Below are 58,493 nucleotides of genomic sequence, written 5' to 3'. Positions count from 1 at the left end.
GTAAATTATTAAAGTCCGCTAAAATTAATATATATTCAAAAAAATATTTGTTAATATGTCCCAAAATCATGGCTCATTTTTTAAGTCTCCTGACTTACCAAACATATCGCAACGAAGGCAAGGGTACAACGCGGCATCGTGAACCTAATAACGTAACGTTTCAGTTACTTTTTTAGTCGCCGACCATTTTATCCGGGGTACGAAAAGAGGTATTAGATCTATCCTGGGTCTAATATGTTATAAAAACATAGTTTTTTGAAAAATGTTCGTAGGTAGTACACAAAATTTACATTTTCTTTTAAATGTGATTTGGGTCATCGTTCTCCCTGGTGACTTTTCTGGTGACCCAAGAGACATCAATTTTATTATGACTCAGGAGACTTTTTTTCTATGCACTTTGATTTTTTTGATGCGCTAATTTTGTAATCTAAAATAACTTTAAACTGCTGATATACTTATATCACTTTGCTGATGAGTGGAAGTGGAATTTAAACTTAATTTATTGTTCTCTCCCTTGACATTTTGGCATACATTTGACATGCTGCAGTGCACTCCTAACGTTAATAAAGACATAATTTTTAGAAAAAGCTTTAGGAAAACTCACTCTTGAGCTTAAAACGATTAAGTCCTTATCATATTATGTTAGATTTTTAGTACAGACCCCAAATCAGTGAAAATGTGTCTTAGCCAACTAAATTTGTCTCTGGGAAAAGTACGATATCCCTAAAAATTGTACGTACATTTCGCATTTTTCTGAAGGAACGGAATTCATAAATTGGGTTATTATTATTTTTTCAGATTATTTGATTGCATTGACATATCACCAAGATAGATAGAACATTTAAGTTACCAGAAGAAAAGCATTTGTGTTCTTTTATACAGTGTGGAAAAAGTAGGTTCGATTCCCGGGCGCGACTAAGCGAATTTAAAAAAAAGAACAACGTGTTGCATTCCGGGAGTGCCGACAGAAGTGAAAACTCAATGACTAGTCCAAAATGTCTGCAGCACTATGTATAAATGACCCATCCTCCTTTCTATTGAAAACTTTTGGTTCCGAAATTGCTGGTCAGTGAGCTTGTTTAAAATTCGAAATTCAAATTTATAGCGTTAATTGTTTAAAATTCGAATAGAAATTGTAAAGTTACCTTGCAGACCTCGCATCTAAATATATTTGGTCATGATATTTTGAGTTTTATTCACCAGTACTAGAGTTCACTTTTATTAGCGATTTCATCAAGATGTAGCTTTATTGAATTATATTTGAGTGATATAAAGTTATAATACTGTGAGATCCTCGTATTTCAGCCCGTACAAGATTATAACCTTTTTCATGTAATGTCATTGAGTTTTTCTTTATTGATTTAAATGCCATCTAAACCTTACGGTCACATGATCGCCTTACACTGTCTCGAGTTTATCATTTTTTCCCCACCTCAAAAAGTGCCTAGCGCCGCTAAAGAAGTTTTCACTTCAAAAATCTTTGAATGCAGTTGTTTCTTTAAAAAACAATAATGTTTCATTTAAGTAAAATGAGCAAACTTAAGGTTTTAAGGCACTTTCCCTCCAGGGCCCATAATTTTTTTCCACCCGGTAGTAGACAACTATTTTTTTCGACTAAATGAAGTTTTATTAGATAAATCGTTGATCACATGGTTCGTTTCACACATCACATCAAATCGTTTGTCATCACAATCAAAATTTGTCAAAAGTAATGAAATTTATGCCAAAAAACATAAATAAAACATATAAATTCAACACATTTTTTTAATAAAAATCTTTCTCGATGATATAAAAAAGAACATCGACAAATTATGTTCAAAGAATTAATATCAAAACAGATGTCATAATTAGGATTGGCTACTTTAAGAAAGGGACAGAGAGATTTAATCCTCTCGCTCTGCACGTTTTTCTCATTCCTCCTTGTCAAGCCAAAATAAACTATAAAATGATAGTAACACAGTACATTGTAATATTCACTTTTTCCACGGTATCATGTCATTGTAAATTACTTATGTGAAATTGTAGTGGCGTGCGACTTTCAAACCGGAGGTCACGGGTTCGAACCCCGGCCCGTGCAAGTGAGTTTTTGTAAGTAGGGACTTTTTTTAGTGGTACTTAAATATAATAACTTTTCGTATTATTGAAATAAAATATTTTATTCAAACAAACTTAATAATATAATAATTAAAACGAATAATATCAATTAGTTTATAATATTTATTCAATTATTTTAAATTATTTGAGCATGAAACATACTAGATTTATTTTTATCATTACAATAGAAAAAAAGCAAAAAATATATTCTTATAGATATTTTATTTTCAAACAAAAATAAAGCAAAAAGTTACGGTTAGATTCTGATGGCTATATACCAAACAGCTACCGATACATTTCAATATCTGTCGAAATTTCCTAACCCGTTGTAACTGACAAAGAGTATAGATTTCGACGTAGCATGACGTAGCTAAGCAAACACGCACACATGCGTAACATATAGGCCTGTAAGAAGGCACCATCATAGGTTTACCTCCGATTCCGTTACTACTCAATGGAGTTACGACTCAACGTTTATTGGATATTAAAATTTTACGTAATTCGGAGCGCTGCGCGAAGTGACATAGGTCTTACCTCTTTGAGGCACGACGGCCATCTAACATTACTGGCATAAAGGATGCATTTATGACTTTGACGCATGACAGAAAGAGAAACCGAACTGCGTAAAATGGGCGTTTGCTGTTGAATTCATGAAATCAAAAATCGATAATAAATCCATCGGTAAAGGATAATAAGTTAATATTTAGTTCTTTGAAAGTTAAGACGAGATGAAAACCTTTGCTGTAAGGTGGATTGTGCTGGATATGGATGTGTTTTCTAGTTGCACGAAACTAAAACCGAAAAATGAACACGTAAGTTTGGATTTATTTTCTATCGAGAAAATTTTAAGCATTCGTGTTTCGACTACTACGAAATCACTTATCATATAGTCAAGAAACATATATCCGAAAATCACTACTGTTTGTTTCCGGGGCTAGCCACTGCCACGTTTCTAAGATCCTGTTATTTTTCGATGCACGGCCTTAACCACAGGTATGACCCTTCGTTTGACTTTATTAGATTCTTTGATTATTATACGAATTATTAGTAGCAAAAACATTTTTATAAAACCCACTAACTCTTATAATAATTAAAAACTCGATAAAAATCAAACGAAGGGTTCAAATCAACCTGTAGTTAATATTCAAGAAATTGCGTAAAAATATGTTCTATAATATCTATAAGGTTAATTTAATAACCAGAGAGGAAAATGGGGACTACGTTTGTATGGAGAAGCGGTCACGTGACATAGTCCCTTTCCTCTTAAGTGGAAATCATTTCGTTCACTCCCACTAGTTCATAGAACTCTTATTATTCCTTTGATAGGATTGTGTTCTTTATACTTCTGCTCGTATTTTTGTTACCTCACGTTGCTTCCAGGTCGGTGAGCCCCCGCGGCGCGGGTTGGCTCTTCGGGAGCTACGTGACTGAGCTTTTCATGAACTACAACAATTTGAATTTGATATGCCGGGCCCATCAGCTCGTGAATGAAGGTGAGTTGTGCCCTTGGAGGCTACCTCCATGTATCAGATATATCGAGGCGGCCGACGTGCTCAAAAATATCTGAACACGACTCTGCCGCCTTGACAATAGAGGCGTGTTCAGATATTTGTGAGCGCCTTGGCCGCTCCGATGTATATGATGGCGACTGTACATAATCCCATAGACTAGAAACAGGGGAAACTTATGCTAGTGCAATATATAAAGTTGCTAAGCCCATTACCACTATATACTTAACTCCATTTGGAATGTTGACTAAACTAAATCAGCTATCTTCTTGGAACTGGCAAACGATAATCATGAATATGATTTCTAATTACCGGGTAAGTCCATTTTTTAATTAAAAGCTATAGATGGTCAAACCCATTTGTCAGTAAATAGGAACACAAAAAACTATACTCATCCTTTTCTTTTGGGTGCTAGTACTAGTGTTAGGCAAGGATAGTATGACTCTCTGTCTATGTTTGAAATAAGACAGTCCTTTGACACACTATAATAACCAGTTTTTACGATGGTGTAAAAACTGAGTATATTTGTAGAGTATTTTTTTGACGTGAGTGTCGTATCAGAGACTTACTATAATCACTAATCAGCCAATATGGAGATTTATACATGTAGCTAGTCAGAGACAGAGCGTTGTCCAGCGGGCGATAGAGAAAACTGGTGGGGATCACATAAATCACATTGCATGAGAGACCGTAAAACGAATATGTGACTGAGACAGCAGAGCACGGTCACGGATCAGGGATGTTGCGGATGCAGATTTTTTGACATCCGCGGATGCGGATATTTAAAGGCTCACATCCGCGGATGCGGATGTCAAGATTAGGTACTTAGAAAACGTCAAATATTACATTTTTAGTATTTTTTATTTAAAAAAAACGAAACCTTTAGTATTTGAGCAAGAATATAGGTGCGTTATATTTAATAAACAGTAACTTAGCCGACTTTCCCGGATCTAGACGATTTCGTTATAGGTAATGGCAAAATTACCTAGCATTTACGCCGCCGCTAAGACGTTCCTGTACCGACTTGTTCGACATCCGCATCCGCATAAGCTCCGCATCGATTTTGCGGATGCGGATGTTCGCAATATCCCTGTCACGGATGCTGTAAAACGCGTAGCCAGTTTGACTTGGGGAAGGGCTGGTCATATAGCACGAAAGACCGATTCGTGGAGTAAACGACTACTCGAGTGGCGACCATGGGGGGAAGAGCGTCCTCAAAGTAGACCCAATATGCGTTGGGACGACGATATCAAAAGGACTGCGGGGAAGAAGTGGCTCCAGGTTGCACAGAACCGGGACGAGTGGCGTACAATGCAGGAGGCCTACACCCGAAGGGTAGAAAAGGGCTAAAGATAAGAGAGTTAGCGACTCAATTACCTGTGTTATTTGTAGTTAGTAGTGGTTCCCTAGGTTTGTAGGTGTAAGTAACCAAAAATTACTGCGTACAATTTTTTCCAATATTTTAGTGATTTATTTCGTCCACGCGTGAAACAATTTATAACATCTCCGTTGTTTACAGGTTACAATTACATGTTTGACATGAGGCTAGTGACCGTTTGGTCGGCACCCAACTATTGCTATCGCTGCGGCAACGTCGCCTCCATCATGGAGTTCAAAACAGTCTCTTTCCGAGTTGCAAAACTATTCCAAGCAGTCCCCGACGCCGAACGAGAAGTGCCCCCACAGCATACCACCCCATACTTCTTATAAGGATAAATGATGTATTCAATACAGTATGTAGTGAAATAATTATCAATTGACCCTATGTAATTTTGTATAATAAACTGTTGCACATTTTAGTGTCTGGTTTTTATTACTTGCCATCGTATATACATTCCTATATGAGAGTACCCGAAACGACAGAAAAAAATCGAACTAATGAACCTGCTCACAAAAATCGGTTGAGAATAAAATTGAGGCGAACATCCGGACATTCGAAATCAATTTGCCCAAGTTAAAACGGAGACCTTCGCTAACGCTTCGGTCAATAATCGTACTTAAAGTAGGTACATTGTTTTTAAGGTTTCGAATTGTCCTGTAGCTAAACAATTTTCTAAATAATATACTGTACCGACTGTACTTATTACTAAATAAAGACCTCAAATCAAACACCATTCCAATTCATACAATATATTCTTCAGTGTGGATTTAATCGTGACAAAATTAATACTTCCGCGCAAAGATAACGCATTTTGGGACAGAGTACGGATTAACAGCTCAATCCCTGTTGTAGTCAAAGGTGTAGTCGAAGTAAGACTGGTCGAAGCTCTGCACACGCACGTAGCCGTCCTCGCCGCCAGACGCGTAACTCTTGCCGTCCGGGTGGAACGCTAAACTGTTGATGGGCCCGAAATGTCCCTTCACACGGCCGAACTCCTCTTCGAACACGAGATGGAAGAAGCGAGCGTCGAACTTGCCCTGACGAATGAAAAATAAATTATTTACCTAGTCTGGGAAATTAACAAATTTAAACATGTGTCAATCGTTTTTTATTAATTTTTAACCTAAAGACGTTGCCTGTATACATGGAGCAAATTTCAAAATAACATCATCATGTTAAGTAGTAGAGATGACATGTGTAAGATTGTCATATATTATTTATTTTAGTGGTAACACAAAGCACAAGTAGAAATTAACCAAGTTGTTTATAACATCACTTTGCTATATTTGCATAATTTTAACCATTTGAGTTCCTTTTTATTAGGGTTCCGTAGCCAAATGGCAAAAAACGGAACTATTCGTCTTCAAATTACTCCTTACCTTCAAGTTCATAAAATTGAATTTACCTGTCTGGTAGACGTCGTGGTTACTTCCATAGCGTCCTGTCCACCGCCAAGTACAACATGGTCCAGAATGGGACTGAGGGCAGCAGAGTTGACCGGACGCTCGGTCTTGTACTCCTTGAGTAACTCCAGCGAGCTGGTGTCAAAGAGCTTGGCGGTCTGGTCCTTGGAGGCGGTGATGAACATGGTGCCGTCGCGGGACAGTTGCATGTCGTTGATCTGGTGCGTGTGCTCCTTAATGGAATGTACTTTCTTGCCAGTCTGGAAGGTGTGGTTTGTTGTGTAAGTTTTTTTGGAAATGCCTGATACACGATACATATAAAGGAAATTTACTGTATAATATATACGCGTATATATTGGCAACAACATTTTATTCTATATGTTTCAAGAAACATTAACTTCTCTGTTGAAAATGGAGGAATGAAACCTGGATGTTTGCTTTGCAAGACAAACTTATTTGTATGATAAACAGTATATTTATTGCAGTATATTTATTGCATCTTCATGTTGTTTTTACAAGATGTTAAGGTATTTCATTTCTGGATCAAACATGAACCCTGTTAGGGCATAGCAATCTTATAACTATATCTTATATCTAATAATTTACATGATACTACTATTCTTGAATAAAATAAAAAAAAATTAACATATAACATTAAAATTTGGTGCAAATAATATTAATTTGATTAAAAGTTTAATAAGTAATTACAAAAATGTATAAATATAAAAGTCTAATTGTGAAATATGCGTCAAAATATTGACTTACAATATTTAATATAATTCATGAAAAACATTCAAATTAATTAGAATTATACATTTAGATTATAGTGTTCATTAAACTAGGTATGAAAGTAAAACAAAACGAATTGTCAGTTTTCCGAGAAAAATTCTGCAGTGGAATAGATGTTCTTTTGTATTAAATATGTTTTTAACTGGGTTTTAAAGTATGTATTTGATATTCAGACATAATATTACGTTCTAAACATATTTATGTACTTTTTATAACTAAATAATAATAAAATAAACGCGTACATTACATTTAACGTAACATTTTATTAGTTTAAATAGCACACTCCTTCAAAGATAATAAGTATTTAGCCTACCCTGAGATCCCATTGGATGAGGTCTCCGGCTTCGTGGCCTGTGATGATGGTCTCATCAAGGGTGCCCCACACCATCGATGTCACCTTGGAGTCGGTGATCTCCCACTTTAGGATCGGAGACGCAGAAGATATGGAGTCATCAACGGTTCTCGTATCAATAATGAACACCTAAAATGATATTAATATCTCTTTGAGTAATGATTGTAATATATAATATATGTTAAAAAAACTAATCTAGAGGTTAATCTTCGGTTTCAGATTTTAGAGCAAAAAATGTGGAATTAAATAAAGTCTGACTGACGACAGTAGAATTTTCTCATTCTCTCAACACATTATTTAAACATAATGAAACATGAAAAATTAGTTAAAAATAAAGTAGTGACTTTTGAATTCAATTCATGTACAGGAAATTAAATAAGCAAGGCAAGGATGATATGAATCATAAAGTACTAAATAACATGTACAAAGTTGTTCATTGTTCTTCATCAAACATTGAATTCCTTTTATGAAAATCTCATCCTCGATTTGCTTCAGTCACAATCACGATGTACAGTCAGTCAGATGTCATGTACAGTTCTCAGGCAAAAAGTTAAGTGATACTTTTTAAAGAAGAGGCTGCATTAGAAATCACCATTTATTAGAATCTCAAAAAGCCACAAATGTTGTTTTCAGTGGTCAATAAACACTCGGTGGCTCTTCACCTCCAAAGAGCCGTGGTTTGCCTACCCCTGAGGTAGGCAAATAGAAATCATCTTTATAATGGACCAAGTATACAACACCCACCTCACAAGGATGACCCATGGCTTTGTCGGTAGTGTACGCCGCCTCATTGGCACTGAAGCTGAAGTTGCATGTCCTCACAGAGGAATTTGTCTTCACCGTAGCTATATTTTTGCCGGTCTCCAAATCCCATAGTCTGGGAAAAAAGCAAAACATGTTATGTCATTTTGAAATTTAATTTAGTACATAGCCTAGGAATCCTCTAGACGGAGTTTAGAGCAATTATTTCATGGAACCGATGCTGCCAAAAATACTGGGGTGCGGGGGACGAGGTGGGCGAGTCCCATTCCGTTATTGATCCGTTCAAAGACACGGACGTCACACAAAGACACTTTGACTCGAAAATGGAGTAAGACTACCGCGGTATATTTGTGGCAGAGGGGGGGTAGCGCTACTATGCTCAGTCTAGAGCAGTGGTTCCTAACCTTTTCAGTCCGATCACCTCTATGACTAACTAGGGAACCTGATTTTACCCCTCCTCCCAAATGGTAATAAAAAATAAAACGTGTACGTTTGTTGCATTGTTATATTAGGTTAGCTTATTACCCCCGTAAAATACTAGTTTTACCCCCACGGGGGTAATTACCCCCAGGTTAGGAACCACTGGTCTAGAGGATGTCTTGTCTGTGATTAAGTATAATTACAGGCACAAATCATCAGATCATTTACATCATGATAATTATGTGGCATATTATTCATTTGTTTTCCTTGCTCAGCATGCAGTGATTCTCTTGGTTCTTAAACACAACCCTCGCAATGCATCCTTGCACATTTCTGGTCGAAACGCAGCCTATGTTAGTATGTGAAACTGTATCAACAGTAGTAATTTGTTTGCACATAGAGGTTTGAATTTTGCAAAGCATTAACAGGAATAAGTGTAATTATAAATCACTTTTGAATTTATAAAAACAGAAACCAATATACTATTCAATAATATTGCTCTTCTTTCTTTTATAGGTCAAAATGAAAAAATAATTAATGATCAAGTATTTATGCACCACTGGTAAACATCTACAACCCAGCCCAGGGATACAGAATTTAATATCATTCTTACCAAAAAAGTGCCCTAGATTACAAATTGGAGTCCCTTTATTAAAGTGGATTTTGTCTCACATTCACTACCAGGGCACAGAATAAGTAATAGTATAAATAGTATTATCATACAGTACGGCCACGCACCGCCCCGGCCCGACTCGCATTACCTCGCCCCACAACATGAATCTGGCGTGCTCTCAGTAAAGCGACTTGCCCACAAATACACAATGACGCGTGTACAGACATGCCGTGCACACATATAAACGCAAATGATTTTTGACGTATGGCGTGTCCGCCCTGTGACTAGGGCGCACTATGAGTGTAGCCAGTTATATGGTTTATCAGCTTTACAGTTTAAAGGCTTGCTGAGTGAGAACTTGCCTAGCAGGTTGCTGGCAGTGAATATGTTAAATAATATAAAATAAAAACATGTGTAAAAGGGGCACCAACCATACTTCATTATTGTTTGTTACTAGAATAAGATTGTCTACATAATTTTATAAATATATTAAGATCAACAGAAGTAAATGTGTCTTTTAAAGATTTCTTCTGAATGCAACATTTTGGAACTATTGCAACCCTCTCTGTTTGAAGTGTGGTCACTGAACTTTTAATGCATATGGCTATAATAGTTATAATATGTTGCGTTTTGAAAATATCTTCAAATGACGCATTTACCACAAGAGACGCATTTACCTCGGTTGACCTTAGGGGTGTTGGGATAACTTCAAAAGCAGGATAATTATGAAAATTTCTAAGCACATCATACTCTGGCAAACTTACACTACTGAAACTCTTACCAAGGTATCTTACTTACAGTTGCTACAGAAGAAAGTGCTGCTAGTTTAGTACATATTTGCAATTTACAAAATTACCACATATTTGAAGTTATCTCAATGCGCCTTAATGTTGTTGATAAGATTATTCGCACTGCAAAAGTTTTGACCGTAGGTATGTAAAATGCTTGTGACAAAACAATTCTGCTGTAGCATAAAAGAAAATTACCACTAGATTTACTTTTTGTTAAATTCACAATGAGCAACATTGTGAAACAAGGATAAAATACAATTACCAGAGCCCATAATCAACCTTAATGTTACTCAAGTTTTTTTCTTAATTCATCTTATATTTTATCATGTATTAGTTAGAAATAAAAATAAATCTAACCGTGAGTAATGTATTGCGCACGAAGCAACTGAGACTCAACCAAAACGTGTCAGTTTTTAGACGCTTACCTGCATGAACTGTCACCACCTCCTGTGATCAGGTTTACTGTTTGCCAGTCGACGTCCAGGCACCACACTACGCCTCCGTGGCCATTGAATGTGCCAAGACGCTCGCCGTTTAGCGACCACCAAACATTGGGCTTGGAGTCTTTCGCGGCCGAGAACAGCAAATCACCTTCGCGGTTATACTTGATCTGAGTTATGGCACGCTCGTGCCCTTGCAACATAAGGGGTTTCTGGAAAAAATATGCCATTACAAATAATCTTTCGATGTAGATGCAGAATGCATTTGATATCTTGATTGAATCTTACCATTTTAATGATTATTCACAGGAAATTAGCGTTACAACATGTGGCGACAGCAATTTTTTGACAGAAAGGCCGGTGTAGTCGATTCATGTGGTGTTGCTATAGGTGTCAGTGTTGCCAGAGCGCTTCCAGCTTATGTACAGTCGTACGTCAAAAAAGGTACGATTTTGATAAAAAAGGTACGGTTTTTTTATTAGTAAAATTTTCTTAGAGAAACAATATTTCTATGTGGGTGGGGGGTATGGTGGGTGGATGAGTATAGTTTTCCTGATTGTTACTGACTGACAAATTGGTTTGACCAACTATAAGTGTAGTGTACACGTCATAGTTAACCAATTTTGTTTGCATTGATATAGGTACATGAAAAATAAAATTTGTCAAGCCATTTCCGTCAGTTGAAAAAAGCGGCAAATCTAAAAAAAAATGGTGCGAAGGGTTATGGTCCAATAGAAAACTTATAGCTGGTCAACCAAATCTTGTCAGTAAACAGGAACCAAAAAACTATACTCATCCTTTTCTTTTGGGTGCTAGTACTAGTGTAAGACAAAGATAGTATGAATCTCTCTGTCTATGTTTGAAATGGAACAGTCCTTTGACACACTATAAATTTCGCGCCATTTTATATTGACTAAGTTGTTTGACCGGCTATAAATGGCTGGCTGAATTTTGACTACCTGAGTTTTGTAATCTGGATAATAATGCCAAATAAAACGGGGTTTATTTTAATGGCGGTTCAAAGGGGCAACGCCGCCAGCATTCTAGGTTCCATTCCAGAAGCGGGCAGCTTTGGAGAGATATTTTATATTTAGTTTTAGTTGTTATTTTTAGGTTTTATGTAAATATTGTTCCATTTGTACCTTCATGTATTATTTAAATCTATTGCACAATAAATTCTTTACACAGTTAAAAATAAAACGAAATACACTCAGATGACTATAGCTGGTCAAGCAAATCTTGTCAGTAAAAAAAGGCGCGCAATTCAAATTTTCTATGAGACGATATCCATTCGCGCCTACATTTTTCAAATTTGCCGCCTTTTTCTACTGACAAGATCTGCTTGACCAAGTATAAGTAACTTTCTATTGGATATGCAAATGTACATAAGTATATAAATTAAAAAGAAATGCATTTGAATAAGATTGGTAAGATAAACAAGTTGGCAGATAAGTAACAATAATTATGTAACTTCCCTTTTTAATAATAAAAGTAGAATTTAGGTACCTGACAGCCCGAGAACAAATTCTTTATCATTTTTTTAACTTCTTTTAGCGTTTTTATTATTCCTCGAGCAACTGCATTAGAAGCAATCACAAAGCAATATGAATAATATTACACATAAATTATTTAATGTAGTTTTATGGATAATTGCCAATAACCTATCAGGGAGCCATGTCATCTTTATCCATTGTAACATCTATTGTACCATGGTTTGCAATAAACGATATTACTATTACTATTAGCAAATCACAGGTAAGAAAGACACAACTGCCGACTGCAACTAAAGAAACGTGTATTTTCTATAGTACATGGTACTTTTTTATGGTGGCTATTGTTGTCAGATTAGATATATTGCCCTGAACAAACCATCCTGAACCAATATAACGAAAAAAAAAGTTGATAAACAATTGTACATCAAAAGGTACGGTTTTAGTACGATGTACGCTGCGTACAAAAAAGGTACGCAAGGTCAAAAAATAGTACGTAAAACCGTACTAAAAGGTACGATCTGGCAACACTGATAGGTGTAGATTTTTAAACGGTTTCCACACGATTGGGCTACCTGACTTTATTTAAAAATTATAATTTAAATATCAAGTTAAATTCCCAGTATAAAATTTAAAAAAAGATCGTTTGAAACTAAGCCCGTAAGACTGTCAATATTCTTTACTTGCAATCCTCTGCTACTCGACATGAAAAAAACATGTTTTAACACTTCTGAGGTTTTTGTACAATAGCAACACTGAAAATATGTGTAGTTCTACTACTCGCCGATAGATGTCACGCAAAGCAAATAATATTTTTTAGGTAAATTATGCAAAATTTAATCGTTTTACAGATCCAACCCGGTATTTGCCGGTATGTACAAATTTTTAATGGAAAGACAATAGCGGGACATTGAATTTTGCTGCCTAGTATTTTGAATAATTTTGATACTTTTGTCGCCCTAAACTACTATACCTACTTACCTTACCTACTATAAGCACGTAAACCAAGTTTATATCCATTATATTATAAGTATTATGTACCTACTTAAAAATTCTCGTACACGCTAAGCGCAGTCTAACTTCTATGAAATTATGACGTCAGCAGCAGAAGTTGTTAAGCGGGCGAGCTGTTCAAAATGATCTTGACGCGACTTTATTGTTAAGAGAATCTTATTCAAGTGTCAAGGTTATTTTGAACTGCTCGCCCGCTTAGGAACTTCGGCTGCTGACTGTTCCTACCTACTTAATGTTTTAGTTTTGGGAGTGACGTACCTAGTAAAAATTCAGCGAGTCGTCAATAAATATCATCAGACGAAGTCTATAATATTTGTTATTATTTACAAATCGAAGAGAAATTTGTCATATTATGCGTGTAAAAAATTTGCCCGTGGGTCGCCTTCCTATACATATTATAGCATTTTCGATGAAAAAAGATGGATTAAGGAAGAATAAATAGTCAAACAAATAATTCACATACATTTTATTTTCTTAATTTATTAACCATTGATTTCCAAGAGTAAAACTAAAAAACAAATTAAAGTACAAACACGTTATGCATCGCTAACTAAACACAACTTGTAGGTAACTTCTCTTGGCAAACCATTACAATCTTTTGACTATCAGCCGGCGCACCACTCAACGAGACAATATAGAGCAGTACATGACTTTCTGAGTGCACTACACACGGGGCCGGGCCGGGCGCGACACGGAGGCGACACGAACGTGACACGGACGCGCCACGGTTGCGACACGCGTACGTCACGATATAGCTAACCGCAGGCATTCCAAGACTATAATTATAAAGTTCTTCAGTCAATAAACTGTTTTCAAGCTAGCAATAAAATATTTTTATGTTTTATTAGGAATTAAACCCTTGCAATGAGATATTATAAATCGGTGATAACTATAAGTAGCACCATCTCAACCATCTGTCAGTTTCGTACTTACGATACTTACCTTTTAAAAGTTTCCTTTTTTGGAATTAATATGCAACTGAAACGATGTCACATAGTATAGCCAGAAATGGAAAATAAATTAATTGAGTTGATTTTTTTGGTCCACTGTAGCTGTCTAATCATATAAAGTTAGTCTGAATAAGAACTTCCTTGTAAATTCCATTGCAGCGTCAGATCTGTGTCTATTGTGGTCCGTGCCTCCGTGGCCAACCCGGCCTGGCCGGAACCAACGAGAACGGTACAGCGATCAGCAACTAAGTGACATACTACAAGTACAGAACCCTATCGTATTGATAATACTTAAATTAAAGCGAATAATGTATAATATGCTAGGTCTGAAAGCGATAAGTCTTGAAATTGAGCGAGCCCAAATAAATACGAGAGTACAGTACAACAGCACACCCGTTCACAATCAACTATCAAATTTTATGAAGAACATCCTCCTCGGACAAGGCGGCTTGGAGCGGCAAGAGTTGTGCCGTTCTCGAGAACGTTCTCCCTTTTGTATGGAAAATGTTCTCGCTCGAGAATATTTCCCATAGTAAATTGATAACGTTCTCGAGAACGGCACAATTACATCGGAGCCCGCCCGCCGTGCCCGAGTGACCACTGCGGCCCCATGGGCGAACCGTGACACGTGTACAGATAAACATACTTGTATACCATATTATATATCTAAAATACTTCGATTCAGAAAAGTGAGGAAACATAGATACAAAATCGTCGAATGAACCAGACAAGCGAAACGTGTTTGTTTATAGTTTTTATTTAGACACTTAACCATAACAGAACACTATTACCTATTGTTATCTGAATAAAACATTTAGAACAGATATCTATGAATGTGTATGTACTTATTTCAAATATTCATCTGTGACATGTAGTTCTATATATGTATATTGTATATGTACAACAATCACTCTTCAACGTTTCCAAATATATATATTCTGTTACTGATTTACACACCATTTTTCAGTACTATTTAATACAATGTCTAATGTACACAATTTCAACCCTTCTTTTACCCGAAATACACGAAACGCTATTTTACACAACAAACCTTACACTATCAATGTGAAAATATTTCGTCACAATATCTTACATGTAATTTTTCTTATGGACTGTAAAGAAAGTGTGAAATGCATTAAGTTTTTTGTTACATTCTTATAAATATATTAACATTATTACGTTTAAATTATTATATCAGTCAAAATATTTTCGCAATATTAACTAGGTCCACCCGTCGGCGCCCGCGCTCGCGGCTGCGCTCGGTCGCTTCGCGCCACCACCGCACGTTACATCTCAGCCTTAAAGTACTTTACAATACATTACTGTACCATAGATTTACTATTAATAATTGATAGTGTGCGCGTCGGACGGCCGGCGGACGCCCCGGCGCGGACTGCGCGGCGCTGTGACCGTAACTTCCAGCAGCAGCTCTAAAATCCACTCCAACCTGTGGTCAGGAGTGAATTTGGTTTTAAGAGCCGACTGGTACGGATGCAAATTACTCAAACGCAAAATCGCCAACCAGGAGCAAATTCTACGTTCCGTTACTTTCAATAATTATTTTTGTATCTAATATCCTGGATTGCTTTGAAAAAAGAACACGAGTTTGAAAGAAGAAATAGGCGATTAAGTCTTATTACAGAGTCCAGCAAATAATCAGGACAGCATCGAAAAGCAAGTGGCCATCTTATGTCAAAATAGTATTTATTTACACAAGAAATGTTAGCCTCAGGGGGCTCTTCGTGTACTATTCTAATTAGGTACTCGCCAGTAATGCGCCAATTTTATCGTTAATTTCTATCAATACTATCCTTTGTACAACGCCAATAACATCCTTACCGTCCTAATCTCCATTTCATACAATGCCGTTAGTTTCACCTTAATAACAGTATACGCTACGATACTAACAAAATAAGTGTCATATTATCTACATACACATAATCATTTACACGTTAGTAGAATGACGCACGATTCGTGATTAGTTTTTTATGATTTCCTCGTAACATGTAATCTATAAAGGCATCTTTACCTCAGACTTTAGAGTTACACCGTCGTTAAGATGGTGTTTTATAAAACTAATTTACAATTAAGATAAATAAATATTGTTACCCAATTAAGGAGAATATTTGACATGAAGTACCTACAGGCGTGGATACGCCACGGCGGGCCTGCGATGAGGGCCTCTAAAGCAAGCTACACATGTGCGGGTATTAAGCTCCTTCTGACATAAGTCTGTCAAGCCGGCCGCCGATACCCGCTCAGTTACAGGACTATAAACGCGAACTTCAGAAAATCGGAATAGTACTCGTATCTGTCTTGTTAAATTGTCACTCGCAAATATATTGCAAGAGCTTAACAGCTATATTTATTAGACTAATTTCTAATAACGGAGTTCGCAGTAGAGAAAGGTGGTAAGTAGTTGCCTTAGCGTGCCCCACGACTTGCCGCTCGAGCACTGGGCGCTCTTTACCCCGAATATTTACTCTATCACTGTTTAATTATCACATTTAACTTATAATTTCACGAACGCCGTTTTACTAAGTTAAATCATATACACATTAGTTACCTATAACAAAATTATTTTGAAACTAGGTAATTATATTTAGGCATTTAATGGCAGTATTGTAACTGGTTGTATTCACTAATTTTAAATTACACATATAAAACACGTTAATACCTAACACTTATCTAATGGTAACATGACGAGGAACGGTCGTGTGTCGCTCGATTTAATCAACATGGCTGCACTTCTAGTAATATGAATAGACTTCCACTTTTGCCAACTGAAGTCTAAGCCGAAGCACACATTTCTGCTAAGCTGCCTCTATCAATCTGTATTTCATCATGAACATAAAACTTTCGTCCAAAAACATTGTCAGAATCGAATGCCATATGTTCAAGCTGAAGGTTGGTTGTAGTTGGAGGTTGCTATAGAGATGAGATTACTCTTAAGCTAGGGCCCAAGAGTAGCCTAGAAGAAAATTATAATCCAAATTGTAAGTGTTCATTGGATATAAGTTAACGCCTTCATTACCGGGACGAGATCGTAAGCTACGTGGAAGAACAATGTCGTGGCTTATTAAGTATGTGTAGAACGGTACGAGATGCCTTTTCAAAAGCGGCGATATTTTGCCCAAAAATACGTTCTTGTACTAGGATTAAGAGCGTTATAGAAAGTCGTTTTTGTAACAGAGTTGCTACACGCTCGCCACGACATCGAAAAATGTGTGGTACAACGATTAACCGTTTTAAACTAGAATCTATGTAAGTCCCTATAACGAACTTTTTGGTTGTAATTACTTAATATAATCGGCGTACGTCGCCTTCCTAAAGCTATTGGTAACTGTTCACCGTTGCCGGAACGTCCATTACACTCTAAAACATTAACGAGAAAACGGAGACTTATGCAATAACGGCAAATAAGCTTTAAAACGAAAGGCAGTGATATACTGACAGTGTTAAGGTGAGAAAGTCTCTTTGTTTCTATTTATTTAAAGTAGTATTATTAACGTTATACAATTAAGTTTCATTTACCTATTTATTTTATACATAATGTATGAGTACGGGATAAATATGGAAGTTCTATGAGATAATGTTGTCGGAAAGGAAGTTGAACGGAAGATGACGATGGTGAGAAAGTTTTGCGGGGAATGAACCTATACGTTGCTAATAAATGACTAAGAAGGAATGATTCTTTATTAAGTTTATCCTGTTTTTTGGTTCAGTGACAAAGAAACTAGGTATATCTCTACCAATTTAGTAGACCGATATTTACGTATAAGTGCTTTAAATTCGAACATAGGGTGGGATGGATGTCTCGAGTGAGATATGTGATGTATATTACCTACACACTTATTTATCGCAATTAGTGACTGAGGAATTGAGCTCGAATTTGTCTAAACACAGTATCAAACGAAGGTGTAAAGCACCTGTACAATAGGTACACGTAAAGTTAACTTCGTTTAGAGAAATGCAATAAGCAATTATAATAAAACACCGTCTACAATGTACACCGGACACTTACATTAATTGTTTAAGTCAGAATAGGGACAAGAGAAAACATTAGATAAAATTATAATGCACGAAACGTGTCTATGCGAAATATTGGCAATAAAAATGCATAAGTTGTGACTATAGAACATTATGTTTGTTAGTGTATAAACAGTACAGTTGTATACAAGCAGTCTTGGTAAACACTGAGAGTACGTCCTTACAGTCTACTTACATAACATTACTTACCAACAAGTCTTAGACAGGTAAAATTCTCATTATTACATTACACTGGTTAGGTACCCCTACACGATATAAAATGCAAACTAAAACAGCAATATTCCATGTACAAGAAACAAATCTATCTAAAACAACATCTTAACAATCTACCTATGCTATAAAGTACTCTATATTTACAGAAATAATATATTATGCGATCCCTCTGTCAGTTTTAAATATTAACTAACATTAAACTAATTTACACTAATTAGTATACACTACCACGTAGGTATAAAACACGCATTCGAGTCCCTGGCGCTTATCACATAAGAACTATTAATAAAAATCAGTCTGTCAATTGGGACGTTTTAATTCCTCTAAAATAAACATCGTTACACACATGGACTCGTGGGCGCGAGTATGTAATGTAGCCGTGCTCGCAGGGAGTTCACTATCGCGCGGTGAGGGCTGCCCGTGCCGGGGGCTCGGCGGCGGTCCCGAGCCGCACCGAGCGGCCGGGCCCCTTGGCGGGCGACTAGGAACATTTGTACGAGCTCTTGTGCCGGGGCAGTGAACACAGGTGGTGACATAAGACGCGCGGCGCGACTACACGTACTATCTGATCTCTGCCGAGTTTAACACAAACGGCACATAGAACATCTTGCTCTCGAGTAGGAGGTTCGCCGCTGCTTGGATCTGGGGACACGACAAAAAAATAGTTAATATATAACTTGGACAAGCTGAGTGGTTTCGAAAAAAAAAACTTAGAAACCTAAATACGTGACAACGGACACTGAATACATAATGATAGAGTAAAGAATATGAGAAAACTATTGATAGTCTAGGCCTTGTCAGGCCATTTTCCGAACTACTTACGTTTAAGTAAAGTTTTCGTTATAGTTAAAATCAAAAACGATTTCCTAGTAGCCTAATCAATGTAATAATTTCTTATTTTTATTAGCAACTGTAATAGTATTTTGGATGCGCTCAAGTTTGTGGTGTAATCCAAGATATAGGTATAGTCTCTATAGGGAGGAGTAAGGTTTGAGTTAAAAGAGTAGGTATTCAAAGTAGGTACCTAAGAAAAATTCCTCACCTCAGGTATCCTGGCAAAAAGTTCCTGCAATCTGCCGGGATGGTGGGGAGCTGCGTGTTCCAGATAACTGCGTAAAACCTGCACGTATCGCTCCTGAATGCCTTCCAGTTCCACTTCTAAGACAAAAGAAAATATGTGTAAAGCATACAAAGCCGAATTCTGAAACTAGACATTTTATGAAACGTGCGCCATGTTTGGAAAACTGATTAGTTCCGAAATATAACACAAGTAGCGCTAAATAAGAAATGCTTAGTTCGTCTACTCGCCCTTAGATGGCGGTGTGAGGCTACAGGCGCTACAGCGCTCCAATGCCATTTGTATCGAGCGAGCGCGCGGTGCGGCGGTGACGTCACGCGCTCAGTAGGTCACTCCGATAGCGGGGCAACGACCGCGGCTAGCCGTTGACCTCCGCTCAAGCGCGCTGCGTCCTCACTCTATAGCCATTTCGCTTGCACGCGAGCGCTTTTCCACGGGTAGGCCGCGCGGCTGTTTCATGTGCGCGTTTTACATTCAACCAAACCGATGTTTTGTGTTTAGAGAATGAGGAAGGAAAAATAGACGCGTGATCATTTATTTACTGTTTACGTAAATGTTATTTTATTCTATCTTGTGTATCGGATTACTTACCTACATGGGTTTGATTAAATCTTATAAACTGTCTCTATACTAGGTCTATTTATAACCTAAGGACGACGGGGTTTCGGTGCGCTACCTAAATATATCTGTCTGTGACCTTTAGCGCTGGTTGGCAGCACCGACTTTAACTAATGTTTTACCTTTGTATTTTTACACAAAATTAAACTTATAATTACATGCTTGACGCCAATTATATAGTATTTTTGCATAGCTCTTGGATAATTAGTCAGGAGTCATTGCATTGTGAGTTTCTAGGTCAAGCTAATACCTACAAATTGGACCGGTTTTATAAGTAGCATAGGACGTTTCTAATACAACTTGTATATTTTATTTTTTGGAGTCTACAACGCCCTGTGATATTTACTTACCTAAGTTTTGGTAACGCATTTATATCGATTCGTACGGTAATGAAGTGATAATACTAATGATTTAGCTATTCGTGATACTCTGTGCTTCAATTTTAGTACGCTAACAATTAGGTAACATAATTTTGTTCTCAAGTTTATTACAGATATGCAGAAAAGGGCGCAATAAGCAAGCGTACACGCTGTACGGCTAATCGGTGTTACGTAAAGTACCGCTGCATAGTGCGGGTATCTGCGGGGCGAAGAGAAAGTATCGCTCAAGTCTCGCTTTCCGCTCAGAACTGTCCTAGCTGACGTAACCTTCGCGAACACGAGCGACAACGGTGTATCTGGTAATATCATTTGAATTAGATGCGACCTTGTTGATCCGAGTGAAATGACCAGCGAAAGCTGTGCGGTGATTACCCTTAACTGATTACATCTAGAGGTATTGTCATACCCGAATGTATTATGATTTAACTTAGATCATTCAGTCTACGTTGTTGCAGAAGATTATAAAATAAAATATATAAAGGTAATATGATAGCCGGTTGGTAAATACGAGCCGTAAAATATATGACTGCAAAATCACAACCAACACACAGGTAAGTATATCTACTTAAACTTTTATCATTTATACATTTTATTATAAATTAAATGTATTTTTTTTTGTACCGTCGTCGTCTAAATGAAAGTAATAGCGATGGTTTCAGGTTAAATCTGAAACTCTTGAAGTTTTACAATTAAATACGTTTTTATTGTAAAGTTGTACGACGACATTAATGCTAAAAGCATATACTCAATATTTATTTTAGATAATGTAAGCAAAACAACCTATTGTCAAGGAGGTTTCGTTATAGGTAAATCTTCCATGGGATGTTATAGACGATTATTTTGTAAACGATAAACTTTGCTTTCCGACGTGCTAAAAGTCTAAAGTGCATCTAGTTAAAACGGATATACTGTATCTTTTAGAACACGGCCTTACGATGTTGTTCACAGGATTTCCTCAATGAGCTGCGATTGTAAACATTTCGTATTCATTGGAATATTGCGAATATTAATTAGGAATACGAATAATTTTAAATTAATGCCCTTAATTAAAGGTCGGAACAATACTGCTTTTTGGCGATATGATGGTGGTAGAAACTAGCCGCTGTCCGTGTTGAGCTTAAAAAGACTAATTGCTACGGCGTTCGTAAAATTTGGTCTACATGTGTCTATTTAGCGTAGCAGAACCCTAGTTTCAGTTCAATAGCATACCAACAGCTCAACGCGCACACATGCGCGCGCTGTGCAGACGCACATAGACGCGGAACTGTTGTGCAAGCACTTTCCATTTCACTATAGCCACAACGAGTACGTACCGTGGCTATAAAATGCTTTATGTGTTGTATATGGAAGCGCAGATACTTCCTTTTAATAAAAATATATTGCTACGGAATTAACACCCTAATGTTCTCCGTATTTTGTTGTAATGTTACTAAGGCCATTTTGTGTTTCAGTTTCTCAGTCACGGCGTATGACTAATCAATTCCAGTAATCTCAAGCAAGTCATGTACTTAAGCAAGGTAGGCAGGGAGCATTCTAGGTAAATAATATTTAGGTACCTACGGCAACCTTTGCTAAATGCTTATTGAAATCGGTGATGGGTAAACTTTAAGTATAACTATTCAACTATATCAACCAGCAACCGCTACTACTCGTTGTTTAGGTGCTGATGCCATTAGCTGATACGCGACGCCATTTCTAATCGCTAGTACTTTGATAAGTGCGTACGTCGGTGCGGTGAAAATTATTTTCAAACATGGCATGTGAGGGCCGACCTAGTTGCACTGCGATAACGCAGGATGTCATGCCTAGTTTCCCTATTCTAGCTCATTTGTGCAAACATATGCTTTAGCTCGACGCTTTAGAGGTTATAATAGCAGGAAGGTACTAAAGCTGCAACCGCTGTCAAGTGTATAAACTATACCTACTTACTTAGCGATAGCGAGTTTGCGTGGAGATGTTTTGTAAGGTATATTTTAGGTGGGTAAAGGAGTTGCGACACTAAAGTATCTAGACTCGTGAGGTGGTTTCTCTGTTCTAAGGGTTAATGTACGCAGTTAACTGTTATTGGTGACAGTAAATATAAGTCCTCCTAAAGTTCCTAATCGATTTCACAAGCGAGAACTCTCGCATGTAAGTAGGTGACATGGACTATAAATCATAATAACTGTGACGACTGACCGTGTTGTAATACTTCGTCAGTGTGACTTTTTGTGTTTCCTGTACTTTAATATATCTAAGTGCACGTACCTACAATTTATTTTACTTTTTTTTCTTCTGCTTAAAACGGCCGAATAAATTGACTTGAAAAAAACGTCCGCGTACTAGACCGTATATTTTCAAAGGATTCAGAATTTAAACTCAATTAATCCTTCCTCAGGCAACAATTATGCAAATGTGACTCTTTCATTACTTTTCCGTTTGTTGGTTTTATTTGTTTATTATTTATCGTCCTTGTGCAAAACGAAATGGTTGTAGAAGACATCATGTAGTCGAAATCTGGCTAGTAAATTTCTTTCATGCGCTGAAATAACATTATTTACAGGCAATTTTATAAAAATATAAGTATAACATACATTACAGACAAGTATATACCTAGATTACGGAAAGGTTTCGCTTGGCAGCAGATTACTTAATAGTAAACATCACACATAAATAAAAAGTCACTAATGTTATTTCTACGTAGGTACGTAATCTACTTATGCCCGAATTGATTCTTAATCAGCGAATGACGGAGTATTTTTTAAAAGGCCAATATTTATTTAACCTAAATAACGAGCATCGGCCCGCGGGCCGGCGAAAGGTTATCCGTTAACAATTAACACAATTCCAAATCAGAGATGATTTTAACGTCACTATCGTTCGAAATGAACCACTTCCGTCACTGATATTGAAACAATTTGGGTATAATTTACACAAAAGATTCGCTGCGCATAATATACAAAAACGAACACTTTTAGACTTAGCTGCTTAAAATGGTATGCATGCCTTTAATGGTGCAGTTACCTTGGTTCAACAATATGTAGACTTTGAGGCAGACGTACTCCTCCATCCGAAGCTGTATGCGGCGGAAGACGCAGGTGATCTGCGTCATCTTCTCCACCACCAGCCCCACGTCCAGCCGCAGCTGCTCCAGGGTGATGGGGCGCCCCATCAGCGAGGTGAGGCAGTTCTGTAGCGTCCGCAGGTTTGCGTTCACCTGAGTCAATACTCAATTGTTAGTTCCTTTTCTTTTTTCAATATGCTGTCATAACAATAGCATTACTACAATTCGTTTTTACTAGTACCTATTCGATTTAGGTACTATTGATTGTAATTTGTGCCATAAATCATAATATTAATTTATTATTTGATAACTAATTATAGTAATAATCGAATTTAAACTGTTGTGAGATATACTAACATTGAATAATTTGAAACATAATTTTTGATTTGTTGTGAATTATGTCGCGCGAGTGACTTAAAACAAGTGAGTCTAAACCGTAAAATTATTCAATTATAGTAATCTTTTTTTAAATCAGTAGCAGTCTTAATGTAGGTATTTGATTTTAGTAGGTATATTCATAGAAACGAAAACAATACTAAGTAATCAAAGAGCGGGGTAAGCGATATTATAAGTTCTCTGTAATTTTCCTGTCGTCTAAAAATACGAGTATATTTATATGATGGAAGAAGTACCTTTAAACGGATCGTGTTCTATTCATATCTTTTTAGTTTATACGCAAATAACAGCTCTAACTCTTTTTTAATTAAGTACTTATGTAACCTAGGAAAATGCTCTAGACAATGAAAATATGTAACTGATGTTATAGCAACTATAATGTTTTTACGTAACGCACGCAATCACTTGGTTGATAAGTCAACTTAGATCACGCTATATTTATAATCTGTTTATTTCTATTAAAGTTAATAAAAGTTTAAATACTCGTACAATGCCAGATAATAAAGTGGGTCGTATAAATGTTATTATGGATGTGTATCACCTGTGGTTCATACCTATGTAATATTTGTTTATTTAAACTTTATTGCACAAAATTTAACAATATACAAATGATGGACTTAATGCCTAATTACTTATGTATGTCAATGTTTCATCTTTATTAACAAAACGGAATTGCTCGCACCGTAGAAATCTTTAGATGTTTATCGTAAATCGTAACGAACGTTTTGTGGGACAAATATATTGATATGGATTTGCGAATTTACATATAATCGGATCAATTAGGTAAATGTTATGGCGTAATTGTATAATTTCTTAGTATATTGGTCTTGAGGTCATTACTACCTATTTAATTGATGTCGCACGGCACGAAACCTACTTCATATCTACCTAACGTTTTATAACTAAGTGTGTATAAATTCTAATTTCAATCGGTATAATCTACTTTACTTATGAATGCAGGTGCATAAAAATGCAATATTATATATAACATAAATAAATACAAAATACTTATTAAATTTATCTAGTAGTAATGTTATTCACCTTTGGAAGCAAATAATTGCATACAATTCCTATACGTACGATTGAGCCGAAGGCTACTCATTGAAACGTCCGACGTGTTGCATTAGTTTACGGGTGTAATAGAGCGCACTATGCACAGAGCTCGGTCGAGTGCAGCTAGTTCTCTGCCAAAGGCAGCGACTTTCTATCGCAGTTGCGTAAGCGCCGATGCAGATCACGTAACTGCACTCCAAGCAAGCGGCGGAAGTCTCTGGAGCGAAAGTGACCCGGTGCCTGGTCCGACTGAACCCGGCTCAGATGCATAAACGAGATACTCTCGGTCCCTATCGTGCTGTAAATGTAACACTCACCTCTTGTACGAAGTCGTGCTCGTGGTCCGAGGAGGGCGGCGCGTGCGCGTGCTTCCCGTGCATCGCCTGGAACGCCGCCGTCGTCAGCACAGAGATCTCGTGCCACTTTTCCATCAGCAGCTTGGAGTGTATTTCCATCGGAATCTCCATTATAAACGGGAGTTTCTTCGTCCACGCGACCATCTTGTGAACGATGGAGTCCCCGATTTTGCAGAGCTTGTCGCCTATTTCTGAGGTGTCGTGCAGGAGATCGGGTAGGTGGCGCACGGTGGCGATGTCCTCCATAGCATCGCAGTCGATGAGGGCACGGATCATGTGCAGCGCCCTGTCCAGCGGCACCGCGCGGTCCCGCGAGGATGATACTGCGCTCTCTAATCGAGCCCTTAGGTGGACAACCTGAACGCAACACATCTATATAATATATAAAAGGAAGTGTTCTCATCTAATTTAAGTGGTAAATGTGGTATAAAAATAAAGTATACCCTAAATCTAAAAACATAGAGTAGAGTTATTTACTGGAAGTATATGACAGGCAAATTTTATAAAGGGCAGTTTTGAGACTATTAATTATATTTACCTCACTAGGATTGGTGAGAGCAGTCTTAAGAATAGTGCCGTTGACCAGATGTGGCGGGAGAGGTGGCATTGGCTCTTTAGGCTTTTCTGGTGGCGACGCCCGGCTTGTTGTTGTCGCTGCTTTATTTGCCTTTTTGTGCTTCTTATATTTTACTTTGTACAAATTGTACACTGCGCCGCTATTTCGTCCTCCTGGCATGCGGTCTTCTCTCACAGCTGAAAAAGAAGTTTAATTAGTTTTGTTGGTACGTCGATAATTAATAGAATACAATTAAAAATATTGAATGTTACCTTGTAAAACCATGCCTTGTTCGATACATTTCTTGAAGCGACAGTATTGACATCGATTTCTTTGCGCTTTTGTGATTTCACAGCCTCCATCAGCGACGCATGTGTACACGCGTCTATTCTGTACAGTTCTCTTGAAGAAGCCTTTGCATCCCTCACAGGTGATAATTCCGTAATGTAAACCTGTTGCTTTGTCTTCGCATATCATGCAGATCATGGGCTGTTCATCTTCTTCACGTTCAGCTTCGGGCGCGTAGGCGCGGAGTTCTGGACGAGGCATAGCGTGTGGGCTTGGGGCCGGCGCGCCTGAAGCTCCGGCCGTGCTGCCTGCCGCCGCACTCAGGTTCAGAGCGTGGAGCTGTTGGTGAGCTGGCAGCTGTGATACGTCGCCTGCCCATAACAGTTCCATGTTCAATGGCGGGCCGCGCTGTCGCCTTAACTCACCACCAAGGTTTAAAAGCAGCCTAGCCGCAGATTCCTCGCTACATGTAGAGGGGTCGGAAGCCGGCGGTGTTGGCGTGTGCGACCCGCTCGGCGTTGCAGATGCCTCACCCCCGGGAGTGGGCGCCGGTAACGTCCAGAACATTGTGCGTACACCCCCGGATTCACCCATGATAACGGCGGGCGCCCCTCTCCATTGCGTAGGCCCTCGCGCACCAGTCTTGGGCTCCTGCGGTTGTGGCGGGAAGTGGCCGCCGATAAGTTCGGGCTTGACGCCGTTGATGCAAGCGGCTGGCGGCCAGGGCCCCGGCGCGAGAGGAGAGTGCACGGCGGGCGGCGGCGGCGCGGGCGCTCGCGGCCTGTACGGGAGCGGCGGCTCCGGCGGCGGGCCCTCCAGCTTCACGGAGGAGTGTTGCGTGGGCGACGCGTGTTTAATGGCATGCGAATTGTCAGACTTGTTGGAGCTGGCGGCTCCTTCAAACTTGATGACGGAGTATGGCGGCGCCGAGCGAATGACGGTGGGGTGGCAGGCCGGGGTGGGCGTGGGTGAGCTGCCGTCGTCGAACATGGGCGGCGGGTGCGGCGGCGTGCTGCAGCCGGCGTCGGCCATGCGCGGCGAGGGCGGGCCCGGGTCCGGCGACGACGTGCTGGTATCGGCAGCCGACTCGCCTGCGGGAATGCCACACGGTCAACGTTAGCGACAAACTTCTCGTCTATGCGCGGGAAGGAAGAGAGCACCGCGGACTTTTAGACGCAAGAATAGAAACTGGGTGAAATGTCAACGACCGCGCGGAGTGGCCGCGAGGCGCGGGGCGGGGACGCGACACTGCACTTCCCGACGCCGACTAGATTAGCCGGTTGCGTCACGACGACGTGAGCGTCACCGTGGCACATGTATCTAGCCGTATAGAAAACTGATTTGTAATAATTATGTATAACATACATACATGTAACGGCGATAAAAAGTGGTGTTAATTTCCAAACGTTCGAGGAATATTTTATGTAACAATCCGGAATAGACGTAGCGATAGAATATGTAGGAAGCGTGGAGCAGGCGCGAGATGCGGCGGGCGAGGAAAAAGTGAAAGCAGCGCAGATGCCGCGCCGCCCGGAAGCGAGCGCGCTCCGCTGCGCTCGCGCACAGCGCACAGCCACAAAGGGCCTGTAATCTAACATGAGATTTTAACTGCCATTGAAAAGCTATTACCTATTTAATAAATCCGCAACCACAGTAATTAATAACGAATTATACAATTATGCAAATTAAACTATTTTGCAATCGGACCATTTGTTAACATCAATTAACAGATAATGTTATTATGCACAAATTTATAAGTTTTTCTCTTAATTGATTCGCTTAATTATACAAACATTTACCGACTTTTTATGACCAAATCCATAGGCGAAGTTACCGTCACGTGACCAGCTCACATCGCTATGCACAAACAGTCCGACTCGAGTAGAGCAATCACATAGTCCGGGGCCCGGGTTGAATTTTGTTTATATTAAAGTTGCGCTGAGACCGGCGCGCGCGCTTCAGTTTAAAGGAAAAGCGAAGAAAGTTTTCCACGGCTGCGGCGGCGCGGCGGGCGTCGGTCGCGCACAGTGAGCCCGACCTACCACACGATGCGCCCCGCGGCCGCCCCCCTGCGCTTCCCGATCCCTCCCTCCAGCCACTATTAGGTCACTTCGTGCGTGCGAAGTGCAACACAATGACTGCAGACTAGTGCAGCGCGCACCGCTCTCGCCTCGAGGACGATCTCTATTCGCTATGCGTCCTTTGCTGGTGGGGACAGAGTGGTGCAATAGGCCCCAGCACAGACATTATGTCCCGTTTTAATTGCTGTTATGCCGATGTTGGCCGATTTGTGCCAGCCGCTCGCTGCATAACCAGCGCGGAAGAGATATGGATTACAACCGTGTGGGATCGTTAACTTTCGGTATCGTACATATATCAATATCACTTTAGTACTAAACATCTTTACTAGGTACCTACTGGACTCTATTATTAAAGCTCCATTGGAGTTTCTCCGAAGCTACCTAGTGTATTATTACTTCCTGGAGAGAACCAACACGCTAAATGGGCACATCTGTAATGTTGTGAGATAATCACTCGTAAACACTGTTAATATTTAGTACTTATATTATCACTAATGATCCTTCCTCAATTTGAGTAACAGCGAGATTGTGCCAGGAAAGCAGATAGCTACACGCGAGGCAATTTAAATGTATTACAAAACTTTAGAAGCATAGAAATGTATTTGATTACAATTGATTTTTAAGTAAGGTACTATTAAAAAAAAAAAAAAAAAAAAAAAAAAAAAAAAAAAAAAAAAAAAAAAATTGTAGAGGTGTGAAACAGGGAGACCCGCTATCGCCTACAATTTTCATCTCAGTCCTACAACATATAATGAAAGACCTGAGCTGGAAACACAAAGGTATCAACGTAAAGGGGAAAAACCTAAGTAACCTTCGCTTCGCTGATGACATAGTACTTTTCGCAGAATCATCAAGACAATTGCAAGAAATGATATCAGAACTATGCTCAGCAAGCAAAAGGATAGGATTGGAACTAAACTCATCAAAATCAAAAGTAATGACTAATACTCTCCAAAAACCTATACTGGTAGACAACACGCGAAAGTTAGAATATGTCGACAATTACATATATTTAGGAAAACGTATTTCATTTAGTACCAACCGAAATAATGACGAAGTCGACAGGAGAATCAGCATGACATGGAATAAGTTCTGGAGCCTGAAAGAAATATTAAAAGCGAAGCTACCACTAAAACTAAAAAAGAAAGTCATGGACGGATGCCTGCTCCCCTGCATGTCGTACGGATGTCAAACTTGGATATACAACTTCTATACAAAGGACAAAATACAAAAGGCCCAGCGTGCAATGGAGAGGAGTATCATGAATATTAGGCTGAAGGACAGACAACGGTCCCAAGATATACGTAAAAAAACCAACGCCATTGATGCTCTTGAGCATATGAAACGCCTGAAGTGGAAGTGGGCTGGTCACGTGGGAAGAATGACAGATGAAAGGTGGACACAACTTGCTACTACGTGGCCGGGCCCAAGGACTAAGAGAGGCAAAGGACGCCCTAGAGATCGCTGGGTTAATGATATTAAAAAAACTGCCGGAGAAAACTGGATACAGAAAGCCCATTCAAGGTCAACTTGGAAACTGTTGGAGGAGGCCTTCACCCGTCAGGGGCCTTAATTACCACTAATATAATTTACAATTAATATTCATTATGTAATAGTTAAGGTAGATTAAGGATAAAAATAAAGGCTTATTATTATTATTTATTATTACTATTTTAGTCGCGGTATTGTGGTAAAAAAATTATGTTTCACTCGGGAGCAAAGTTTGTTTAACCCTCGTGCCCTGAAACGTTTGGAATCTTTCGAGTCCTGTTAATAACTATTTTCAGCTACTGTCACAACCACGTTAATAGAAATTGCTCTCTCCTGTCAGCTTGCATTAAGAATGGATGTACCTATGTAATATGTGAATGTGCCTACATTAGATATGTGAAATTTCAACATGCTCAGTTGGGAGAGTGGAACAAAATTCGATTGAGATATACTAACATCAATAGGACCACCTCTATACTACTTCATAGGTCATTAGTATTATAATTTAAAAAGCCCAAATTTCAATACAATTTTAAAAGATGAATAAACTTTCCCGATTGTACGTGCACAAGGCTCCCAGGCTACCCCTAGTGATCAACTAGGCAACCAGCTACTCGACGCCAACACGCAAACGCCGCCCTAAAACGCGCTTTCCGTCCGTCGGCCGACTTAAAGAAAAGCCTCGGGGATAAACATCGGTCTGTTTTGGTGAGTGAAGGTCGGCCTCGGTCATAGGCCCCGGTAACCGGGTCACACCCCCCTCTTCGGAGCCACGTGTAACCCGGCCCTTCCTAATTCGAGCCCTTCCTACGTCATCCAATTGTACAGATAAATGAGAACATTTCCCACTCCGAAAAGCTTCGATGATTCGTATTACGAATACGCTTTTGTATCTGGCCAGCTTGCATTAAAATAAAATGGTTCAGAAAGTAATTATTATAAAAAGTCTAAACTAATAAGCTCCGAGCTGTACCTATATACTCGTATTCTATGTTTGGGCAGGGGCACTTAGCGCCTGTGACGTCCGCTTATTGCTGTTTATTTCAAGTGGTTTTATAAACGAATAATGACTTTATGTGAATGTTTCTTAAAAGGCACTAAGCCTAATATTCACTAAATGTTAATGACCCAGTTACAATTTGTCTCACTCTTTCAAACATAAGTGTCAAAATGATGGAAAAGAACACATACGATTTCGACGGCAGTTTAAATTTGACTTACGTTTATGAATCGTTGCCATTTTCAAAATTCAAATTCAACAATTTTGTGACCGTTCACTAATAAATCTATCAATGTCGGTGATTATTAAATAAGTGCTCTAGTTATAATAACAAAGGTTTTACACCTAACTATGATTTATTACTAACCTTAAGAGTTCGATAACAGCAACAAGTAGGTAATTGCTTATATGTGTACTCGTAGTTCTACGCCTACATAGCGATCTGTAGAATTTAATTTGCTATGCAAATCTTATTTGCGAACTCATAAACGTACCTAATCAGCGTTTCGATGACATTTCGAATCTCCGAACAGTAACACCACGGTTCTTGAATGGAACCTAATACGCTTATCGCGTAAAAGTCCTTGAATGTTAAGCGGAATTAGGTCACTACGAGCCGAGTGAGCGTACTACGTTGTTTATTTAACGTATTCTAAGTAGCTTAATATTTATTTTCGGTATGTTTACATTACATAAAAGTTTTCGTTTAGTTTCGAAGCAAATGAATCGGACTGCTTTAATTCTTGAACATTAAATAAATACTTGTATTTAATATTAGTATATAGACGTCAAAATTAGCATATCACTGGATAATGTGCATAATATTATAGAGACCGTGGGTGTTGGAGGGTCTGCCATCTAGTGACCTGAATCGAAAGCGAAAACAATTCACGCTTCTAAGCATGTGCTGCCCCCTACACTTCACGCTGGTTCTAATTTGCCTAGTAGGGACTGCCACCTAGTGGTTTAAATTTAAAAATGGAAACTTGATACAATGCCTCGCGTCAATGAATTCTGTGCTGCCGTCTACAGTTCATGCACGCTCCCTCGGTTGTTTATTTACTTTTTCCGTTTATATGTTTGAATGTTTATTAAGACTAGAGGGATTTTGATGAAATTGATACATAAGTAGTTTAAAATAAGTCAAGGCATATTCATCCTTGACATCTCCCAAGGTGGATTGAATGGGGTTTAAGGCTTAATGCGGAAGTACCACGGAGAGAACGGGAAAGATGGGTAATATAACAGCTTCTTCCTAAATTCGCGGACACAGAGGCTAGTTCTCAATATTTTTATATACCTACTAATATTGTACACACAAGTTTCTTATCAGCATTACGCGAGTACAAGTGCAACGGGCGTGGCATGACGTGTCCTGCCAATCCTGCGTCACTGCGCGTCACCCCACGTCACCGGGCCACGTAACCCCGTGACGCTTAAAATTTGCACGCACGTTAACGTAAACCAACACGGTAATCTAGGCGAGTGGATCATGACCAATCACGATTACTGGATTAATGCATACCACGCGCAGCGAGATCCACAAGAAAATTGTCGAGTAAAACACCTGCCGCGTAGCCAACATGCCAATTGCTTACGCTCCGTAGTGATCGCAACGCAACTGTCGAAGAATAGAGACAGATACGAAGCGTTTCGTTGTCGTAGCGATAGCGATTGTCACCTTGGCTAGTGTGGCCTAACTAACAGAGCATCTCGCGGTCATCTCTAGTTACGAAAAAATAAAAAACAGACAGACTTCTTTAACATGCGTAACTGAAAATCACACTTCCGTTACTTAAAGTTCGTGAAGTACCTACTCAGTGCTTTAAGGAGCAGGTGACAGTCCATTTCCAACCGCAGCTGCACTACTGTTCATTTTACTATGGAAATTGACAGTAACAGCGACGCGTCCAGTACCAGTAGTGCAGCTGCGGTCAGAAATGGAATGTTACCAATCCATTCCAATTATCTTATAATTAAACAACTAATTGTTGACAATAACTAAATTATAAAAGTGGAAAAAATTGGAAATTGGTATTTTTCCATCCCTTTCACACTCCCTTAGTCCCATACTCATACTTGCCCGATTCTTAAGACGATTCATAAGTCGTAGAGCAAAGCCCCCGGGGAAACGTTACGTCGTATGACAGCTTACATCTTTCACTCATGTCTTATTCATGAGAGCACAATGGCAATAATTACGGCACCGTTTTAATGCTTTCACCTCTTTTACGTAAACTTTCTTTATCACTGCGAGTTCACGCCGTCTTACATCATAATTACTATTTAATGATTTAAATGTTTATTTTGTTACATTGGTTTTTTTTCTTCAGTAAATCTCAGTGACCCGTGCCCCCGCCAAGACGAGGCAAAGGGCAAAAGGTAATAATATTACGGTAGATTGAAACGGTATAGTTAACTCCCTTATTTTAACGGTATAGTTAGTTCACACTGTGAATTTTAATTCCTTTGTGGTGAGCGTTCCGACTGAACACCTAGCGACCTTCACCAAGGAGGAGTTTTGGCCGAAGAGTGTCAAGTTCCGGCGGTTCCGCGGCCGGCTCCCTGATACTGCGGGATTACGAACTGCATCGCAGCCATAATTGTGTGTGTTTAGTTTTAAGATATATTTTATAATGATATGTATGCTAGTTATTTATCTATGGGCCAATAGTTGCCTGAAAATAAAGGTTTTCATTTATTTTCATTAGACATCCCCGTTCAACAAACACATTTTCGTGTTCCACAGAACAATATTCCCAACCAGTATTGTTCATTGCCGACTCTAATTTCGTGTATTTTGTGGGGGAAGGTGCGGTCGAACCGGAACTCCTTTATGATATTTTTCAACGGAGTGAAAGTAATTTCTCTGAAACCGGTCCGTGGTCTCTCACGGTCTTATGCAGTGAATTATTTAACTTTCGTTAGACGATGACGATTATTATCAAACTAATCTGTTTACGAATAGCTATCGGATTATGCAACGAAGTCATTTGCATTCGTAGAAATATTTGGAGTTGGGTGTCTGTTTTTTTGACGATACCCGTGCAATGGCTAAAATTTATACATCGGTCTTTTCCAATGACTTAATATTGGGTCAGAATAAAAATAATATCGTCAAAATGTTCGTCCATTTTTTTTTTAAATTGTGTTTCAAGTGTGTCTAAGATCCAGTTAGAATGACAATGAAATTACACGTAGAATGAAGTCGAAAGTGATAGCTGTCCGTGAGCAGAGTTGTGATGTGCTTAAACGTTATACAAAACGGCGTATAGTGCCCACAGATGCCAAGGTACGTTGTCTTTTCTAATCGGGCGTCGCGTCCGGCGTTACACTACGGCTCTCGTGGAATAACAATAGTTGACCTTAGTTCGCTTCAACTTTTAAACCTTCGGCGCGAGTATCTCGTGCAGTCTCAGGCACAAACAATGAATATTGCTCCAATGCGATTTATACTACGTGTTACCGTGTTACTCCTTAGTATCAAAAACACATCTCCGGACCGGAAATTATGACTGTTCGACGTACTTCTTAATTAATAATATACGACTTTACATGCGTCCAAACTCGTCTAAGAAGGTGCTCTCTTCCTTAGTCCGTTAGAAATGTAATCAAACACAAATGTATATGTAGATAAATAGAAACAAATTTTTGATGTATTAATTGAAAACTTAAAGATTTTGTGAGCAGTCAATGAAACTACTACGAGGGAAAAATAACTGACTAAATGTAAGTATAAGTACCTATTAATTACGGCTATACTATTACTTACCATCGCTACTACATCGGGAGTCAACTTTTCGCCTCTTTAGTTTTAGGTCTTGGAAGAGACTCATGTTGTCAAGGTCACACGGGCCGCGGCTGAGTGTCATTATTCCTGTAGACAAGTCAGAAGATCAACGTTAGTTACAATGTCGACAAAGCAATACTCACCGAAATACATAAATAAGTAAACCTGAATACATAATAACTAAAAAAGACAAAAGTATTATACTCGAAGCTGTTTCTGAAGAAAACGATTGCCGACATCAAAGTAATGCAGCAAAGTACAAAACTTCTACTCGTAATTATCATCTTTAGAAAATAGGAATTTCCGGCTGGGTGAAATTGCCAAAACCTTTTGATTAATTTTCATACGCAGTCGTGGCAATTGGACCGCGGACATATTTTCTGTGAATGACCGCCATTGGAACTACTTACGACGATCCGGAGTCGGGACAAATCTGCTAGTGTAAAAGGGTCCCGACACTTTCGGGTAAACATCGGGCATCATTTCGGTACCGAACCAATTTAAGTAGACAGTTAATGTATTAAATTCGTGACATTTGATGTTGAGAGTCAGCTTCTCCTCACAGTGTTTCAGTCGGACTACTGGCCGGACAAGCCGGACCCCATATTTTATTCAAGATCGTTTACTATTACGCGTCTGACGTCGCCAATTTTTATGGCTTTGATAACGCGAGGAATTTGCAGAGTATGGTGTTGTCGCGTGGATAAAGGTACATTTTATATACTTGGCACATAAGTTAAAGTAAATAAAATTTATTATAAATGATATAGTACTCGTGACATCTCTTTATGGCAACATCATTGCATTTGGTAAGCCTTTTTCCCATACGTCCGGAATTAAAATAATTACAAAGGAATATACTGAACACTGCAATAAATTCACGATTATTTGACTTGATTGCATTAGGGCCCAAAATAATCACAGCAAAACTTGAGCACAGACTAAATAAACAGAAGTCGAACGGCTCTTAAATTCAGATTCAACATCCTCAAAAAATAATATTGGCCCGGTCTATAAAACGTCTAGTCTGTGTTTAGTCACGAACGTCATAAATCATAATCATAACGCGAAAATTGAACGTAAGTTAGTCGTCCGTTAATCGGTTAAATACCTGTTGCGTACGTCTGACTATAAATAGGTATCGAATTGAATAACACGCGATCAGTAGCCGCGTGTGCGTCACTTGCGAGAGTTTACGTGATAATGACCGATATCGAACCGATCTGAGTTCACTGCCTAAAGTGTCTAACCCTAAAGTACTATTCTTAGGCTATAGACTAACGGCCCGATACGGATTTTGTAATAGACATCTGTTAGATATCTTTTAGACATCGCCAAGATACGATAACGATATGTTTAAGATCTAACCTGTCAAATTTGACATTGATACTCTTGAACGATTTCCGCAAGATAATACTTAGAGATCTAATTCACATCTAATAGATATCTAACACGATCTATCGTAAAAGTGACATTGGTTGCCCGAATTGCGCTGCAAAAGAGAACTAGTTGAAATCTAAACTATAACGTATCTAGAATGGATCTAGTACGTGTCGTGTCGTCTCTTGTGAATATCTTGAAGTTCGAATACGGCAGTAAGTTCTGAACTCGCGGGCCATAAGGATACAGGAACGTAGCAACATGGTAAGGGGGCTCGAAACGCCTTTGAAATATTATCAATGATTACCAGTCCGCCGGACGATATCGGCCTGTCAGTTGTTCGGAACTGTCAACTTTTTGTTCTAACTGACAGGCTGATGTCGTCCGGCCGACTGATAATTAGTGGGCCCCTTTATAGGGTTGGGAACCTAGCTGTTTTATTTTCAAATGGAGAAAATAAGATAAACTCATTTGATAATCTAACAAGAAAAACAACAATGAAATTATATAAAGCTATGAAAGTCTTATTTTCTTAATTGAGTTTATAGGTACCTACAGGTATCTACATATATACGTACAAAGGTAAAACAAGTGCGAGTCGGACTCGCGTTACAAAGATTCCGTACATTACACAATTTTTAACAATATGTTTTTTTTTTTACGAAAAGTGAGTAAAATGTCTTTAAAAAACCCCGGGTGGGATCAAAAACTAAGTACTTAAGTTCGACTCATGCTTGACTGCACATTTGTAATAGGTTTTTCTGTCATGTCTAATGTATTTTTTCATAATTTTAGACCCAGTAGTTTCGGAGATAAAGGGGGAGGAATGGTAATTTTTTGCGTATTTTCTTGAATTACTCCTAAACTGTTTATCCTAAAAATAAAAAAAAAATATGTTTGAGATTCTCACAATGAGCTCTTTCATTTGATATATATATTATTATTCAGAGCCCACTGTGTCCCACTGCTGGGCAAAGGCCTCCCCCCTCTTCCTCCACTCGTCTCTATTTAGTGCAATATCTGGCCAGCCTCTCAAGAAGGAGTCCAAGTTATCCCGCCATCGCCGACGAGGCCTGCCGGCTCCCCGGTTAGACTCGTGGGGCTCCCACTCTGTGGTTAACTTGGCCCATTTATTTGATATATAAAAAACTTTATTTTTTTATTGTCTTATTTACCCCCCAAAAGTGGCCTCCATATTTAAAATTCATTTGTTTACGTTACATGTCCGTCTTTGGGTCACAAACTTACATATATGTACCAAATTTCAACTTAATTGGTCCAGTAGTTTCGGAGAAAATAGGCTGTGACAGACGGACAGACAGACAGACGCACGAGTGATCCTATAAGGGTTCCGTTTTTTTCCTTTTGAGGTACCTAAAAACCGAAAGGCTCACAGCCTTGACTATTTCCGACCGATTTTACAGCTGATCTATAAATAAAACACTTATTTACCGACACAGGTCATTTAACTCGGAAATAAAAATGTTTTCGCGTAAGGACGTTCACTCGAGTTGCCCGACGTGATCTAGTCTACATTGTAAATTGAAAATTTATTCAATTTTTTCTTTGTTTTGATATATTTTGTATAAAAATGCATATTATTTATATATCTACACTTTAGAGCAACAAAAACGGATCACGTTCTAATTTATTTGAGTGATCAGATAGAACTAAATAATTGTATGTAGTTCCGTGGTACTTTTTACTATTTAATAAGTTATTAAAAAAAATAGAAACATTGCATAAAATAAAGCTTCATTTCTATCATATATTCGACCGATCTAAAAATAAGATGACCTCCCTTCGTGAGTTAACGGGGTGGAAATACGTCATTAGGTAGGTATTTTATTTATAGCCTGCGCAGCCAATGCACTCTTACTCATCATTTACTTACACAATTGCAATAAACGTGATACGTTAAGTACTATTATCGACGTAAAATGGCTTATCAAGATATACGAGTACAATAGGCAATAAAAGTTTCTCATTTGTTGTCCATGTCTAACCTTAATGGTGAACGAACCATTCATTTTTAGCTACCGTATACTGTCGTAGTATGTCAAAACGTAGTAAATTTACGAGCACGTGGTTTATGGGCAATTGATAAGAAATACATTCAGTGCCAACGTCATCCGATTTTACTATTATAAAAGCAATTTCCGGTATGTATGACTCATATTGACGTCGAAATCAAATTTTAGAAAATAATTCGCAATGCATTATTAAATTTTCTAGATGTTAATCGAGAGACGTCATTCGTTAGGTAAATAGGTGGAACCACAGAACAAGTTAGAATGGCGATACGAGCAGGGTACGTGTCGCCGCTGGTTTTGGGCAAACGCTCGCATGCTACTCGCCCGCGCTGACCGAAAAACGAAGTAAACATGCCTTTTTGCGCCAAAATAACCTTCAGATTAAGAAGCCAGACATCAAATCTGTCTAAAGGAGGCGTATCCATTCACCACGCACACAAGGCGCTAGCTATTTTTTACTACCGTTGCGCGAGTGTTAGTAAACGTGGAGAGGAACGAGCGGCGACACCGGTTCCGATACTAACTGCGCGCGATAGTCATTCTAACCTCTTTAATATGTTCTGCGGGTAGGACGATAAAATATTGAAAGAGTGAGACTCATGAATGCTGTAACAAGTAGGTGGCAATGCTATACGTCAATATGTTTGTAGTCGGACCAACCTAACTCCGCACAGCATTTGCAATGACAAAGTATGGCCATGTCGTTACATTAATGTCAAATTTATATGAAAACATGCTTGTAATGACACCACTTCACTTTGTTCTATTCAAGTCGTTGCAAAGTTAGCTGAAACGGTCTCTATTTGGCGTAATATTGTAGCTATTTAAATGATTTTTTTGGGTTTGTTTCAGTGAGCCAGACTCTAATTATCAATTCAGAATTACACAAACGCAGGTTCCAAAAAAACGAGCCGAATGTCAAAGACCTTGATAATGGAGTAGACAAGCAATAAACAATTCGCAAGCGCCAGCAGACAACATTTTCGCAACAGTTTATTTGATCCAAGTCCACGGTTATTTTTAGGTTGATTGCACAAACTTTTATATCAACGGCCACATCTTAGTCGGACTCTCAACAGTGTGAATTTGCTTTTATAGTTCGTTTTTTTAGCATTAGAAAGAACTTGAAAGAAGGTAAGCGATTTTGACATTTCTTTTAATTGAAAAACACTTTTTAAAAATCAATAACTATTACTTATGAAAGCAGAAGACTATAAAAGATCGTATTAGATTCATAATTGTTACATATTTACCGTAACTTATTTTTAAAATGTGTTTTTGAATTAAAAGACACATCGAGATTGTTTACCTTATTTCTAATGCTAAAAAAACGAACTATAGTAGGAGATACGTTTATAAGGAACATCTACCCTCATCTGCTATTTATTTTTTATACAAAATAAATGATAGATACCTAATATTCACATTAACACAGGTCATGGTGGTAACAGGATCATGGACAGTTTTTTTTTTAATTTTATTTGTTAATTCATCGTATATTAATATTAATATATGATGATGAATGACTTGTTAGATTTGACAAACGTTTATGAATAATCCGTATGTCAAATTTCTTTCAAACCGTTCAGCCGCTTTTGCGTGATTGCCTTCTAACATTAACACCAAGAATATTTGTACCTATGTAGGTAATAGTCACATTACATACATCTCAAGATCTGTTTGTTGTGAATCTCGTAGCAGCTGTCGGTAGTAGGTCAATTTGTTTGTTTGTGGGAATCAGCGGCAAATCCGTCATCCTCGGACAAAAAGGAACTACTGCGATTATTTAATTTTAGTCAGGCACTACTGGCATAAATACAGAATTAGAAACCACTTTTAGTAACAAACAATAATCTTGTACGTTTGTCTGAGAAAGTCACATAATAATTATATTGAGTAGTTTGCCGTCGTCAAATACGTTAACTAAAATGATATGCCAGCGTTTTGAATGCTGGCCGGCGTTAAATTAATTCGGGTCTTATTAAATTGAAATGGATCAAGGGACAAAGGAAGCCCGAAGGTGAAATGCAGGCGTGAGGCGAGTTCGTGCGGAAGCGGCGACCGCGACCAGGGCCGCTGCCCACTCCATGTTTACAAAGTTTTGATTAAAACCAAATAAACTTTTAAATCTGATAACTACTTAGGTACCTAATACTCGTAGCTGAACCACTGGTTAGGTCAGGTCGGCGCATTGCAGTTCGCGAGCTCCTGCGACTCTTTTGAGGCATAATTGCACCTTTCTTATAGTATTCTTACTGACTGAATCAAAACTCATGGCTCTTATAAATTCTCGAATCACAATATTTCATTTATATATTGCAAATCTTAATGCTGTAGTGTAGTTCCTTATTATTAATGTTTGCACTAATCTAACCTAGCTTGAGGATTCCGTTTCAGTATAAAAGTCACAGCCTTGTGAATTATGACCGGTGTCTATAAAGCGGCTACTAATTTAAAAAGGAAGTTGTGTTCTCGTAACAAAATATTGTTTGCCAGTCAAAGTCTCAAGCATATCTTCAGTCAGACTTAAACTGGAACAGTTTAAAATTGTACATAAATATATACTATTAGCAATATAGTTCTAACTCCTAATCATAATTTTTTATCTCAAAATTTAAGTGGGCAACCATTTATATCACGAACGCCCGTATTTTTTTGTCTGACATTTAAGCTCAACATGTTACTGATGATCTTTAGACCGCATCAAAACACTTTAAAATAAGTTCTACTCGCGTAGTGACAAGGTTAAACAAAATACTCGTTGTGTTGCATCATCAAATAAACATGTTAATGTGACTTACAGCTATCAGGAAGTGCAGCTTCCGACCGCTGCGCGGCGCCGAAGGTAATATGTAGAACTTATTGTTTCTTACCTTCATCTAGTATCTAAGTACCTACCTGTTAAAATTGTAATTGATAAAGGCCAGAGATCATGCCAAGTTATGAACCAGATTGCTTCCGCAATGCGCTTAAATTTTCGATAAAGTATTGATGTATTAAGCTATTGGAGATTATTAATAAACATTGTCATGTTTAAGCTTCAAGAGACTGACTGTTAATTGCTTAAATACCAATAGCATTTAGAGTACATGATAGAGAGGTTAGGGAAGATAGGTTTTGATTTGATATAGCGGATTATTTGTTAGACATTGGTTCTTCGCATTTAGGATATCGTACAAGGGTACAGAGGGCCTACCGCGAACCACGTTCGACGTGTTGCCTCTCTGTCGCACTTTTAATTTTGTACATAAGTGTGACAGGGAGACAGCACGTCGAACGTGGTTCGCGGTAGGCCCTCATATTTGCATCGCACATACCGGTCGGTCGGAGCAGGAAGTAAATTCGGTTCCGGACAATGTCAGTGTCACGCCGAGGTCGCTTAACCCCCGGACATCTTTTCAATGCCTCGTTAAGACTTTAAATTATTAATTGCTATCGAAAATAACACTAAATAAAAACTCAGCAGTGCAACACTGGTAAAAAAATATAAACTAATATACTTACTTATTTACTACTTAATATTTTACTTATTATGATTAGGTTACTACTTTTCTTTTTTCAGTTGAAACCATTGTAACTGTTTTTAGTTACTGCACCAAATCCGGTCGACAATGTTAATAGATTAGATAGAGTTTAGTTCAGTACTTATTCCATCTAAACGACATTAGACCAACCAAAAGAACCCCCGATTTCTCCAAGTTACAAGTCTACAGCCTTGAATGAAGCATTATACAGGCCTAAGTAGCTTCATCTAAGCTCTATTTTATGTGAGATTGGTCAAGCAGTTTACGATATGAACCTCTCAAGTTTGTAATAATATTTGTGCGATATGTTACGGATTCGAGAGCCCCACCACACGCGCCGTGGCCGTGCGGCCTCCCGCGCCGCGCCGCCTTGACATTTCCCTTCCACATTCACGCGCTGAAACGTTCAATTTTTTAAGCACTTCCGATCTAAACACTTCCTCAATTTTATTTTGATCTTGACTGGCTTGTCTTGAAATCGTATTTTTGTTGATGCTTTACATATTTTGCTAATTTCAATGTCATATCGAGTCAGTGCAAAGATAAATTATAATAATTTTAAGACTGCGTGACTAATAAAGTACTAACTATATAACTTACGAAAATATATAAATAGGTAGCCTTATTTCCATTATCCACATAAAATAATCTATAAAACGATTAGGTATTATATGTAATTTATACGAAGTGGAAGTACTTAAATACCTAAATAAAACATATATCTCGGGTAGTCGAGAGTCACTTTTTGATATCTATATCTATATACATATATCTAATATCGAAACGATTCAAATCCAAAAATACAAATTAGTTAATTAATTCCTTTACACTAAGAGTTCAGCGGTTGACGGAAAATACACGCATTGGTGGTCGAATGCCATACCTATTAGAGCATAAAGTCATGACCGCGACTCTAGGTACTCAAAATGGCGAACAATGTATTTTCTAATGGCCCGGCCAACACGCCTATTATCATTTAAACTCAACAGCCGACACCGGTATCCTCCCACTACAATACATTGAAAGGAAGCAGTGACATTCAGTACCTTTTTCGCTTTCACTATTGGAAAGTGAGCGTAAAAAACGTATTTCGGCAACGCCAAAATGGCGGACGGTCGTCGACCTCATCGAGTCATAGACCATAGACAAAGGGGTGGCCATATTGTAGCGAAAGTAAAAGTGTTGTCGGTCATAGAGTAACGGTTACGCAGTCACGATCACGATCCACGAGACGATTCGGGAATGTCACGGTTACCGCTCGAGGAGCTATCTTTTGTTTTGCAATGGAGAACGGTTTGCCCCAATCTGTTTTAGAACAGAGAGCAATTTATTGTTTTTGCACAATCCTGGGATTGCGAAAATCATGTTTTGCGGATACTGAAGTAATCATAAGACTAGCACTTTACACCAAGTACCTACATTACAGGACATGTGTACACAAAAACACGACTCTTCAAACCTTTTATTTCAGAAAAATGGTTTGAATATACTGGGTGATCCCGGAGCCCTTAGTCAGGAAAAATGATGAATATGATTTTACAGTACATATGGGGCTACTTTTCCGTACTAGTGCGTAAAATAGCACTTTTCGTGCGTATGTCGAAACTTCAAAGTGCCATATGTACTGTAAAACGTTGTTCGATACACGTGCGAATAGGTAATTCGCAACTCGTGTCGATTTAAAACACTTCCTTCGGTCGTGTTTTAATTTATCGCCACTCGTTTCGAATATCCTTTTTTTCGCACTTGTATCGAAAATAACTATTGTCTTGTGCCATTGCGGGTATGCGAACGAAAAAGACAAAACCTAAATCTCTGATTGTAATATGTATATATTGTAAAGGTAGATAAAAAATATGTACATATAAAGTAAACTATGCAACAATTTTTCGTGTAGTCAACATAAATATCAAAATAAATGGGTCTTTTTTACCTGTAGTGCTAAGAAATCTCGTTCGTCTTTCCCGTTCTTGCACTAAAATCACACCGTGACTGGTGTTTGCCGGTGTTAAGACACAAGTTAACTTTTACAGGTCGAAGAGCCACCTTTAAATTTTACCGTCCCATTTGGTTCATTACTCCATAATTATATTATTTTTGTAATTGCCCAACGTGAGAATTATTTGAAGAAATTATTAAAAAAAGACGAAAAAAGGAATAACCATGAAGTAAAAAAACCTGAACTCCGAAAGTTATGATTGTATTTTTTTTTGAGTTTAGCTATTTATGTAATATACTATACTGATTACGTATTTTTCGTTATTATTAAATTAATGATTACTTACTAATTATAATAATGATGTTACTCACATTGGGATGACAAAAACACAAACATTTCTATATATATCATAAATCATATTTTCTTATATCTAACTATAAATAAAACAGACAAACACTAAGAAGTAGTAATGTCTGCATTATTTTTGTGTTGTAGAACCGATACAGTTGAAATATGAACTCGTCATAACAACGCGAGGAAATCGCAATGTTTGTGCAATGTAAAAAAATAAATCTGTGTCAAGTTCTCAGAAATGAAACAAGTGACTAATGTGCAATGTGATAGTCCTTCAGGTATATTTTATATAGCTAAACGTAATTTATATACAGATATAGATAACATATAACGTCTTTAATTTCGGTTTGAAACTTTCAATGAAAGCGTACGAGCTCGGAATAATAAACCAACAGGAACCGCCATTAACAGGCGTTCCCCTCTGCCAAAAGTCGGCGGCCGCCGGTCAAGGAGGTTATATAAAACTAGTTGCCATACGTCATACGCCATTCAGCAAACGTCAGTCTAAGCGGAATGTTAGGAGCAGAAAATGCCGAATTGTAGCGTTTTCTCCTGTAAAAACCGATCGGACACATCTAGCTTACTTAAAGAACACGTTTCTTTTCATATGTAAGTACTATTACATGTAAATATTATCAAATAGTGCACTAATTTAGCAAAAAACTAAAAAACATTGTCAATCTGAAAGTGATACCACTTCATGGTACTAGATCTAATTTAGGGTAATATTTAAAGAAGACTTTCTAAATATTCATTAGGTACACCTAACTTCTAATTTGCGTTGCTTATTATTATATAATTTATATAACACATTATTTTTCTATAACACCTTATTTTTATATCAACATAATCCATTCAATGAAATAAATAGTATAAATCATAAATAACGTGATATTACCGATATAGGGTCATTGTGCTAGTTTCCGTCCATGCTCTAGTCTCTAGTTTTCGTACATGACATGACAGATTAGCAAATAACATATTTGATACTTAATTTGCTACTTGCCAAATACATTTTTTATGTAGATAGATACTCGTATATTGTCTCGACATTAAGGATTGCATTAAGTCCAAATTTGTGCAGCAATGTAGATTTATATGTACTCAATTTCGCCAAGTGGACGAAAACTAGAGCTGGACGAAAACTAACGCACCTACCCTACTACTGTTTAAAAATTCATTTTTCGCTTAGTTTCTATCGTATATTTTTTATTTGACATGTCCAATATTTGTATTGTATTTTATTTATTTTAAGGTATTTACTGCCGTCATTTTCCATAAATAGGAACTTTTAATTTATTACTCTGGTATCACTCTACCATAGTTAGCGATGGGACACCATAAAAACCAATATCGATAAAATCTATATGAACATTGTAAATATATTGTTATTTTGATTTCTTTTTTTAGATTTCCAAAAGATGCAATAAATTTTAAACATAAGTAGTTTTCAGCTTATCAAGCCATCGAAAACCTAAAAATATCGCAATATCAGTCATGATTTAAAGATCTAAGAACTGCATAAGTAAGTTTGTAATTCCATATAAATATATGCTGTTACAAAGTTACTGTTGCAGTTCCTACAAATAGTAGGTAAAGTAAAAGGTACACTACGATGTATGTACGATGTGAGTATGTGTTTAGTTATGATATATGTATACATAGTATGGGTATGAGTACCCGAAAAGAAGGACTGTCTACAAAAAGAGATGAGATCCCATCAAAAACATTACTTGTAAAAAGGTGCAAGTCTCGCAACGCTTTTATTACAAAAAGTTCTGAGATGTAACGTGAAACCAAGTCGGTTACTTTAATCAGTGCCCCTGGCTGACTGTTAAAACCGTATCAATAAGATATCTTTAATTTGTAATACATATAATGACTTGGCAATCGCACATAATGCTTTACTCGTACCGTACTCGTAAATATGTGTAATGCTCAAACTGCAATTAGCGCTAGCGTTAGGTATGTTCAATTAGAATTAATTTTAATAGGTGACGATGATCCTTATGTCATTATGCAGCTGTGCGATGGCCAAGTCATTATACGTATTACAAATTAAAGATATCTTATTGATACGGTTTTAACACCCCCTGGCACTGATTAAAATAACTGACTTGGTTTCACATTAGCATTACATCTCAAAACGTTTTTGTAGTAGAAGCGCTGCGAGACTTGCACCTTTTTACATGTAATGTTTTTGATGGTTATGATTGACTAAAGCAGACAGTTAAAATTCAGTCAATAAAATATCGACAATATTATCGACAAGTCCCTCGCACTTCTACGTTTACTTAGAACTGACATCATCTCGTTTACGGACAGGGTTGTCTGTGTTTGTTCTTGTATTTGTGTGAATATAGTTTATGCTAGTGTTTGATAATTTTGTCGTGTGCGTGTGTAGCGACGCATGCAAAAAATGCATTAGTGTTTACATTATTTGTGTGCGTTCCTCGCCCCCCGCGCCGAAAACGGCAGAATTTTTCACATAGAAATTAGTGCGTGTCACCACTCCATATTGGATTATTCCTCCGAGCGTACGAGGGTACAAATAGAACTGCATGGAGTTCGTAGCACGGCGCGTAGCAGTTGCTACGAAACTACGAACTGCATCTTTGTCGGTTGCATCGTTATTATAATCTATATTATCTATAGATTTTATATGAAATTATAGTATTGGAGTGTATATTTAAAAAATGATACAAATTCGCATTGCATTTTACAAATATGGCTTAAAGATGTCGCAAAATAAAATACAGAATTTAAAGGATAATGTGTGAAAATGCAATATTTACCCATTGTGGAAGTCATGTTGTGCAGTCGGTGCGTGTGCGCGGAGGCGGCGCGTGCCTCGTCCGGCCCCAGCTTGCGTGGCTAGGGCTCCGCGAGCATCCCTCGAACCAGCTCTGAATACACCGATCACCTTTTAATTTACGTCTCCGAAAAATTTTGGACACACCAACTCTCAGCATAGTTTTTCAATAAGCACTGGGTTCAGCATTCGGCAGGCGCACTTCCTGCGGAGCAAACGCGAGGGTAGCCGGTGGTCCGAGCTCGCGCTCCCCGAACCTCTCGATTCGGCAAAGTCACGATAACGACTGCGCGCGAATGTCGTCATGTCGAAATTCGAAACACTTTCACCTAAATATTCCGCCTCCGTTTCGGACGCGGGCGTCGCTCTCGACGCGCACGCACACACCGCCGGCGCCGTCAGTCCTCAATTACGTACGCTGTAAAAATTGCATCAGTGTTTTTCGTAGTCGCCCTTACGCTCGACGAGTACGCCGCCGAAATATAGTCATCTCGCTCTGGTACTTATTCACCGTTACTATAAAAGTTTTTGTTTCGCTTTTTTATCTGAGCGCGCACACACGCGCGAGTGCGGATTTCGATAGCGAGGTCGTTGAACTGCCGAAAAAGATTTCTTTGGTATTAAAAAGTTGGTGGTAAGTGTTCAGTGTTAGGATGGGTCGTTTGTAGTTGGCGTATGGTGATGCCGGTGCGCGGGCGCGGCGTGTGTGGCCGGGGCGCGGAACTAGGTCAGCTGCGCCGGATTGCGCGCGCCACTCCCGATGCCATCCATCCGGATGATGCTCGTCATAACTTCATTAACATCCACTTTTGTTTCTCTGTTCCATTTAATTAACTTAACGCGTTATAATTACAAAAATATAAGAATGTAGGGACCAGTGGCGTTAAAACGGAGATATTCCAAAGATACGAGTACGATTGTATGAGCCGATAGAATCTCTTTCGTAATACGGCCTTGTGGGTACTGTTTACAACTCAAAGTACCCGCAATGCAATAAAATCAATACAAGTTGTTATTTTAATGATCGAACGTACGCAATGGCCGCGTTGATTGGACACTGGGCCGAGCTAGCTGAATATCATGACAACAACATAACCTAGTTGAGCGGCGTCGGTTTTTGTCTGAAAGGTTAGGCGGGCCGATGGCACACTTCGGTGTTGGATTACATTAAAACTGAGTTCATTCGCATCGACCGCGATTGTGGTTGCCTATCCATGAATCTGAACAATGACATTTTAATCGTTACTGTTATTTGAATAGCGTTTGATGATTTAAAATGATATGCGTGAATCAAAGTACCTAGATACCTAAAGCCAATAAATTTCGGTGCACCTGTACCTACTAGTTAGTTAGTTGTGAAAAGGTTTGTTGAACTCTGTAGATAAGTACAAAGATACCCACGCGCGCTGCAGCCGCTTGCGCGTCATCCATCACATTTTTCCGACAAAACGGGTCAATGGAAATTGAAATATGGTATTAACTATTAATAAGACTGCCAGCTTCGGCCGGTGACCGCTGCGTCCCGCCAGTCAGGTATCGCGGTAAAATTAGCGTGCGCCCATCGAAACTGGGTTAACTATTCTGCTTCGCTAGTTAAAAACGAAGCATGGCACGTTAGAACTGCCGGTAGTTACGCTCTTTTATGCCTGCACGGATGTTCCTATACAAACAGGCCACTCGAAACATTGACGCAACAATATGTACTATCCGTGGAACGGGAGAAAGCGACGCATAACCCATTTAGTATCGAAAAACAGGAAGCACCGTCGTTTGGCAGTGTATCATGTTCAAGAAATATGGCCCCACTGTACGAGTATGAGGCATACAAAAACTGCAGATATGGTTTTTATATTTTGTTAAATATACGTATATGTATAGTTAATTAAAATTATTATCCTGGCTTTCATACCTATTCAAATGCATAACTTAAAACATACGGATTTATAGAAAGGTAGAATGCTTAAAAGTGTTCGAGTGGTGCGGTCTTGTTGTTGTTATCAAATACGAGTACGTATTAGGGAAGGTCTGTGAGAAAAAAACGACATGAAATGATATTATCTAATATAAACAGAAATAAATATATTATACGACAAGTTCTATGTAAACAAGTTTCGCAATGTTATAAGGGGAAATTTTTTGGTTCTCATTTCTTATCAGTTTAGTATTGGGTCATATCGATCACAGTGTGATATCGACTGTTGATTTCACACGGCCCACCGTGCAGATTGATCTATTCGCGTTGAATGACCTGTCTTTTGGATAGCGCTCATCTCGCAATCTATCAACACGGTTGGCTAATTATGGCAAACATATTGCTCGACTATAGCGATAAACTAGAGTATACATTAGAAAATTTAGTGCAAAATTAAATGTGGTTCTTCTCTACTTAAAATGAGTTCAATTTATTTAACTTAATTTTTTTTTTCATTTAGTAACTTCAGACTACATGCGTCTTAGTATCGTCTGGGTTATACAAAAAAAACCGTAGCACCATTTTTAGGGTTCCGTACCCAAAGGGTAAAAAACGGGACCCTATTACTAAGACTTCGCTGTCAGTCCGTCCGTCCGTCTGTCACCAGGCTGTCTCTCATGAACCGCGATAGCTAGACAGTTGAAATTTTCACAAATGATGTATCTCTGTCGCTATAACAACAAATACTAAAAATAAAATAAAATAAATATTTAAGGGGGGCTCCCATACAACAAACACGATTTTTTTGCTCTATTTTTTGTTGATGGTGCGGAACCCTCCGTGCGCGAGTTCGACTCGCACTTGGCCGGTTTTTTTTATCCCAACAAGCTCATGCTTTTGAGTAGAAATAATATAAAGTTTTCAAAATATAAAAGCATAGCTAGTTGGTTTTAGAAAAATCCGTATATATCCGTATACAAGACGCATCCAGGGATAAAGTTAGACTCCACACCCGATTTGTAAGTGAATACAAATTAACTACCTATATACAGAGTACTTACAGAAATATGAGGTATATTTTCTCATTTTTCCTTTCACAGGTACCGCAGAAACAGCTATACATTAAATTAATAAATTCAATTAATCCACTAGCTAAACCAATTACGAATCGTCCTTAATAGGAAAACGAGATCCGTATTTGTGCTGTGCAATGTGCATTAAGGAAAGGAAAACACAAAATCTATATAATTAATTATCTACGTCCTACATTATCAACTTCTTTTAATTTTAGTACCCATTTAAATTTCAGTTCTACAACAAAATACGAAATGTAATTTGTTTGCTAATCTAAATTTACCAGATTTTTATTGGAGTACAGCTTGGCAAAAAAAGAGTAGAAATTAAAAAGTGACAACACTGTAGTGTCGTCCCGTTTTCTACAATGTTGCCACTTTTTAATTTCTACTCTTTTTTGCCAAGCTGTACCTACGCTGGTGAGCCGAACACTGACCTATGTATAACCCACTTAGATGTTGGCTCAGTTGGGGTTCGAAACAATTGAAGATTGCTACGTGATTTAGGCCTGATAGCCACGTTAGGGCTTACCTATGACGTCATCGCAAACGCGAAACACCTGACCGATAAACAGAATATTATTGTGATGTTTCCGCAAAGGCCAGTGCCTGGTGACAATTGAAAATTCGTCGAGTTGCACGATAACGAGGTGAACGACCTGACGCAAGTAAACAGCTTGACAATGCGATTCCAAATAATGAGTCTACCTACCTATAATGTAATTACACTACTTACACCTTACTGCTTACGTTACACTCGTATTTAAATTTCCTCTATATAATACCGAGCAAGTTTTGCTTTGGAGTTATTTACTTGATTCAATATGTCGCTAATGTTGACATTGCACTTTTAGCAGGCAAATTTATCGAATTTATGCAAATTTATGTTTTAGTATTACCCGAACATAGCTATATTTTCATGTTGAGATTTTATAAATTTAGCACTATGTTATTTTGTGGGAATTACCTAAAAAGTGCAATAAACGATGTATTAGTACTGCTAATCTGTTGTTACTGAAGAACAAATGAAGGAAATTTAGATATATTAATATTATGCATATTTTTTGATTATAACATCACTATTGTCTGTCCGCGAATTTCTCTGTGCGGGGAGTAGTGATGATTGATAAAACTACACTATTGTCCTTTCCCGGGCCTCAAACTATCTCCATACAAAATTTCATCTAAATGGGTTCAGCTGTTTAAGCGTGAAGAGGTAACAGACAAACAGAGTTACTTTTGCATTTATCCTCTAGCCGCCCAGAGTCTGGCCAGACGTCAAAACGTGCCAAGTCAAATGCAATTTTGATTTGTCCAAACAAGATTCAAATTAGAATGGAACGGGAGACCTTTATATAGGCCTCTGGCTAGAGGTTAAAATAAAATATTAGTAAAGATTATCTGTAATTTATTATCAATACCAATAACTAAAAATAAGATTTAATTTTGTTATTTAATTTCAAGAACCTTGATCATCTTAAAATACCTATTAGGAATTATTCTCGGTATAAAACTAGAGTTACTGATCAATAATACTGCCGACATAAGTAATTATGCTCATGTTATAAAATTTATAGCTTGGGATCGTTCGATCAAGTCTCCCTTATGTTTTTGAAATTAGAATTAACGAACATTCGATTACACTCCTATAATCAAACGATTATTTATTATATATATATAGTAGGTACTCATTGTCACTTCAACTATTTTTATATAGTATTACGGTTTAAATACCGGCGATACTGCGACAAAATCATATACATATGTAAAACGATCAGCTATTGTAGTTGATGAACATGAAAAGAGTGGATCCGATGCAACTGATCCGATTTTGCGCCATCGACATGCCGATCGGACGCTTCCCTATTCAAAAGGCTTTCGCAAAGCGTGATAGGCTTTCGTTGAATGCCACAATGCACAATAGTTCGATGTCATTGGCATCCGTGATGTGACTACCTAACAATTAGGCGACGCTTGTTGCCAAAACCCAGCAACTATGAGTACAGTAATATATTCAGAGAGAGTACATTCAGGTAGACTAACAAGCATTGAACATTAATTCAGGTATTCATTGTGGTTGTATGGAAAAAATATTAAATTTTTTATTGTTAAATGTAATTTAATTGACGGGCTTGTGATAATTGATTGATTTTACAACATCGAATCAAACACTAAGGTTTAGGCTATAGTTTATAGTACACACGCTAGCCTAATGCGGATAGTGGACTTAACACACACCTTTCCTTCACCCATAGACTAGGAATCTTCTAGACTGAGCACAGTAACGCTACCCCCTCTGCCACTTATACGGTAGTTTTACTCCATCTTCGAGTCAATCCCGTGCCGTGATGGTCCGTGTCTTTGAACGGACCAATCACGGCACGGTATTCGCTCACCTCGTCCCCCCGCACCCCCGTATTTTTGGCAGCATCGGTTTCATGAAATAATTGCTCTAAACTCAGTCTAGAGGATTCCTAGTCTATGCTTTCACCTAACAATTACTATGGAGGGTTAATTGGGTTCGTAAAGTATATATTATATGTAATATCAATAGGGTTTCCATGCCAGTGTGCTCCGATTTTGCGCGAGTGGTGGCAATGATAATTATTATGTTGTACAGCCGAGTTCATTAATATGTAAACATTTCTTCAACTTACTCTATTGCAATTAGGTGAACAAAATTATACATATTTATGAACTCGACTGTGCCGTGCCTACTTTGAATTGAAACTATTATAAAAAATGCTCTTAGTATCGTGAAATGTTATGTATAGAATCTGAGTCTATGTATACGTAGTTTGTATATACTTAATATAGTATCTGATGCATTAGTACTTTGACCTACTCGTGTTGAGTTCAATATACCTACTCTCAATAGAAGACTATAATTATATGGACATGGTATGAAAATAAATCTATTGAATATTTGCTAACAAAAAGTTCGTAATAGGGCTGGTATCGAAGTCCTACTTTAAGTGTGGTACCTATATCTAATGCTACGAATGGTCGCAGCACACATGTTATATAACCCGGTGCAGCGCTCGTGACGCGCGGGCCCCGGCCCGGCGCTCGCGCCTAGTTTCACAACCAAACCACCACAGCCGTTTTCACTTTTTCGCTGTCAAGAACGCTCGCGAACGATAAACAAAATAACATTTCGACCGTCACTGCCAACCATCCTATTCAGATTAACAAGCCACAACCGTCAAGCCTTGATCGAGCAAAATTAGTCAATACAACTCCGCGATTAGGTCGAATTTGCATCGCTGCCGAAGAGCGACCTACGACAATCGACGGTACGCATCGCGTAGTGCAAACCACAAGATGGAGGGCCTTCTAACGGCAAAGGCTAAATGCCATTTTGAACTTTAATCCTCAACGGATAGTATCCTAATTAATCGAGCAAGTCGATGTGATTAATGATTTTATGGTGTGCAGTTTGATGTGTAGAAACGTCGAGGCTGTTCATTGACCTCTTTTTGGCACATACGAGTACACCGCAACTACTCCGTGCGACGAAACAAAAGACCAATTTCAGATATTAGTTAGTGGAACCTTGATCTGAACGAGATTGCTGTTTACTCTGCTGCAATGGTTGAAAACACGCGCTAGTATGCGAACTTTTTAACATAATCGCGGTTAATATTCGTAGCCGCTACGCACGTAGACTTTCGTAGAGTCTTGCTACGTCTATAGATCATTGGTTTTATTTCTTGTTCAGCCATATGTATTTTTAAAATCGGAACACGCCACCTGAGATCGAAAAGTATGTAGAGTCTGTGCGGAAAGAGAAGAGTCGTGGAATGTATGGGGCCAATACAATCCACGACTCTTCTCTTTCCGCACAGACTCTATGCCACACCAGCATAGTTATTTACAAAATGTATGCATATATGTATTTATATCTGGGTAATTAAGGTTTTCATTCTTAGTGTTTTGTTTATATTTTAACACACACAGACAAGTCAAGTAAGAGGTCAATCCGAATCCGAAAACCTCTTCACAATCTGATATTGACAGATATATATACATATAATTGTCATATTCATAACCGCTATAGATTTTAAAGTTTGAATGTGCTCTAGGTTTATATTTACAGCCAAACGAACCGATTCAGGTTTCGTACCTGCTCGTCAGTTTTGAAATATTGGTCGCTATGTTCTTATAATCCGAACACCGTTTGTTACATAGTTACTATTGTGTTTTTTAGAAACAAAAGCCGTTGTGTACTGAAGTCTGCTTATTCGTCATAATGATAGCGCGGTTACAATGGCTGACATTGCCTCTCACCGGCACGTAACTCGGTTATGTAAAAGTTCTTTGCCCTTGCTTATCCGGGACGAATGTATTAAAGATGTTTTAATTTATTAGCACTTGTAGTGAAGGTGGTGCAATCTCTAACAATACACTAGCGGTGACGGCTCATCTTCACATAGGTACTATTTAGGGATGTTGCGAATATTCGCATCCGCATCCGCATCCGCGGAACATCCGCATTATTTTCAACATCCGCATCCGCATAAAATCGATGCGGAGCTTATGCGGATGTCGACCAAGTCGGTAACAGGAACGTCTTAGCGGCGGCGTAAGGCTAGGTAATTTCGTCATTAGGTATATAATAACGAAATCGTCTAGATCCCGAAAAGTCGACCAAGTTACTGTTTATTAAATAAAACGCACCTATACCTAATCTTGCTCAAATACTAAACGTTTCGTTTTTTTAATAAAAATTACTAAAAATGAAATGTTTGACATCTTTTAAGTACCAAATCTTGACATCCGCATCCGCATCCGCGGATGTGAGGCTTTAAATATCCTCAACCTTTTCGCAACTTGTACAATTGTACATCTGTAATTACTCTTCTAATTATTTATTTGTAATTATTTAATTTTAATACACAAAAACAAATTAAACATTGCACACTTCCTAATGTCAAACCTTACAATCTAAACCAAAACGAATGCACATAATAGAAAAAAAAATACAATCAGACACTAAAACTACCTTAAAAAATCTGTAATTTCAGTTTACTCTTTTGTCTTGTCTTTCGAAATTATGTGTAATATTGAGACGCTACCTACTCAATGACACAAAAACGACTTAATGAATTTGAATGAAATTAGTCACGCGAAAAGCTGAGAGCCTGGCATGACATAATAAGATACATTTATCTTTGAAGTTGTGCCTAAATTAAAATTACCTTGTGTTGGAACCTGATCGTTTAAAATAAAACCTATTTTTAATCGGATGCGCTAAAAAAGTTTGGGTCGTGCGAAGTTGTGGGGGTGAAATGATTAGTGTATGTGTATAGGCGTTTTTAGGGTTCCGTAGCCAAATGGCAAAAAACGGAACCCTTATAGATTCGTCATGTCTGTCTGTCTGTCCGTCTGTCCGTCTGTCCGTCTGTCTGTCCGTCCGTATGTCACAGCCACTTTTCTCCGAAACTATAAGAACTATACTGTTGAAACTTGGTAAGTAGATGTATTCTGTGAACCGCATTAAGATTTTCACACAAAAATAGAAAAAAAACAATAAACTTTTGGGGTTCCCCATACTTCGAACTGAAACTCAAAAATTTTTTTTTCATCAAACCCATACGTGTGGGGTATCTATGGATAGGTCTTCAAAAATGATATTGAGGTTTCTAATATCATTTTTTTCTAAACTGAATAGTTTGCGCGAGAGACACTTCCAAAGTGGTAAAATGTGTGTCCCCCCCCCTGTAACTTCTAAAATAAGAGACTGATAAAACTAAAAAAAATATATGATGTACATTACCATGTAAACTTCCACCGAAAATTGGTTTGAACGAGATCTAGTAAGTAGTTTTTTTTTCATGCGTCATAAATCGCCTACATACGGAACCCTTCATGGGCGAGTCCGACTCGTTTTTTGTTGTTCCCTACACTTTTTTTCAAATTTGGTATTTTTTATGTTATTTCTACTCAGAATCACGAGCTCTTTCTATCCTAATACGAGAAAAAAAGTGTCCTTAGGTTTTTATTTCCATTACGTCACCATTTTTCATAGACTTTGTATGGCGGTCGCGGAATGGAAAAATCGAAAAATGTATGGCAATTTTGGGACACTTTTTTCTCCTATTAGGATAGACAGAGCTCGTGATTCTGAGTAGAAATAACATAAAAAATCCCAAATTTGAAAAAAAAGTGTAGGGGACAACAAAAAAAGAAAACGCCCGTATGGTGTTAATAACGTGTCCTACGCCGATGATTTTACGGGTAATAAATCGAGAACTGTGTGTGATGTTAATACCAGCCCTAGTAGCACGGTCGCAGTTTTATCATTTATCACCATGCCTGTCACGTTCTAACAAGTATGTAAGTGCGAAAGTGACGGGCTTAGTGATAGTGGATAAAAATGGAACCGTGCTGAGCCCGCAGAAGCGATATCCTTATTTACTTGCTTTTCAGTGAAGCAGATAAAACTTACCGGCGCGTCGCGTCGCACCTAAACGAGGTTGTAATGTCACTGACAGGTGCAGATAAATATCAGTAAATTGGGTTAATTGATTTATTGTTACACGTCTACTCATATTAAAAGCGGAATAATCGGCGCAGTGTACTGACATTAAATTGTTTCAAGGCGACGCAGTGTCGTCAGTGGCAAATAACCATGAGTATCATGTACAGTTAGACCAAGAAAAGTCTGCAACGATTTTGATAGCAGACGCAGTGTAAGTGTTATTTTAAACGTCAAACTTCTATGAAATTACTATGCACACTGCGTGTGCTTTTTACATTGTTGCAGACTTATTTTGGTCTAACTCTAGCAATATTATTTATATTTGAAGGAAGTAGATTAGTAATTTTCACCATATGCCTACAAAAATGTATCTGTGGTATTCATTACATGAATTGACAAAATCAAGTGATTTAGATTTTTAACTAAAAATATACAAAAGAAGGATTACAAAACTTCACATATCTATAGATTTCAACCAAATCGTGCTAATTAAATTAAATGCTTTAATCATTAACATTTTTCTCCAACGCATCACTAACGTGTTTAAACACACGTTGGGCTACAAGAAAACAAATAGTCACAGAAAACGAATAGTAATTACCATACGGCAATTTCCTTATTCGTGAATACTTGATGTCTAGTTAGCATAGTTAGACATTAGACAGTTGCATCTTTTGCTGTTAGCTTACACGCGAGGATCGCTTTCGCAAGGGGGCCGCGCAGTCGCATCTTTACGTAAGGCGCCACGTCGCGACAATGTCATTGCTTACTTGTAGGTATATCAATATAACACTCACAAACTCGTAATTGTTCAGACCTCTTCAATCAGGATTAAGTTTTAAGCTAAACGTACTAGGTTTCTTTTTCAATGACTAGACTGATGCCACATCGGAGCTGCAGTATTTCGAAAGTGGTTACGTAAATGTCGATGCCGAATGAAAAGGCTAAGTATTCATACCCTTAGAAGACGTGTTGGTGACACTCGTGTAAGTGAACTCTGAGAACGTCGACAGCGTGACTGCAACGCAGTTTAGGCAATTTAAATAGGATTTTCTACTTTCCAGTGTTTGTCACTTAAAATATACATTTATTATATCTAGCATAAATAGTATTTTGTAGAATCGATTGTTGTATTTTTAGAACTAGAAGTACCTAAATATACAAGTGAGGCTTAAATTGATGTAACGCTTTTCTGAGGTTTTTGTACGAAAGATGCCAAACAAAACCCACTTGAAAGGGCTTTTATCAGAAACAAAAGTTATGCGTTCAGTATAAGTTATGAATAGTTAGTTATTCATAGATTATGTCGAGAGTCAAAAGTGTTTCAGGTTTCCAAATGTTTAATAAGTTTTAGCGGAGATCGTAACCCACATTATGCATATAAAACGTATTGTTTAAAGCTTAACTCTCTGCTCGGTTACATGCGTTATGAAATTTCCAGGAGACCAAAATACTAAAACGAATTTCCACATGTACGTTAACCTAGCTACAAATATGCGTTACGAAGCCAGAATGAACGGAAACTTTTATATTTTTGTTCCCCTGTTTACGGTTCCCATCTATTTCAGGGATAGTGTTGCAAGCAAACATGGAAAAAGATGACTTAGTAATAGATAAAGTATTTGTTAAATTACATCTACAAGTACAAGAAAAAGACTGCATTACATAACCTACTACGAGGAAAAGTGTCTACTTTTTATAATAGGTACTAATTACTAATCAGTTCTTATTAACTTTGAGTGCTTTGCCCTCATCCTTAACTATCTTTACAAGCAAAACCTGTAGCTTTTTTAAAGATACTTAATGGCCTCAATGACTAATTGAGTGTTTGCAGGAAATACAAATAAGTCGGTCACTCAGCTGTTAATGACACCACGCAACTTAATGACGCTGCGAAAACGCGAACGAAAATAAACTGTTTCGTGGAGACATTCCTCACAAAACGTTTGCGGCCACGCGTTTAAAATGTCTGCATGACGCGTGAGCAGCAGCCGTAACGCTAAAGTAGTCTGAGAACGATTCGGCTGCAAGTAAACAGCTCTTACCATTACGGCAGTGCACAGTGCGCCGGCAACTAAAAGCAAACATTAGCGCATCTTCAACATATTTGTCTCGTGTGATAAAGGAATTAGGTTTGTGCAGCTCTGAGTGGCTGAGATCCGGCCGCAAAATGCATTAATTCTAGTACCTACTCCACACGCTAGCGAGTCACGCGATCACCACAGTAACACACTGCTAAAGAAACTGCGAGGAAAACGCCTTCCGGGGTGAACGGCCTGGTTGCGTAAAGCGAGCTCCGTGGCGCAACAAGCGCACACGAGGGCCTCGCGCGCAGATCCCAGCGCCATCTCGCGCGCTGCGCGGGAACAAACTCACGCGCACCACATCTATACCTAGTATACTACCCATCTGTCAGTAATTTAGGTCAATTTTAAAGGTACTTTACGTCGGGCACGGGCAACGGAACTGCTGCCCGAAAAACGCTCACTCAGAATGTTTTTATTAAGGAAAATAAGTCTCGGAGGCAACTTACGATGAATTAAAGGGGGTTAGTCACACTTGTTTATAAGCGAGCGTTGTAT

At 38.2% G+C, this 58,493-nt stretch overlaps 3 protein-coding genes across 6 annotated transcripts in view; 1 reads left to right on the top strand and 2 right to left on the bottom strand.

Moving 5' to 3' along the window:
* The window catches only part of LOC134661595 (serine/threonine-protein phosphatase 6 catalytic subunit), a 10,106-nt gene extending 4,751 nt beyond the window's left edge, over nucleotides 1-5,355 (top strand). The window contains exons 5-6 of the mRNA XM_063517731.1: nucleotides 3,475-3,587; nucleotides 5,122-5,355. Coding sequence (XP_063373801.1) covers nucleotides 3,475-3,587; nucleotides 5,122-5,312 — 304 coding nt within the window. The 3' untranslated portion in view covers nucleotides 5,313-5,355. The remainder of the gene's footprint in view (nucleotides 1-3,474; nucleotides 3,588-5,121) is intronic.
* Nucleotides 5,356-5,716: 361 nt separating this feature from the next.
* On the bottom strand, nucleotides 5,717-10,938 carry LOC134661624 (eukaryotic translation initiation factor 3 subunit I). Its single transcript, XM_063517765.1, has 6 exons — nucleotides 10,842-10,938; nucleotides 10,539-10,765; nucleotides 8,272-8,404; nucleotides 7,489-7,656; nucleotides 6,389-6,646; nucleotides 5,717-6,020 (listed from the first exon to the last, which is right to left on the bottom strand). Exons 1-6 carry the CDS (start codon nucleotides 10,842-10,844, stop codon nucleotides 5,820-5,822), a joined length of 990 nt encoding a protein of 329 aa, XP_063373835.1. The 5' UTR covers nucleotides 10,845-10,938; the 3' UTR covers nucleotides 5,717-5,819.
* Nucleotides 10,939-17,467: 6,529 nt separating this feature from the next.
* Nucleotides 17,468-46,937, bottom strand: LOC134661593 (hormone receptor 4). 4 transcript variants are annotated; one of them, XM_063517728.1, is made up of 8 exons: nucleotides 46,426-46,937; nucleotides 34,383-34,487; nucleotides 26,023-27,129; nucleotides 25,733-25,947; nucleotides 25,156-25,566; nucleotides 23,350-23,542; nucleotides 19,313-19,428; nucleotides 17,468-18,912 (listed from the first exon to the last, which is right to left on the bottom strand). In XM_063517728.1, the coding sequence occupies exons 1-8, from the start codon at nucleotides 46,439-46,441 to the stop codon at nucleotides 18,832-18,834; spliced, it is 2,244 nt and encodes a 747-aa protein (XP_063373798.1). In that variant the 5' UTR covers nucleotides 46,442-46,937; the 3' UTR covers nucleotides 17,468-18,831. The 4 variants fall into 4 exon arrangements, with proteins under 4 accessions (XP_063373798.1, XP_063373799.1, XP_063373796.1 ...); XM_063517729.1 differs by having other exon boundaries at nucleotides 25,156-25,551; nucleotides 46,426-46,444; XM_063517726.1 differs by lacking the exon at nucleotides 46,426-46,937 and adding an exon at nucleotides 34,811-35,016.
* Between the last annotated feature and the right edge of the window lie 11,556 nt (nucleotides 46,938-58,493).

Source organism: Cydia amplana, chromosome Z (assembly GCF_948474715.1).
Source record: "Cydia amplana chromosome Z, ilCydAmpl1.1, whole genome shotgun sequence".
Lineage (NCBI taxonomy): Eukaryota > Metazoa > Arthropoda > Insecta > Lepidoptera > Tortricidae > Cydia > Cydia amplana.
The sequence above is the reverse complement of the archived record's forward strand: the minus strand, read 5'-3'. Positions and strand labels throughout refer to the sequence as shown.

Coding starts and splice junctions, on each gene's coding strand:
- LOC134661593 (XM_063517726.1), bottom strand. CDS start 34,883: ATGATGCCCGATGTTTACCCGAAAGTGTCGGGACCCTTTTACACTAGC. Junction 25,567..25,732: donor CTCTCACCAATCCTAGTGAG/GTAAATATAATT, acceptor TATATTATATAG/ATGTGTTGCGTTCAGGTTGT. Junction 23,543..25,155: donor AGCACGACTTCGTACAAGAG/GTGAGTGTTACA, acceptor GTATTGACTCAG/GTGAACGCAAACCTGCGGAC.
- LOC134661624 (XM_063517765.1), bottom strand. Junction 8,405..10,538: donor GGTGGTGACAGTTCATGCAG/GTAAGCGTCTAA, acceptor CTTTTTTCCCAG/ACTATGGGATTTGGAGACCG. Junction 7,657..8,271: donor CCATGGGTCATCCTTGTGAG/GTGGGTGTTGTA, acceptor ATATCATTTTAG/GTGTTCATTATTGATACGAG.